The sequence below is a fragment of the Ctenocephalides felis genome, unplaced genomic scaffold, assembly GCF_003426905.1.
Source record: "Ctenocephalides felis isolate EL2017-DRISC unplaced genomic scaffold, ASM342690v1 CF-g0.4_SCAFFOLD_01170, whole genome shotgun sequence".
NCBI lineage: Eukaryota > Metazoa > Arthropoda > Insecta > Siphonaptera > Pulicidae > Ctenocephalides > Ctenocephalides felis.
The window spans coordinates 43321265-43393353 of NW_020537324.1; the positions used below are offsets into that span (position 1 = coordinate 43321265).

Below are 72089 nucleotides of genomic sequence, written 5' to 3' on the forward strand. Positions count from 1 at the left end.
CTATGACAATAAATACATGGTGATAAATTTGGAAAATCAATGTTTTAGCCGTGAATAAACAAAAAATCATTCATTTAAACATCCACATCTGCAGGTAAGTCTAGAAATATTGTAGTATTAAAATAAATACCCTTAAATTAGAAATAAATTTGTTCTATAAATCGCAGTGTATAATTTTTAATATATTATATAATTTTATTGAACATATTTTAATATTTGTTAAAGGGATAATTAAAGTGTTAACTGTGGGAATTGAAAATAATCATTTTATTTGAAACAGTTCTACATTTAACATCACTCATATATTGGTGTAAATAGTAACTCAAAAAACAATAATGATTATTTTTAACTGAACGATATAAATATTAGTATAGGATATTAAAAAAAACGTAGAGGTGGGTACAGGACAACGTCTGTCGGGTCAATTTGCATTTCGTCACCACCCCCCGCATTAATTGGATTATAACTCTTTTAATTCTGATTTTATCATAACTTGTAATATACTGTTTCAAAGGTGATTAAATGAGCTACAATTTTCTCTATCATAAATTTTACAGTAACCTCTCTTATTTTGAAACGGCGAAGGGTTAATGGGCTCGAAAGACACTCCGGTTGGACAGCCGCGCACTCTTTAAACAATTAGAACTCTATCAATATTTGTGTAACACAAATAATAAAAGCAATAATTAGTCTGAAAAATACCTTGAATTTTCATATATATACTTTTATACGTATTCTTTCAGAGATATTATAATGAGAAATTGTTTTTTTTTAAATGGATTTCTTTATGAAATCATGAGTTTTTTGAAAATCGTTTGTACTAATGTTATGGTATTTTCTAGAATCCATCAAGATCTCTCAAACCAAGTTAATTCTAGATGGAAAACGATTATTTTTAATTTTGGTGGAAATGGCACTCATAAACTACTTAATTTAAATGAAAAAAAAAACATTGTATGCGTCTTGTAATTGCATGATATCTCACTCATTTTACACGCGAAGAAGTACTTTCTTTTAAAGCTTATTTGGAGAACTATAAAAACCCATTTTCATAATTAACTTAATATTGTTCCTAGAACACTGTAAAATAGCGATTTATTAGGATTTTTATTGATATAATTTTATTTTTATTGATAAAAAACGCAAAAAGAAACAAATTTTCAGTAGCCAGTAACTTGAAAAAAACGTTTTTTGAAAAACGTTATTAAACATTTTTCTCTTATAATTAGTTCTTTTATCCACACCCAACGTTATTACACCACTGAAAAGAAATGGCATCCCCCCGGGTAGTGCAAAGGAGTCTAAATTGTTTTCACTTTTGAACTTGAGAGTAAGATGAGCCTAATTCCAAAATTCCAAACGAATTGGAAAACAGTAAAAAAAGTTCAGACCCAAAGCGCTCCATTGAGTAAATATTCCGTACAAAATGCCAACCATATGAATTTTTGACACAATGAAACTTCTAAATAATTTTTTGAATAAGTAATTTTTTTTGTATTGCGACTTAGTATAGTAAGGCAAAACGACCGCAAATTGAATATTTTTGAGCGCAATCACTTATGGCTCGTCTCCTTTGCACGAATTCGTACGGCGAATCTGTTCGCAAAGTGCGAAAACAAAATTATTGCAAGCAAAAGCAGACCACGCGCACGTTGAGAACACGATTCGCCGTGCGCGCCAGTCGCATGCGCAGACTGTCAGACGCATGTTATATTATATGCATCTTATATTATTTTAATTATGGCACATCTCAGCTGCTTTTCGACAATAATAATGTAGACATTATATTTTCTTTATTTTTAATCATGAATTTATTATATTTTAATATTGCCTTAGCCTATAAGTGAATAGAAATGTTTGGCAAATGACAGTTGTCATTTGTTTTTAATGTCATACCATGCCTTAAATATTTTAAAGGTCAAACAATGATATGCGGATTTTTGTAATTTTTTCCATTTATTTCTACAATCTAACTATATTTCTATGAATCAAAACATTCTAGAAAATTTCCCGAACAAACTTCAGGAAGATTCATGAAAATCCGAACTATAGTTTAGGAGGATTAATGAAACTTACATTGTTAATAGAACACGACGTAGTAGGGTGTTAATCATTTACTTATTTGAAGATAGTTTAATATTAATAATTGTAACTTTCTACGCTTTGTGTACCACAAAGACTCTATTTTATTGAAATAAATAAACATTATAAAATAATAAGAATATATTTATTAATATATTGTAATTAAAATTACCCATTTCATAAAAATTACAATACTTTTACAAATACTAAATAACAGTAATTTTGATAAATTATTTTTGAAATTAAGTTTGTGATAATATTAATAACATGAAATTAATAATTCAACAAATCTAATATAAAATATAATTGATAGCAAAAATCACACAAAATAATGATCTAAATGAATTCAAAATGGTTTATTTGCGATTTTTGTATAGTGTGCATAAATTTCATCAATGTTATATTTTGATTATTTATTACTATTCCCAATATTTCATATTCAATATATTGATAATAAATAGTAGTTTACCCGAAAACAGGTCCATGGCCTTGCGCTTCTATTCAATATATTTTAATGCATTTGAATAAGCATGGGCATAAGATCTGTGCCATACAAAAAACATCTATAATCAATTATCCAATTATTATTAATTTCCAGCTTAATTTTGCCATTCGATACAATGATAGCTCGAGATAATATCATGTGTAGTTTAAACCTTCACCCAGGATGCTTCAGTCCTTAGATAGCAAGCATGTGTAGAACTGTATTATGGAAGCAATGCATGAGTTGTTTTCTTCAATGAAATGAGGTAAAAACTAGTGGGGAGCATAGCATCGTGCCTTAAGGCAATTTGCTGGAACTTCCCGTACCGTAATTAATAATCTTGGTACGAAACCCAAAAAAATTTACACAAAATGTGTACACATTATGATAATCTCTATAAAATATCTGATAATTTGATATGCATATGTCCAATAAACATTTTTTACCGCCAAATGATATTTTTTTAACTTATTTTTATTCAGAGTCCATAACCGCTAAACCTGCCTTCTCAAAAATTTAATCAGTTGTTTATATTGTCAAAACAAGTAAAATGTTTTTTGAATTATTAAAATCGGACGCCCCGTTCTCTTAAAAACTGAGGCACTTGGCACTTTTTGCCCCATATCTTCTGAATCGCTAGACCTGCCTTTGCCAAAAACTAATTAGCACGTCTCCAATTTGAATTATTCAAATCGGTTGATCCGTGTTCCCGAAATCGTCGACGAAAATTTGTATCCGCACACACACGCGCACACATATACACACACACATACATCCATTATTTTTAAGATATGCCAAAATGTTCAGAGACCTTTGAAATGTAAAGATATATAAAAATTTTCATTTTCGATTTTTGCGATTACTATAACTTGCCCTACGAGAAGGTAAAAATTATTTTCGTATTATTATTTTCTATAGAGAAGACATTCTCATTCAATTATATTATATTGTATTTAACAAAAGATTTTCATCTAAACTTCTTGAATTTAAAACCGCAAAAAGACCTAAAATGAAGTAAAAGAAAATATAGTGCAACAATAGAAAAACTATTGCCATTTCATTTTCTTCGAGTGAAGAAAATTTATTTATTATACCAATTATTTGTTGAGCCTCATTTTCTATCTAGGGCCTTCGATCTATGGCGTCCTCTTGATATCGAGCCATAATTATAAAAACTACAAAAAGTGAACTAAGCAATCTCACCGTCTTTGGTTTTCCGTTCGGTAGAAGGTCAATATACCTCAAGCATAAACTTCTTTATTTCCAATTAACTTTCCGGAGAGTAAGTTATAGTAATCGCAAAAAAATCGAAAATGATAATTTTTGTATATCTTTACGTTTCAGAGGTTTCAGAGGTTATTTTGGCATACCTTAGAAAAAAGGGATGTATGTGTGTGTATGTGTAAGTGTGTGCGTATAGAAATTTTCGTCGAAGATTTCGGAAACACGGTTCTACCGAATTCAATTATTCAAAAACATTCGATTGCTGTTTATAAGAACACGTGCTGAATAGCTTCTGGCATAGGCAGGTCTAGCCGTTTCGAAGATACGGGGCAAAAAGTGCCACAAACAGTAACTCAGTTTTTAAAAGAACAGAGTGTCCGATTTTAATAATTCAAAAAATATTTTACTTATATTGACAAGATGAACAACTGATTGAATTTTCATAGAAGCAGGTCTAGCGGTTTCGGAAATCTAGTGAAACAAGTAAAAAAAAAATACCATTTGGCGGTCAAAAATTATCATTAAAAATAATATATACATAAAATTATCAGATATTTTATAGAGATTTTAACAATAAGTATAAATTTTGTTTACATTCCTATGAGTTTCATACCAATGTTTATCCGTTAGACCGCGACGCTGTGCTTACGCGCATCGATATTTTGTCTCTATGCAGTTAAAGCAGTACGATTGCTTTGAAAAAAAGTTCAAAACTTCCAAAATATTTCAAAATAAAGAAAACATTCTTGTTCAAAAAGTCTTTTTGTCAAAAAAATTTTTTTTTTCAAAAATGTATAGTTTCTCAAAAATCTAGTTTTATGAAAGTAAAATATTTTCAAAAAAGTTAATCTTTTAAAAAAAAAAATGGTACGGAAAGTTCCAGCAAATTTGCCTTATAGTACGATGCCATGCACCTCACTAGTTAAATTAAATACTTATACACATTAAACAGTGTTTCACTCATTAATATAAAATAATATATAGAGCAACTATCTATATAATTGGTAACTCCCACGAAGAAAGGAATACGTGCTGGAATTTTGACTTTAAAGGTGGCTCAAGATTACAAAACGGATCATACGCAAGAACTTTTGATTGATCTCACATCAGAGATCGAAAACTTAAACAATGAGAGAGGGCATAATGAGTCTGAATAAAAAAAACTAGTATCACCATCAACATCAAGAGCTGCATGCAATGATGGTGATACAAATTCTGTCTGTACAGAGCTCCGATTAGGTATAACAGACAAAAGATCCCGGATACGATTTCTTATTGGCTCTGGGTCAGTTCTTTGCTAGCAAGTTTGCAACCGGACGAGCCAAAAATTCTTTTCCAACTCCAGCCGCATACCTACTTATGGAAAGAAGACTTAAGAGCTGGATCATTCACTACGCAGAGCTTGCGCTTGGCAATTACTACGCAGAGATTGCACTTGGCAATTCACCGTTGCACCAACCATAATTGGTGCAGATTTTCTTAGCCATTACAACATCTTAATTGACCTCAAACAAAGAAGATTGATTGACTCTACTACAGGCTTAACCTCTTATAGTAAAGTTCTGAGAGCTGATAATATCAACATCTCCACAATTCTCAGCAACCGTTCAAGAATCTACTAACAAAATATGTTTCTCTCACCAATGAACCGCACAAATTAAGTATTAAACAATCTCCTTTTGCATACAGAATTTCTACAAGAGGTCTACCAGTTGCTACCAGGTTCAGGAAGATTTTTGGTGAAAAAGCTACAGCTGCAAAAACCGAATTCCAAAATCTCCTGAACAAGGGTATTTTAAGACCATCAAACTGTCCGTGGGTAAGCCCTATTCATATGGTATCGAACAAGGATGGGACATATAGGCTTTGCAGTGACTACAGAAAACTGAATGCAAGCACATTACCTGATAAGTATCCTTCTCCATTAATTCAGGATGTTTTTCCAGCATTACGCAGGAAAAAAGTATTCTTTACACTAGACCTCGCCAAAGCTTATCATCAGATTCCGATGCCGAAAGAGGACATTCAGAAAACAGCCATTATAACCCCATGGGGATTGTTTGAGTATCTCTGCATGCCGTTTGGATTAACAAATCCTACTCAAACTTTCCAGCGATACATCAATCACATTTTTCAAGGTACTGACTTTGCGTTTATATTCGTGGATGACATCCTGGTTATGTCTAAGGACATAAAAGAGCATCATCGTCACTTGGAAATAGTGTTTGTGCGACTGTAAAAGCACTCACTTGTCATCAACATTGGCAAGGATGAAGTAGATTTTCTGGTGTACTACCTTGATAGGAATGGCTATTCTCCATAAACACACAAAATTTTAAACTTTCCACAACTAACCACAGGTTTGGAACTACGTAGGTTTCTAGAAATGGTGAACTACTACCGGAAGTATGTAGTAGTCTGAATAAATTTCTTACTTGTGATACATTCCTGCTTTTAATGTATTTTTTCAGTATTTTTTTCTTTTAATTTGATTGTTGGATCTGTTTTTTTTATTTTTGAAAATATAATGATAAATTAAAACATATTGTACAAATTGAAAATTACATTATCAACCACGAACTAACCTCAAAACTAAGTATGTTTCCATCTGAAGAGAAATTAAATTTTAAGTTATAGTTCTCAGAAGCAATTTTAGTGAAATCATTTCATCCATCTGCATTTTTTTTAACTTTCCGTGGATAGTTATAAGTTATAGTAATCGCATTTATAATAAGTTATAGTAATCGCAAAAAAATCGAAAATGAAAAGTTTTATAAATCTTTACGTTTTAAAGGTTTCATATTCTGGCATACCTTAGAAAAATGGATGTATGTGTGTGTGTTTTTTTTTTTTTTTTTTTTTTTTTTTTTTTTTGTATAGCGAAGGAAATGCTTTTATGCATTCCAGACCGGTCTTCTGTCTGGGTATGTCGGACTCGATACCGCCCTGGTATAATACCGACTAAAACCTCCGCTTGGCCCCTGCCTCTGGTCCCCACGGAAACCGCCGTTAGGCATTACTTCGTGGGGGGAGGATCTAGAATGTTACAATTCCTAACTTGTTATAAACAATGTTATAATTCATAAACATTATACTTATCTTTTAAATGCGCGAAGTCCCATTCGCCCTTTCTCTCTCTATAGAACGCAGGTCCATTAAAACGTCTCTCGCAAATCTGTCTATGGCGTTCCAAGCAGCTTCACTTGTCAGCATCACTTCAACAACATTACCTGGGGTAATTCTGCGTCCCAATGTCTCTTCCACGTCATCCCGTAGAGCACCAAATCGCGGGCACACGAAGAACACATGTTCAGGATCTTCGATTTCGCCCAAACAATATGGGCAATCCGGCGAGCTATCGTGCTTGAATCGGTGTAGGTAGGCTCGAAAACAGCCGTGCCCCGATAGCATTTACGTAGTATAATAGTTTACTTCGCCGTGCTTGCGACTTAGCCAGACTTTGATGTTAGGAATGAGACGATGCGTCCATCTGCCCTTTACTGCGACATCCCACAGTTGCTGCCATCGGTCAATGCTGTTCTGCCGTTCTTTTAATCTCAGCTTTTCAGGACACAGTTGTTGATGTCTTCTATGGTAAATTGTCCGTCTTTCCTCTGCTAAGACTAAGAGAGGCACAGTTCCTGAAATGACGCACACTGCTTCCGCCGATATTGTGCGAAATGCGCAAGCAATTCTTATAGCACTGAGACGATATAAGGGCCCTGCCATTCTCCTCGATTTTTGAGATTTAAGAGCATCAGCCCATATGGAGATACCATATGTCAGCACCGAAGTAATAACTGACGATAGTAATATCCTTCTGGTTTGTTTAGGACCTCCAATATTAGGCATCAGTCGAGCAAGTTTCGTCCTAACTATTGACGCCTTAGCACTAACGTGTTCCACCTGTTGATTGAAATTCAAACGAGCATCAAGCATTACTCCAAGGTAACAGATGTGAGGTTTTGACGTGATCTCATGATTTCCTATCTTTAGCTTGATGGTCTCAATTCTTTTCCTACTAGTGATAAGAACAGCTTCAATTTTTTGTTGTGCTAATTGGAGATTCATTGTTTCCATCCACCGATTAATTTTTCCAAATGTAATATCGAATAGGCTTACGATGTCATCAATTTGTTTGGAGACAACCACTATGGCAACATCGTCTGCATATGCTACTAGTTTCACACATTCTGGAATCTCTAGTCTCAAAAGGCCATCATACATAATATTCCACAGCAAAGGGCCTAGAACAGAGCCCTGCGGCACACCTCCTGTTATATTATATTCTTCTGTACCATCGCGTGAATGGTACATTAGAATTCTGTCTGCAAAGTAGCTTGCGACTATATTGCATAGGTATGCTGGCACGTTCTTGTCACGGAGTGCATTCATAATGCAATCCCAATTTGCAGAATTGAAAGCATTTTTTATATCCAATGTAGCTACAAGGCAGTACTTTTTTGAACCCCCCTTCCATCTGGTTCCGGCAATTGCCTCCTTGGCGGTATTAACTACCAAGTTTATAGCATCGATAGTTGATCGCCCTTTGCGAAAACCATACTGATTGTCTGCTAAGATTGGATCAACTACTGCATCTATTCTTTGGTGAATTATTCTTTCAAGAATTTTACCCGCTGTATCCAGCATGCATATTGGACGGTAGGATGATGGTTCATCTGGTGGTTTTTTTCCTTTGGGAATAAGTACTAATCTTTGCTGTTTCCATTTTCGTGGAAAAACCCCTTCTTTCAGGCATGTATTATATGCATTAAGAAACATTGTCGGAGATGTCATAATTGATGTTTTTAAGGCAATATTAGGAATTCCATCTAATCCCGGTGCCTTGCTATTTCCAACGCGATGACAAGCTTCCATCAGTTCTTGCAGTGTTATAAGTGGAATATTATTCTGTTCTACATGTGTTACCTGGTAGTTCAAATTAGGTTGTCGTGGAAACAAAGTAGTTACTATTTTATTCAATAGTCGTGGGCAAGTTGGTGAAGGTATTGGCTGGCTTTTGAGGCGAGACATTACAGTCTTATAAGGTCTTCCCCATGGATTTTCCTCGACTTCATCCAAAAGTTCTTTCCAGCACCTAACTTTACTATCTTTGATAGCTTTATTTAGTTGCCTACGTGCTTGTTTATATTCCACTACCAGTTGTGCAGAATTACTAAGACTATATCCACGCTGAGAGATCCTTCTTTTCTTTAGGCACTCTTTACGAAGAGAGCTGATTTCTTCAGTCCACCAGTGCACAGATTGTCTTTGATTTATGCCATGTTTACGAGTCATACTGATATCACAGGTTTCGGTTATTCTCTCCATCAGCTCTCTAGTATGCTCATCTGCGTGTTCTGAAATTATAGGTTTGCAATTTAAGGCAACTCTCATGGCGCTTTCATCAAAAGATTTTATTTTCCACCCAATGGCTTTAAATATTTTCGCATGTCTTCTAATGTTTCTATTTGTTGATATTTCCCAGATGATTGCATTGTGGTCACTAGCAGTGTAGATATCTAATACCTCCCAATTGCAAATTCCTCTGAAGAGGCTATTGCTAACAAAAGTAAGGTCTATTATTGAGCTTGCATTGCCCTTTTCAAAGGTTGGTTTATCACCACTATTAAGTAAAACAACGTCAAGTGCATTGAAGGCCTCTAAAAATGCTTTACCTCTTGCATTAGTCTTCCTACTTCCCCAGTCTACCGCCCATGCGTTAAAGTCACCGGCTATCGCTACGGGGTGGTGTCGTTTTGCATCCTCCACAAGACGATCTAAAAAATCGACAAAATCTGACAAAGAAAGACTAGGTGGAGCGTAACAGCTATATAAATGTATGCCATCTAATGATGCTGCGACAAATCCAGCGTTGCTATTGTTAACAACATTTTGGAAACAAAATTTGCCACAGGACCAAATAACGGCTTTGGTGGTACTGTCCGTTTCCCATGGCCAATCAGTTAGATGTTTGTAAGGTTCTGATAAGAGAGCAACATCAATTTTCATATCTCTTACCGTCTGCATAAGCAAGTCGTGTGCAGCCTCACAATGATTCATGTTTAGCTGTATTATCTTCATGCTTTTGCGTTCATTATTTTCTCTATGGCCTCCCTATATACAGGACATCTGTGAGTGCCGGCATGATGTGCCACATTTTCAGAGTTACCATTTTCAGCGCATAGTGCACATTTTGCTGCATTTATACAGTTGGCTATTTTGTGACCTTCTTGTCCACATCTAATGCATAGATTGGTCCGATTCACTTCGCTCTTGCACTGTGATCCATAATGTCCAAATAGCCAGCATTTAAAACATCGAATTGGTTTCTTGATGATTTTAATTCGACAGTTGACCCATCCAATTCGTATTTTGCTACTTGCTTTGAGCAGATCGTGTACAACTGCCGCTGGAAGAGCTACAGTAGCAATCTGGGTACCTCTATATGCCTTACGAAGCCTAATTGCTTCTGCTGGTGTGTTGCAGGCTCCTCCGGTTGCTTTTTGTAGTGCTATCTGGATATCAATTTTTGAGGTTTCATCATCAATATCCCTTATTTCTATAGTTTCTTGGTGCCCCTTATAAATAACTTCGGCCTCATCCTTTAACACACCTGCGATAATCTGTTGTAGTCCTTGGCCTTTGTCCGCACTTTTCTTAGAAATAGTTATCAACAAGTCTCCATTTCTGGTTTTGTTTATTTTGTCTACTGTCGTATTTACCTTGTCATCAGGGACATCATGTTTGATGCGACGTAATATTTCGGAATAATTAACTTTTTCGGTCGGCCGGATTAATAAGGCATTTGGTTTTGGAAAAATTCTATGATTTTTTATCATTTTATGGTTAGTGTCCTGTTCTGACAGATGTACCCTTGCTTCCTTTTTTTTCTGTTTTCTCGGCTGAACTTTATGCCAGTCATTTACCTCGATTTCTTCTTCATTACATGTTTCTATGATCGTCTGACGTCTTGGCAAACCATTTTTCTCATTAACCTGATTATTGCTTATATGTTGTGAGTTTCGATTTCTTGTGGCTTTGCTTGTGTCCTGCCGTACACTTTTTTCTATAGGGGCTGTCTCACAACATTGCACTTCATTTATCATAACTTCCGTATCATCCGTGGTTCGGCCTTTTTCCTCTAACAATTGGTTGTCTAAATCAATAAATCTTTTAATTACGGCCGCTATGTTGCCTGTTTTTATTTTCACCTCTTTATGTATGTTTGACTTTGATTTGACAATCATATGCAGTTCATTTATCAGATTCTCAAGGCACTTCAATGACTCATTCCGTTGTAAAATGACATTTTCCGGAATTATATGTGACAGTTCAGCCACTGGTTCTACTTTACTAGTCATACCGTCGCATGAGCTGGTCAGCGGATTTTGGGCTATATCTGATATACCTGGACATAGCGTTGTGTTCAAATTATTGTGTGATTCATTGATTGCATCACCAGCATTGTTTGACACTATGTCCCCTCTGATGGGGATCATTTTAACAAAAATTCTACCTGCACCCAGAGGCGAGGATCACTCAGCTCACTGACTTATTAGTAACTTATTAAAACTGATGGAACTAATTTTAAATTTTGTACGACAAAATAACTAATTTCTGACGTGAGAAAAATGTATGTGTGTGTATGTATGTATGTGTGTATGTGTGTGTGTGTATGCGGATATAAATTTTTGTCGACGATTTCGAAAACACCAATTAACTGATTTTAATCATTCAAAAAACATTCGATTCGTATTAATAAGAAGACGTGCTGATTAGTTTTTGGCGAAGGCAGGTGTAGCCATTTCGCAGATACAGAGCAGAAAGTGCAAAAAATGGCAGGTTCTGAGAGAACAAATCTGCCGATTTGAATTATTTAAAAAACATTCGATTCGTATTGGTGTGGAGACGTATCACCAAGTGGCAGGGTTCGTGGCTGTTCGGATATAATAATCAAAAATAATATAAAGCATTTTACAAGCAACTCAAATTTCTGTTGAAACTACTTTATATAATTTTTGTGTTTCTGCTGTTTATTGTCTACCAAGATTTAAAATTCCTTGTGCTCAGTATTCTTCATTTTTTTCTCAATTAGGTAATAAGTTTATCATTGCAAACATATTGCCTGAGGTTGTAGACTGACTATAACCAAAGGTAAGATACTTCATGCAGCCATAGACCAGAATAACCTCTCCTTTATTTCAGCTTGTAGTCCAACATATTGGCCTTCTGGCCCAATTAAAGTTCCAGACATACGGTTCCAGAGGTATTGATCATTCAAATCTTAATATTGAATCTAGTTACGATCTCTCTTCTAATTATTATCCAATACTTATGACTTTTAGCACATTTTCTACTCCAGCTAATTGGACACAATTTAAATCCATACTTGATTCAAAATTAATTCCAAAATTTATGCTTACAAGCGTTATTGATATAGAAAATGAATTAGAATATTTTTCTGAGATTGTACGTGAAACAACCAAGCAGATCGCCCCGAATATTATTCCAAGAGAAGCCAGTTGCACATAAACGAAAAACAAGACCTACCTGGCAACATTCTCATCTACTAATGGATAAGACATTCCTTAATCATCTCAGTAAAACACTGAGAAAAAAAATAAAAGGATGGAAAATTGTACATTCAGATCGTATGTACAGCTGCTAAATAGGTACGATAATTCCATATGGAAACCAATCAAGAACAAAAGTAAACCCCTACAACAAAACCTTCCTCTGAAAATTACAAACCAAAATAGTGACATTTGGGCAAAAAGCAACGAAGAAAAAGCGAAGGTATTTGTAGATCATTTAATTAGCATCTTTAGCGCTCGAAATATTTCCCAGAATACTTTAATTAATAATTTTGTAAACCAACACATACATTCAACACCGTTAAGACATTTTTCACCAGATGATGTCTTATGTGAAATAAAAATTCATGAACTAGTCCAATTTACTTTACTCTTGCACTGTGCTTCGTAATGTTCAAATAGCCAGCATCTGAAGCATTGGTTGGTTTTAATTCAACACCCACCCAATTCGTATTTTGCTACTTACTCTGAACAGATTGTGTACCATTGCCGATGGTAGTGCTACTAAAGCAATTTGAGAACCTATTTATGCTTTACGAATCTTAATTGCTTCTGCTGGTGTATCGAAGGTTCCTCCAGTTGCTTTTTGTAGTATCATCAATATCCCATATTTCTATAACGACTTGGTGCCCTTTATAGGTTACTTCGTCCTCATCCTTTAATATGTCTGCAATAATCTTTTGTAAACCCTGGCTTTTGTCACCGCTTTTTTGGATACAGTTATTAGCAAGTCTCCGTTTCTGGTTTTACTTCTTTTTTCCACTGTTATATTGACCTAGTCATCGAAAACATCCTGGTTAATATGGCGTAAAATTTCGAAGTAATTAACGCTTTCGGTAGTTTGAATTAACAAAGCATTTGGTTTGTTAAATATTCTATAAATTTTTATCATTTTATGATTAGTGTCTTGCTTTACGTATCTTGCTTTACGTACCTTGGATTCCTTTTTTCTGTTTTGGACTTTATGCTAATCAATCATCTCGTTTTGTTTTTCATTCCGTATTTTTGTGATGGACTAGAAGACTTAACTGGGCAGTGAAAAATTATTGTCATTAAAGTGTCCGTTTGTATATTTGATAAATTTTTATTTCTTGAAGCCTGGCTTGTGATCCGCCATTTACTGTCCTCTATATGGACTATTTCACCACTTTGCACTTCATTAATCATCACTTTATTCGTATCTTTCAGCTTATTTCCTTTATCCGTTGACTAGAAAGATCAATAAATCGTTTTATCACAGCCACTAATTATTTTTACTTATGTATATTCGATTTAGATTGAACGATTTTGTGCATATCATTTATTAAATTTTCAAGGTACTTCAATTACTCATTTCTTTGTGAAGTGTCATGTTCTGTATTTATGTTTGATAAATACTGCCTTAGGTTCTACCTCACTATCTACAACATCGCATATTGATGCGTTTGCGGGTATTGATGATGAACATCTGATGAACTTGGGTCTAGCGCTATGCTCATATTATTAGCTGCACTGATTGTTTGAACAGTGGCAATATGTCCCTTCTGAAGGGGAACATGTTAAGAAAAATTTTTTTGCACTCAGAAGCGAGGTTCACTGAGCTTACATTAGTAGATGTAACTTGTTAGAAAATGATAAAACTATTCGTAAAATATTCAACGACAAAATATCTAATCAATATTGTGTGTGCATGTGTATTTATATGTCGATACAATTTTTCGTCGACGATCGATTCCTTCTAAGAATATTAGTGCTGATTCGTTTTTGAGAAAAGTCGGTTCCGCCATTTCTGAGATACGAAGCAAAGACCGCATTTTTTCGTTTACGTTTTCGGGGCATGGATCAACCGATTTAAAGGGTTCAAAAAACATTTGATTCCTATTGATAGGGAGATTTGCTAATTAGTTTTTGGCAAAGACAGCTACAGCTGTTTCGGATATACGAAGCAAAATGTGCAGAAAAAATAAATCGAGTTTTTGAGAGAAAGGAGCATCCGATTTGAATGATTAAAAAAACTTTCTGCAGAAAATTGCTTTAAAAAAAACAAAATATTGAGTCATTCATAATACTGAGAATTATTATATTTATTCAATTTGCAAATAACTTGAAGGAATTTTATGATTTTGGTCCGTAAATTCTAATAGAAACATCCCTTTGTGAGTACGTACTAGTAAAATATTTCCCTCTTTTTTTTAAAGGTGTCAAAAATTTTAAATACGGATACCAATCAGATAGATTTAGAATGCTCCCCAATCGAATAGGATAAAAAAATTAAATACGAAAAAGTTCTATACAAGTGCTAACAAGTATAAGAGGTCAAATACAGCAAGATTTTTCACATCAGAATAATGACTAAGTTTCTCAAAATGATTTTAATCAAGATAAAGCCATTACCAGCAAGGATTCAGAATGGATTGAAGTTAAAAAGAGAAAATTAAAAAAAAAGTTAAATACAGAACCAACATGCAAAAAACGATCTTCAAATTCAAGTTACTGGCTAAACCCAACTCCCACCAGCAATATATATGAAGTTCTAGCTAATCCAAATACCGCTAAAATCACTAAAGTGATAAAAGCAGCCCAGTTAACAGTCCTCCGTCAATTTTAATATATGACGTGCGTGTTATTAAACCATTAGTTCAACTTTTAGAATGTTAAGCAAAAAATCTTTATCAAATAAAAGTTGTTAATAAAACTAAAGTTAGAGTTAATCTTGATAATGCTAAATTTTACAACAAAATGCCTAAAATTCTAAAAAAGAGAGGTACTCAAATGGATTGTTTCCAAGAGAAGTGTAAAGTAATATTCAAAATAGTGGTTAAAAACTTACATTTCAGCACGGATACAGTTATGCTCAAAGATGAAATCCAACAGTTAGCTCACAAAGTTGTTCGTGTTGACAAAATGAAAAACAGAATCTCAAAATCCCCTTTGAAAATGTATTTAATTGAGCTTGAACAACAACTTAATAATAGAGATTTTTATAAAATAGATTTTTTATAAAAAAAAACTAAAGTGGAAATAGAGGAAAGAGGTTTTCTAGAAAAATTGTTCATTGCACTCGCTACCAAAGTTATGGTCATACCAGAAATTATTGCCACTGCACACCCAGATGCGTTAAATGCACTCAAAATCACTTGACAGAAAAATGAAAGTGGGAAAATAAAGTTGACCAAGTGAAATTTGTCTTTTGTGATGAAAATTTTGAAAACAATACTAGCAACAAATCTAATGACTTTACAGAACTTAAAAACACGATTAAAATATTGACAGAACAAATGAGTATTATACTTAATTTACTAACAACAATTTTAACTAATAAAAAATAATTATGTCTATGCAACTAAGAATTTGCACCTGGGACTCGAATGGCTTAAGCAATCATGTTTATGAACTTAAGCATTTTTTTAATTATCAGCGACGTAGACATTATGCTAATATCTGAGACATTATGCATTTCACCGAAACAAATCACAATATTCGTTTTTCAAATTATCACACATATACCACAAATCGCCCGGACGACAGACCTCACGGTGGCACTGCCATTATCATCAAGTCGAACATCAGACATTACAAGACAGAACCTTTTTATACTGACTACATACAATCGATAATTCAATTGACCTAATGACTCACAAAATTACAGAATCGGCAATATATTGTCCGCCATGGCACATAATTACTGAAAATCAGTTTACAACTTTTTTGCCAGCCTTTTAAATTTGTTCATTGCGGGAGGTGATTATAACGCAAAGCACACATTTTGGGGATTTAGACTAATAACACATTAATAATAATAATCTCCGGACATTTTCTACGGGTGAGCTCGCCTACTGGTCAACTGATTTGAACAAAATTCCAGACCTCCTAGATTTTTTTGTAGCCAAAAATATTAAAAACGAGCTTGTTGAAATAAATTCAAGCTTAGACCTCAGTTCTGATCATTCACCAGTAATTCTTAAATACTGCATACATATTCCAACCAATGTTATGAGTTCGCTTAGAAATAAATTCACCGATTGGCATTTTTTCTAAAAATACATCGAAAACAATATCAACTGTAATATTCTACTAAAAAGTGAGAATGATTTAAATATCGGTATCAACAAATTTACAAATACATTATTCCAAATTCCTATTTTCCTAGACTCCTATTCTAAATCAAAATAACAGTCACTCTGTGTCCACAGATATTAAAAAAATCATTACACAGAGAAGGAAAAGAATTTGGTAAATAACTAGATCACCAGAAGATAAAAGAAAATTTAACAGTGCGTGCAAAAACCTTAAAAGTTTAATAATAAAGTATAAAAATTAAGTAATTTGAAAATTACTTACATAATCTTTCTGCAAGTAGTAAAACAAATTATTTTCTTTGAAAAACACCCAAAAATTAAAAAGACAAATTGTACCAATTCCGCCATTAAGAAAAACAGACGGTTCATGGGCAAGAAATCCAGAAGAAAAAAATAATGCATTCGCAAAACACCTGCGCCTCACATTTCAGCTATTTTCACGTAAATGCAAATCCAATGATGAACAATTCATTTGTGATTTTCTTCAGGACTAGTGACTCATAATGTTAATCGTTTTACTGAGGCTGTAGTAACTCAAGAAATTGCAAAATTCTTGACTCTTGCAGATAGGATTTCTATTAATATGTTAAAAGAACTTCTAAGAAAAGCTATTAGAATGCTCACAATAATATATAACTCTATACTCAGAATAAAAACTTTTCCACAGTCTTGGAAAAGAGCAAAAATAATCCTTATAGTCAAAGCAGGAAAAAACCTTCATCTATTATCTTCCTACAGGCCAATTAGTTTATTGCCTTGCATATCAAAAATATTTAAAAAGTTAATCCTTCAACGGATTAAAATAATCCTACAAGAACAAAATTTTATTCCAAACCATCAATTTGGGTTTCAAGACAAGCATTCAACAATTGAGCAAAATAATACAATAATAAACGTAATTAATAATGCACTACATAAAAAAGAGTATTGTTTATTGTAAATAAATTCTGGAGTGCCTCAAGCGAGTGTCCTGGCGCCAACACTATTTTTAATTTTTATAGCTGATTTTCCAACTTCAACTGACACGAGTGTAGCCACATTTGCTGATGATACGTGCATCATCGCCACAAACAAAGATCCAACAGTCTTCAGCACCATCTCATCTTAGCTGAGAAATGGTTTTCGTTGTGGTGGATAGAAGTCAATAGCACAAATTCAGTTCATATGATTTTCACGCTTCGGACTCAAACTTGCCCTGCAATTGTACTCAACGATGCAATTATACCGCCCAAAGAATCAATAAAGTATCTCGTATCTCATTCACTTAGACAGGAAACTGAACTATAAGATACACGTAAACAACAAAAGACAACAAATAGATCTAATCTTCAAAAATTATTATTGGCCCTTAGACCGAAAATCAGAATTATCAACTTACCACAAATTACTTATACATAAGGCGGTGATCAAACCCATGTGAACTTACAAAATTCAACTTCGGGGTACTGCAAAAGCAATTTAAACAATGCAACGAGCACAAAACAAATTCTTGTAAATTCGGCAAATTGCGGCAAATAATAATGCTCCTCACTACACGCCAACATGGATCCTCCACAAAGACACAGACATACCTGCAATTCAAGAACATATATCAATGGTTGCCATTAATTATAAGAACAGAATTGACGCCCATTCTAACCAAGTAGCATTTCATTTATACCAGAAAGGCTAGCCGACCAGGCTCGAAAGAAAAATACCTGGAGACCTAATATAGTTTAACTAACTATAATACTTCCATTTTACTATATTTTACTGTATTTTTATCCCTTTTGTCTTTAGTTTTTTCTCATTATATTAGCTTGTAAATTTTATTCTATATATATATATATATATATGTGGCGGAATGAAAATGTTCTTGACAGATGTCAGTTGAATGACGCCAATGTGATGACTAAACTACAAAGCACACTTGGAGCTACGCTGATGCGAATGTCGCTACGCTGATGCGAATGGGCTCATCATAGTGTCAGGGCAAAAACAAAAAGTTCAAGCGTCAGTTCGGATCTCTCTATTGTTTCTCCCCAGTCTCATTGCCAAAATTATAATTCTCAAAACTTTTCCTTTTCATCTTATATATAAAAATGGATCGCAAAATGTGTTGGTAAGCGCATAACTCAACAATGCTTAGATCAATTTGGCCGATTCTTTTTTTTAAATTTTTGTTGATGTCCAAGGATGGTTTTAACGACGAGAGAAAATCGAATAATTGCCAGGAAAACCCTAAAAACAGCCCTTTTCTTTTTCTCATATAAACTTTTTCTAACAAAAACGTAGAATCGATTGGAGCTTTATTGCTATTATATTAATTTCATATTAAATTGCCAGCGCTTGCATACTCCTCCTTAACGATTATTCGGATTTTGGTAAATCTTTCTGAAGTGTGTTAAAGAAATTTTCTAGGATGTATGTGATTATAAAGTGCATTGAAAATAAATGAAAACTATCATCTGCCAAATATTTCAATTTACTTATGAACCTAGACAATATTAGAATATGTAATGTAAATAAATTTATGATAATGGATAAGAAAAATGAAATGTCTACATTATTATTGCCGAAAGACAGCTGAGATGTGTCAGAAATTAAAATAATATAAAATACAGTATATATATGGCAGATTCAATGATACATATATGAACAAATATTACAAATTAGTTCACCTAAAATATGAAATTAAGTATCAATATAGTTTTTTTTTCAATATATAATTTATTTGCATCTATTTTTATCTTTCCACAATATTTTTGAATTCCACAATTCGTAAAAATTTCACTTTATAACAACAAATGGGAAAGTAGAGATGAATACATACAATTCGGCCCTAACGATATCGATTAGGAAAAGTTTAAGATGCAATTTTGGATATCTTAAATAATAAGAAATTAAAGTAATTTAATCCAACGTGGAGTATCAGTGTTATATTATAGTTATGGTTATGCCATACCGTTTAAAAAACTTCAATTTCCAATATAGTGTGAGAATTGAGACTAATCATTTCATATCTCATCATTTATATCAATCATTTTATCAGTTCTACATTTAACATCGCTCACATTATAAATGTATATGCATTTTGGCGTGAAGAGTAATTATTATTTTCAAGTAATAATAATTATTATTTTTAGGTAAACGGTAAATATTAGTATATTATATTAAAAATTGTAGACATGGGTACAGAACAACGTCTATCGGGTCATCTAGTTTTAAATAAACTAATACTAACTACATTTTATAAATGATCAATATGATTACACATAGTTTTGTCAATATTTAATCATAAATAAAATTCATTAAATATCACCAACTGTTATATATATATATATATATATATATATATATATATATATATATGAGTGAGTTCTTGAGGGCGATACATCAAACAAAGAAAAGCCAAAGATTTATAAAATAATCTTTATATGTATATATATATATATATATATATATATATATATTCTAGGCGACCCGACAGACTTCGTCCTGTCAAAAAAATTTGTAATGTGGCGATGTTTTGTTCCTACCTTTTTTCTATTCTTTGCAAAAAATTATCCTGGACAGAACCGTCACCCTGGTAATAATTCGGTGTGAATTAAAAATAATTAAATAAAATACTATAAGCATTTAAAAGTAAGTAATTTTAATCATGTAAATCATAATTCAAAAATCAGTTCAATTTTTATTGTAGTGCTTTGTGATAAACGATGTTTTTTGTTTGATTACCTGGCGCATAGACAAACAAATCTGATGGTTTTTCAATACGGGAACAGACAACATACAATTTTTCACGTGAAAAACATGGGTTTTCCAAATTAATACCACAAACACTTAATGATACCATAAACGCACTGGAAACTGTAGTCGTTTAATCTCAAATGGCACATCAGTCGGAATCATTGGGATGCACGGTGCGAGAACATCTTCTGCTTTATACTATATCCTTTCAATATAGTTGCTTCCATCACGTTGTTTGGTAGATTTTTTAAGTTTTTAGTTAAAGGCGCGGTTGGTCGACATTTCGCAATATTATAATTGTCGATCCAATCTTTAATTGAAGATTGTGAGGTGACAATCCTAGCAAATCCAACGAGTTTAAAAACTCCGGTGGATCGTCTTGGTTAGTTGCCGAATCAACTGATTCGCCTGTAATTTGTTCTTGAATTTTGAAATTTTATTCATTTACATAAATGTTTTTGCCTGCCAATATAGCTCGTTAATTAATAGAAAGATATTTATATGTTTATATAAATATATCAAAAATTAGATTATCAAAAACTACACAAAATGCCATGACATAGATCATTGTTTTTTCTACAAATTTCGTTGCCTACTCGATTACAAAAGAATAGGGCTGTTCTTAGGGACCATCCTTGGACATGAACAAACATTTTAAAAGAAGAACTGGCCAAATTGGTCCAGGCGTTGTTGAGTTATGCGCTTACCAACACATTTTGCGATCCATTTTTATATATAAGATATATATATATATATATATATATATACTAGTTGACCCGGCAAATGTTGTTTTGCTAAGTAACATATTTCTACACAATTTCTAAAGAATAAAAAAAAAGAATACTTTATTTTAGGAGTGTAAGGATGTGTAGTTTAAATGGTACAGACAATGAGGTATTATAAACATAATAAACTCCAAAGTCTACTTGTATAATAATAAATTATATAATTCATAATAACAATATTCGTTTGTCCATTCTTTGTTAATACAATCAAACTGGAAGTTTTATACACTTTCTATAAAAATATGGTATAATCCAATCTCACTCAAAATTAACATTACATTTCATAAAACAATTAAATGGCGTGTAGTTAAAATTTATATTAAGGTCTCGTGAACTAAATCACAGTGCTCACAACCTAAAAAACTAACAACAAAAGAAAATATTTTCGTTATGGATTTTCAAAGATTAATGTTTATCTCCCGATAGCAAAGTCATAAGAATCAAGTTTATAGCTGGTTATACATCTTTTCCCCTGTACTTTCAAATATTGTGGTTGAACAATGCTAAACTTTACTGGTTTTTGAGATATTGGTGGTGGATCTTATTAACCCTGCGGATCTTCATATATTTCTATCCATTCTTCAATAAATTCATAAAAAAAAATCCAGTTTATTCTCCAAAATTAGTGCATTATATTTTATATTGCATTATCCAATGATTGTTGAAGTTTTTCATCTTTTTCAACTTGTAGAGTGATTTAATAAAACAATGCATAAATTTTGACATATCGTTTGGAAGAAATTCCTCAAAATTGGAGGACATCAGTGAATCACTTTTCTGCTATACTTGTTCTAGTACCGGAACTGTCCATACATTTAATTGAATGCGAGCATTATAATCAATTTTCAAAATATTTTATTCCAGAGAATATGTAATTTTGTGCAATGACATTTTTACAGGTATGTCTTCCAAAATTATATTATCAACCGAATCATCTTATTTAAGTAGTGGTCTGGTATATCTGGGAGTAAGTTATTCGACAAAATGTCCCCTTTGATCAATTCCAAATTTAGGTTTTTAATTTAAATAATCCGAATAAAATAATGATCTAGAAAATGCTTTATAAATACTAAAGAATATAAAATTATGCAACTAAGTCTAAGCCCAATCCGTACAGCCATTTTAAAGTTTTACCCCGGACTGTTATATAGCTATATAAAATGGACATTTCTTCTTTATTAATTAGCTTGAACATATGTACATTCTTAACATGAGTACATATTGTGATAAATTTCAATGTGTTTATTTTGATTTTCCGTTTTTGCAACCGTGTATCCAAATAAGTGGCATCTTTATTATCACCATGACTTGTAAATAGTATGCTCGGTAAGTATTTGATAAAGAACCCATCAATAACAGCATTAGTATCTACAACATAAGGAAATAACAGCATTAGTAGAACAACTTAAGGAAAATTCTGTAAAAATTTTATTATTATGTGGGATATGTTTAACTATTTTAATTTTTTCATTGAAAATTGGAATGCTGGAAAAAACTTCTTTCTATGAATTAGAAAGCCTATTTGGATGATAAAATCATGTTATATAATGCAAATGCGTACTGTGAACTGTGATATTTGTCATACCCTGAAAATATAAATGTCATGGACCATACAATTACAAAACTCATTCTGATAAATTTGAAAAAGATCTTGTACTTGCATGCACACATAATTGAGATTTTTATGAATATGATTTCTAAAATTACTATCTGTGTTATAATCCAATTTTCTTATTCATATCGCTGTCTATTATAACTTGCAATAAGTGATTAGACAAAAATGTCTACGGTGTCCCCTTCGATGAATTCCAAATTTAGGATATCAATTTGAATAACCTAAATGCAATAATAATATAATTCATTAAATGTTTTGGTAACACATTATTCACATTAAACCAATAAGTACTTGCACAACACAGCTTTTGAAACAAAATTATTTATTTATTTTTTCATAAGCAAACCTTAATCAATAATGATAGTATTATTTCAAGCTCTTGATAAAAGAATACAAAAAGGCAGTGAGCAAACACTTGAGAATTAAATAAAAATCTCATATAAAATCAAAATAAGCATTCTTATTAACATTTAAAAATATATAAATAATTAAATTTCAAAATTAAAAGAATAACAACACATAATCTGTTTTAACTTGTCAAAACCATTTGACATATGAGTAGGCGATACATCTGTCATCATGAATAATATTGTGTGGGAAGCCATTTTAAATCAAGTGTTATTTACCAAAAATTTTCAAATTAAAAATGTAAAGTTTGTGCGCAGATTTGAAATAATTTCTCGCCTTTTGGACCTTCTCTGGATTGGCACGAATTTTTCAAGACTAAGACTGGCCAAATCGGTTTAGCCGTTTTCGAGTTTCACTGAATCATTTGATCGAGAGCTTCATTTTTATATATAAGATATAGATTGCAGAATAAATTTAAAATTTAAAAAAAAAATTTGAATATCGAAAATAATTTAGATTTTAATTTTAATTCTGGCTAAAGTTCTAAAGCTCACTTATATACTTTAAATAATTAATTTTAACTTTGTAATTCGGTTTATATAATTGTTATAAAAATTATACTATGATACAGTAGGTATTTATAATAATCTATTTCAAAACATTAAATATTTCTCAAACATTTCGCTACGGTACGGAAAGTTCTAGCAATTTGCCTTAAGGCACGATGCCATTCATAACTATTTTCTATCAATTTCCAAAAAAAAATTTTTTTTGATTATCAAAAATAATTTGGATTATAATTTTAAGTCTAGCTATTAGCTAGTACTTTAAAATACTTAATCAACAGTGTAATATGGTTTTTTGTGATTTTTTTCTATTATCTATTTAATTTACCTAATTTATACAATCAATAATGTTTCAAATGTTATTTATAAATGAATTGTATTAGTATCAGATGATAGGTATACAAAATCTTATATACTCACTTTTTCTTTTATGTAATATGGAACAAATAAATCTTTTCAAACAAACAAACAATCTTTAAAATACTTGAAATAAATAATTTTAACTTGTTTTGCAATTCAGTATATATAATTCTTAAAAATATGAGACAAGATTCTTTATTTTAACTCTCCTTCGAAGGGGATCATTAGGTTTTGTTTATTTACTTCTCATGTAAACATATATAAACATAATCGCCCAATTTATAAGCTCTTAAATTTTGTCTATAAAATACGAAAAATAAAAGTAACAGTATTTATAATAATATATTTGAATACATTTAATATTCGTCAAATATTTTATTACTGTACGAGAAGTTCTAGCAATTTTTCTTAGGGGCCGTTCAAGTATTACGTAAGCACTATAGGGCGGCGGGGGGGGGGGTTTATTGATTTGCTTATTTTGGGTGACATTTTGGTGACAGCTTTGCTTACTTTTGCTGACAAGGGGAATGGGGGGTAAATAATTGTACTAAATCTGCTTACGTAATACTTGAACGATCCCTTAGGGCACGATGCCATACACTACTAGTTAACTTCCCGAAAGCGAAGTTATTGTTGCCATAATAAATTCGATTTGGTAATTTTATGTTTTTTCGGCGTTTCAAGCCATTATGAGACCAAATTTGGAAAAAGTGTGTGTGTACGTATGGATGTGTGTGGGTACGTGAGCCGATAATTTAACCTTTTGTCGAAGTTTTCTCAAAAACAGAAGAGCCGATTTCAAAAATTTAAAATCCATTCGATGTTTCTCGATGAGGACTGGCGCCTATCAGTATCACGATCGGCGAAGCCGTTTCTTTGTATTTAGCAAAATATGGAAAGTCGTTCAATTTAAAAAAATCATCAAAATTTGAAAAAAATAGCACCGTATTTTTTACGTTTATTAAAATTAGACCTTTTATTTGGTAGGCCGATATAGTATCTGGTCTTTATAGACCATTATCATGAGAAAATAGTCAAATTATAAAAATGTATTGAATTTGGAACATTTGCTTTTAAAGAACACTCTGAGTTGTATTAGACAAGTGTTCAGTAATGTGTAACAAATCCACTCGGAACACTTATTATTTATTATTGATAAAGTCCATTACATATATCGATAAGTTCATGTAACTTATCTTTCTAAGTTTCATCGAATGGCTTTCAGGTTTTTGAGAAAACGCCCACGAAAGGTAAAAAATTGGCTCACATACGCACACGAACTTTCCTTTTTCAAATTTGTCCTCATCCGATTCAGAATGACTCGAAATGTCCAGAAAACATGAAATTAACTATTTCGATTTTGTTGCGAAAACATAAATTTCTCCTTCGGGAAGTTAAAAATAACAAAAACATAAATCTAGAATTATGAATTAGGTGGGAATATTACTAGACATAGTTCGATAGTTGTTTGTTTATCATATGTTATTGGTTGTGATGTAGTTGGTTTGGTTTCCACATTGCAATTACTCAGGGCCGTGCCTGACGAGCGTGCAGTGCGTGCACCGAAAGCGGCCAAATCAAAAAAAGAACAAATTTAAAGGCGGCCATACACGAAAAGCGGACGTAATAAAGAGCGGTCGCATTGAAAGTCCACTGAATTAAAAGGCGGCCAAATTAAAAGATGTGTTGGATTAAAAGGCGGCCAAACTCAAAGTCCGCTGAATTAATTCGCTGCCGAAAAGTCCGCGGTATATATCTAAAAGACCAAAGTACCGTAGTAAAAATCAGCCAAAGGCGGCCGTATTGAATGCGGCTCTGTATCCAAATAATTTATAAGTGTATAAACTTGGTGTAAGTATAAACTTTGCCTTAAAGCAACTTGCATAAACTATCCAAAATGTGTGAATAATCGACTTAACAAAAAATAAAAAATATATTAATTCATGAGTACATTGCAATGTGAAAAACTATCGCAGATTATTAAATTTTGTACAAATTTTCTAAAAATGTTAGTTATTTTTTATAAATAGTTTAAAAATTACATATTATTGAACAATAGTATATTGTTGTATTACATAGTATTGAACTGTAGTATATTCATTTAAAACAGGATCCAAAAGTGCCAAAGCAATTTGCTAATCAATAACTGAGAAACGACTTGTCGATTATTGACAAAATTTAATTAGCACGAGTCTCAAATAGAACGTTTGTTATGGTTTTTGAATTTTCAAAATCGATTTACAAATACAGGCTATAACGTGGAAGAAAAATTTGAGACTTTTTTGAAAATTCTAAAGCAACAGCTCGGACGATCGTGAGGCAAGTGCTTATCGAATTTGCGAATTTTAACTATTTTCAAATAAAATTGTGCATTTTTAAGAAAACGTCGACTGAAGATGAAATTTTGACTCACGTAAAAAAGAGCTGCTCATTTTTGCAATCTTTGATAGTATTTTATTTTAAACATTAAAACGACTTACCGTAGGGCGGAAATATTAAGTGATTTTTGAGACCATGATCACTATCGCCAAGAAAGTTTTATAAATATCATCGTAAAGCAATATTTAACAATTAAACTCGAAGAAACGACTCAACCGATCTCTCAGAACTAATCAGCACGATTCCTAAATGATATCTTTCAAACAGTTTCTGAATTTTTAAAACCGATGCAGGATTTTTGGCTACTTAAAACGTGTCCGAAAAATTTTATATTTTTCTGTCGCACTAAACTGAAAGACGCTTGTCATTCTAGTTACATCAAATGACTTTTAAACTTTTTAATTGGATTTAACTGTTTTTGAGAAAACGTTAGCGATAAGTAAAAAATTGGCTCATATAGACTTTTTTTAAAAAAAATGGTCTCAAACGATTCAGAATGACTTGAAATGATGAGAAAGCATGAAAATTACAAGTCGAATTTTTTCGTGAGAACATATTGGATATTTTTCTTATTATTTTTAAGGACGGTCATTTATATGCTCGCACGCAGGCGGCTACATACCTAGGCACGGCCCTGCAATTACTGTCCTACATGTCTATATCTCAAATATTGATTTATTACAAATAGAACAAATACAACAAATATTGAAAATTAAGTATTAATAAAAAGATAAATTTAATTAGCAAAATACGCAAATACAAATTCTGTACAGAAAGCGTTCAGAATCTTTGTTAATTGTTTTCTTGTCTGACCTTCGCCAAGAAACCAGCGTAATAAATTTCCAAGAAGGAATTTTTGACGGGAAATTGCAAACAAGACTCGTTTCTTAAATTCGCTGTGGTAATAAAATAATGAGTGATACTTTGATGGGCAAATAAGGCAGTAAATAAGCTGCAAGCTATTCAATTAAGTCGATTATTCAATGCGTGAAGTATATGCTTGAAAACTTAAAAACTTGATGCATTGGAATTAGAAAACACAAGTATTTATTTAGTTAAAATTGCTTACAGTAATCATAACAAAATAATTTATATGTGCTATATTCACAAATTTTCATTCAAATCAAATATCAATTAAATAACATACCTAAGATATTTATTCGCAAAAAATTTTAAATTCATTATATTTTTCTATATAAATATATATATATATATATATATATATATATATATATATATATATATATATATATATATATAAATATATATATATGCATACACACACATTTTTATTTCGATTATCCTCTAATTTCTATATATTTCGTAATTGTATTGTTATGTTTCTTGACATATATCCTGAAGATGGAACGTAGCTAGTTCCATCGAGGATTCTTTGTTCGAAGCTCTACAATATATATACATATATATATATATATATATATATATATATATATATATTTATACATACATATATATATTTATATATATATATATATATATATATATATATATATTACATATATATAGGGTTGTTGCGACCGAGATCGTTAACCGATATGAATGGGGTCGCACGTCGATTCCCCGCTCTGTCAGCCTGACTTCAAGCAGCGCGATGTTCATTTTCAATTTAAAATATAGATCAAAATATGTCCATTAAAAATTAAGATCCAATTAAAAATTAGCCCATCTCGGGCACTGCGGTGTGAAATGCAAATGGAAGTCACACTTACTCTACTTCAGGCCAGTACTACCCATTGGGTTTTTTCGCGTTTGATTTAATATAAAATTGATTGTACAAATTGTGAAGCCACTTATATTGGCGAAACTGGACAACATCTAAAAAAAACGTCTTAGACAACATTGTAACAACTCTAACAATAAAAATCAAAATCAAACAATGATAACTGACCACATCCAAAGTTCCAATCATATTTTCAATTTTGATATTGCCACAATTTTATATTACGAGTCGAATACATCACAGAGACGCTTTTCAAAATCATTCTTCATACATCTTTATAAGAATAGTATGAATAAAAGAATTGATACTTGTTCACTGTGTGAGAATTTCAAATAGTTTTAAACAATGTTTCGAAGCTCACCCCTTTAAAATAATCACCTATCCTGATTCAACTTTTTAATTATATTAATTTTAATTTTATTTAATTTTTCTTTTAATTTTCATCTCAAGTCTACCAACTATGTCTAATTGTCATCTTTTCATCTTTTATTATATGCACCCTCCTCGCATTGTCAAATCTCAAATTCTCTGGTCAGTGGTTGTGATTTCTGTCCCGTTGCCGCATTGGACAACGGCTTTGCGACATGTACTATACAATAAAAAATCGTTCTAAAAATTTATATAATTGTTCCGATTTGAAGTGACAAGAATGGTTTTTATTGTGCATTGGTGAACAATTTTTATTATGAAATAATTAGGATTACTGCAAATACATGTAAGTTTTTACATCACACCACTTTCCTATAAATTAGTTCTAATTAATAGTTTTAATCTGTGCTTTTAAACTAGAGTCTACTGAAGATGACACTTCTGTGGACACAAGACGACACAAAACAATGTGTCGAAACGTATGGAAACAATAAAAATGTTATAAGTTCATACACGTTTTTAATTGATGTATTGCCCTGAAGAGGTTGAGTATTGAGTCTCACATATCTCAACATCAAAATTATTAAAATTTTAACATATCTTATATATAAAAATGGATTGCAAAGTGTGTTGGTAAGCGCATAACTCAACAACGCCTGAACCAATTTGGCCAATTCTTTTTTTAAAATGTTCCTTTATATCCAAGGATGGTTCTTACGGCGAGAAAAGATCGAATAATCGTCGGGAAAACCCTAAAAACAGCCCTTTTCTTTTTCACATACAAACGTTTTCTAACTAAAATCAATAGTAGAATCAATTTGAGCTTTATTGCTGTTATATAAAGTTCATATTAGATTACAAGCACTCACTGTATACTCCTCCTAAACGATTATTCTGATTTTGATATATCTTTCTGAAGTTTGTTAAGAAATTTATTAGGATGTATGCGATTATAAAGTACTGCGATGTATGTGCAATATCTTATATATAAAAATGGATTGCAAAATGTGTTGGTAAGCGCATAACTCAACAACGCCTGAACCAATTTGGCCAATTTTTTTTTTTAAATGTTCGTTTATGTCCAAAGATGGTTCTTACGGCGAGAAAAGATCGAATAATCGTCGGGAAAACCCTAAAAACAGCTCTTTTCTTTTTCACATACAAACGTTTTCTAACTAAAATCAATAGTAGAATCAATTTGAGCTTCATTGCTATTATATAAAGTTCATATTAGATTACAAGCACTCACTGTATACTCCTCCTAAACGATTATTCTGATTTTGATATATCTTTCTGAAGTTTGTTAAGAAATTTATTAGGATGTATGTGATTATAAAGTACTGCGATGTATGTGCAATATTGCAGAAATAAATGGAAAAAATTGCAAAAAACGGCATGTCCTTGTTAGCATTGAAAAAAAACTATCATCTGCCAAAAAAATGAAAACTATCATCTGCCAAAAATTTCAATTTACTTATCAACCTAGACAATATTAGAATATGTGTAATAAATTTATTTGAGATTGAATGATACACATATGAACAGGATATGACAAATTAATTCTCTTAAAATATGAAATTAAGTATTAATGAGGATTGGTCCTACCTTTAATGCGATGCATGCGAAAAATACGAGCGCACGCCTTAGGGGGCGCCAACACAAGATTCGGATATTAAATTTTCAATATAGTTTTTTTTTCAACATATAATTTCTTTGCATCTTTTACTAATCTCTCCACAATATTTTTAAAATTCGTAAAAATTTCACTTTATAACAACAAAAGGGAAAGGAAAGATGAATACATACGATTCGGCACTCACGATATCGATTAGGAGAAGTTTAAGATGCAATTTTGGATATCATAAATAATAAAAAATTAAATTAATTAAATCCAACATGAAGTACCAGTGTTATGTTGTGGGTTGGTTATGTTATACCGTTTAAAAGACTTCAACTTCCAATATAGAATTGAGACTCATCATTTTATTTAAAGCAGTTCTACATTTAACATATATTACAAAACAATAAATATTATTTTTAAGTAAACGGTGAATATTAGTATATTATATTAATCCATTAAAATGTAGACATGGTTACAGAACAACGTTGGTCATCTAGTATATATATATATATATATATATATATATATATATATATATATATATATATATATATATATATATATATATATATATATATATATATGTATGTATGAATGTATGTATGTATATTATAGAATTTTGTGATATGAGTGAAACCATATAGTGGAACGAATATTAAATGTTAAATGTGAATAATACAACACTCAGATTTTTACACATACTTTATTTAATAATTAATGACATTTCGAGACCATGATATACCTTATCTCCAGTGTAATTTCAATACATTTAAACTTATATACTAATATAATATATTATTTAATATTTAATTTAAATTATATTTAATTTTAGAAAAACAAAAACATCAATAATCTCTTACAATGCTTGATAGTCCAGTCATTTGGTGTAAAAAATGGCTGTTGCCGGTACAGTACTCCGGGAATTCTGAAAATTGGTAATCTTATAGATTTTGAGGTGCTCTTTACAAAAATCAACTTTGCCACCTCAAATTTGAACGGCAAGTTGCCACTTTTTTAAAATATCTTCTTTCTGGCTGATTCTACGATAAAAGTATCTATGTACGAATTAAACTAGATCTAGATCTAGTTTAATCTTGCCGTTCAAATTTGAGGTGGCAAAGTTGATTTTCGTAAAGAGCACCTCGAAATCTATAAGATTACCAATTTTCAGAATTCCTAGAGTACTGTACCGGCAAAACGACCAAATGACTGGACTATGACTAGTACCAAACATGTGAATATATACACAAATATTTGAAAACCAATCTTAGGTGTCGAAGATAAAGGGACTAGGAAGGATATTATTATAAAAGGAGTGCGCGATCATACTAAAACAAACAAATGTGACAACAGATTAATTTATTAACCAGATTATTTATAGACATATTTTACAATCATGCCAGTCAGATTTCACAGTTAAGCCCGCTACTCACAACGGCAGTGTCCTTAATATAATTTCTGTCTATAACCGTTACCTAGCAACGTCGGAAACTGATTTCACAGCAAATTCTGTCCTCGGAAATTCCTGGTCTGTTAGGTGGTCGACGTTTCCAGTTCAATAGAAAAGCTTTCACGTGAATATCACAAAATTTAGTCACGTGAATATCAATGTGTTCTTGATTCAGATATTTGTGCATTGTAAGTGTTCGTTTTTTATTTTGTGAATTCCTCTAATTTCTGTATTTTGTGTGTTATTGTGTATAATGATTAGTGGTGCCAAACGCAGTCCAGTAATTTAAAAAACTTTAAATTAAAAAAAAAATGAAATAGGGGCCGTTCAAGTATTACGTAAGCACTATAGGGGGCGGGGGGGTTATCGATTTGCTTATTTATGTGACATTTTGGTGTTAGCTTTGCTTACTTTTGCTGACGAAGGGGAAGGGGGGGGGGGTAAATAATTGTACTAAATCTGCTTACGTAATACTTGAACGATACCATATCAAAAAATCTGAAATTTTCAAAAATTCGTTTTATTTCAAAAATTTCAAAATCTGATAATTCGGTATATTCAAAAATACTCAAAAAAATTTTAAATTTACAGAAAGAATTTCAAAATTTACAGAAAAAACATAGCTTTCAAAAATTTAATTTTTCGATAAATTTCAGAATTATGTCTATTTTTACTCAAACGTAAAATTTTCATAATTAACAATATACATTATATATTTGGCAAATAAACAGTCTGCGCATGCGCCTGACGGTTGTGGACTGTAAGTGATTGCGCATCAAACATATTCATTTTGATAGATTATTATTTTTCACCAAATGCAGTCGTGTTTTACCTTACTGTACTAAATGACAAAACAAAAAAAAAACTTCAAAAGAATTATTTTTTAGTTTCATTTTGTCAAGGTGTTACATTTTATATATTCTATGGGTTGTCATAGTGTCAAAATAAGCTATAAAATTTGTACTGTTAAGGGTCGTTGTTTTTTCATTTAAATCAAATAGTTTTATGAGTGTCATTTCCAACAAAATTAAAATTAATCATATTTCATCTAGAATTAACTTGGTTCAAGAGATTCCAAAATATCCTGCAAATAAGTAATAATGTATATCGAATTATTATTTAAAAGAATTTAATTTAGATATTATTACTAAAACAATTAATTTACAGTACGAGATTATAAAAATTATGGGCAACATTATTTAAGCAAATATTTTGAGTGAAAAATTCCAATCCAATTATTAATTCTTTCTAAATTCGTTATACTGTTTAAAATACAGCATTTTCCAATACGTATATCTTATGCTATAAATCACAAAGGCAGACAATAAATTTTTGTGTGATAATTTTGGAAAATCGATGTTTTAGTCGTGAATAAACAAAAAATCATTTATTTATACTATTTATAGATGTAGAATCTACAGGAATGACTGAAACCATTGGATAACTCTTGGCATTAAAATAAATTGAGCTATTGAAAATGAATTTTTTCAATCAATTGTTGTGTATATTTCTAATATATTATTTTATTGGACATATTGCAATATTTGTTTGTTTGAGGGTTTTACGTGGGTGATTTGAATTTCACAGTATAATTAAAGAGTTAAGTGTGGGCTCTGACACTCATCATTTTATTTAAAGCAGTTGTACATTTAAGATAACTCATATGGATGTATATATTTCCATAATAAGTGCAGTGTAAAAAACATAATAATTTTTAACTAATTAGTAAATATCAGTATAGGTTATTAAAAAAAAATTGGAACTTTTGAATTGTAGACATGGGTACAGGACAACGTCCGTCGGTATCTAGTATGTATATAATTTTTTTGTTTCAAATTTACGAATTCTTATCAAAATTTATAAATGTATTCAGTAGGTCTGGGAATCGGTAACTGTCTATTTTTAACAATTCCTACAAAGGGAAAGAGCTCAAATCTTAATAATGTATGCCACTAAATGCCGATGCCACTAAGAATAATGACTTCTCTTAAAACAAGTGTAAAGTCTCATCAGCTGCAATGAATGCATTTCTAAGCGAGTTCAGAATTATAATCCAACAAATGTACCGACATAATTCAGCTATTTTAAATATACTAATAATGTTAGTAAACAACTTAAATAATGGTAAGTACAATTAAAATATGTCAAATGGCGTCATTCAACATAAATACGAACTAGAAATATTTCAAAAACTCAACCTAATTGATATTCTATTTATTTCCGAAACTCACTTCAATAAAAGATTATATTTTAACATGCAAGATTACATGACATATTCTACAAACAATAAGCTTCTTTAATCTCAGAGCAAACCATATATTATAGCATAACACTAACATCTAATTACTGCCCGCCGATACATAAAAAAAATCTGCCAATTTTAATTCATTCCTAAATTTGGCAATAAATTTATAGTAAGAGAAAATTTCAACTGCAAATATACACCATCGGACTTTAGACTAACTACAGCCAAAGGAAAAGAGCTATGAACAGCAATGAATCAGATAAGTGTTTCGCATATATCTACTTGACAATCAACATACAGGAGAACCGACGTTAACAGAATTCTAGATTTGCTTCATTTCTCTATAATAACATGCATTGCAACATCGCAATTCATTATCGAACCCTTTGATATATATTCCGACCACTCGCAATTTTTCTAACCTTTTTTCTAGTCCGAACCCTATTATTCGTCTCTTTAGTTTATTTAATAAATTTATAGACTGGATCAAATACAAAAACATAATAAATTTAAAAATTAAACTTAACCAATGCCTCAAAATTGACAATCAAATTTATTCCTAAATAAAACTATCATTCAAGCGTGCGAAGAAGCAACACCAACTATCTTACGCGAAGAGATATTCAAATAATTCCATCTGAAGAGGAAAACTAGGCGAAAGTGGCCATAAACTCATTGGCCGTCGGACAAAAGTAATTTTAACCAAATTAGCAACAAATTTAAAAAAAAACTAATGGTGTACTAAAACTAATCGTGCCTTAAGGCAAATTGCTGGAACTTTCCCTACCGTAACGAAATGTCCGAGGAATATTAAATGTTTCAAATAGATTATTATAAATATTGTAACATCTAATATCTATAAGAATTATAAAAACTGTATTGAGATGTTGAAATTATTTGTTTAAAGTACATAAAATTTTAGTCACAATTAAAAATAAAATCTGAACTATTTTCGATATACAAGCAGAAATTTCTTTAAATCATTCAAATCGGACGCTTATTTCTTTCAAAAATTGCCATTTTTTCACATTTAGCTCTGTATCTTAGAAATGGCTGGAATTGCCTTTGCCAAAAACTAATCACCACTTCTCCGTCATTACAAATTGAATGTTTTTTGGATCATTCAAATCGTATACTCCGTTCTCTCAAAAACTCGATTTCTATTTTCTGCACTCTGTATCTAAAAGTGAAGAAATGTAAAAATTTCGATTTTTGGACGATTAAAATAACTTACTCTACGGGAAGTTAATAATTGTTTATTTTTTTATTATTATTCACTGTTTATTTCAACAATCAGATTACAAGATATAAAATTTATAGGTTGAAAGTGGGCATTGAAAATCCAAACAAAGGTAAATAATAAAAATAAAAGCATTAAATGAATTAATAAATGATAATTAAGGAATAATAATGTCAATAATAAACAATAATAATAAATAATAATTATAAATAACTTGTGTGAAACATTTTTCTCTGTATAACAGAAAAAATATGTTGTTATTTTATGATGACAGATCACTTGCCCATTTTCTCTTTAGTGGCCTTAATTTTCTTGCTGACTGGACCTTAGGATTTGTATGTCCGTCTAATTTCTCTTGGAAAATTGAGGTTCTGCTTTCAATGACCTCCGCCACTGTGGGTGTTTCAAGTCCGTGTGTATTATATTGTTGGTCATATACCGTGGAGCTTTACTGTTCATTTTCAGTATCTTATTTTGAGCTCTCTGAATTATAATAATATTGCTCTTGAGGGCACAACCCCACAGCTCTATTACGTATGTCCATATTGGAATTATCGTCACTTTATATAGCATAAGTCTATTTTCGAGTGATGGTTTGGATGATCATTCTATGAGGCAGTTTAGTTCCTTCATTAAAATCTATTTGATGTTTTTTTCATTGTTATGCGCATTGTCCTGTACAGTTTTCTATGTGTATACCTAGGTATTTTACAGATTCTTGATTAGCGTTAACTGCGTTATTTAATTATAATACAGAGGCTTCGTTGTTTCTAAACGAAACAATAAATTTTTGATTTTGATGTTCAAAGAGTGCAGAAAATAGAAATCGAGATTTTGAGACTCGATTTTGAGAATGATTTAAAAAGCATTCCATTCGCAATGACGGGGAGATTTTTGTAAAGGCATTGCCAGCCGTTTCGAAGATATCGAGATAAATGTGCAAAAAATGGCAGTTTTTGAGAGAATTCAGCATCCAATTCGAACGATTCAAAAAACTTTCGGTTTGTTTTGACAAAATAATTGCTTTCGCAAGAAAAATTCAATATTTTGTTTGTATATAGAAAATAATTCAGATTTTAATTTTAATTCTAGCTAAAGTTCTAAAGGTCACTTATATACTTTAAATCAATAATTTCAACTTTGTATTTTAGTTTATGTAACTGCTATAAATATTAGACAATCTTACCGTATTTATAATAATCTATTTAAAAAGATTTATAATACCTCGAATATTTCAATACGGTACGGGAAGTTCCAGCAATTTGCCTTGAGGCGCGATGCCACACACAAGTATTTTTTCAATTCTTATACTGTGGCATTAAAAATACATACAAACCATTAGATTTTTATGAAATAAGCATTAAGTACGATATTTATTAACTTCCCGTAGGGTAAGTTATAGAAATCGAAAAAAAATCGAAAATGAAAATTTTTATATATCTTTACGTTTCAAAGGTTTCTGAATATTTTGGCATACCTTAGAAAAAATCGATGTATGTGTGTGTGTGCGGATACAAATTTTCGTCGACGATTTCGGGGACACCGAGCAACCGATTTGAATTATTAAAAAAACATTCGATTCGTATTGATAATGAGACGTGCTAATTAGTTTTTGGCAAAGGCAGGTCTAGCCGTTCCGAAAATACGAGGCAAAAAGTGCCAAAAACGGTAACTCAGTGTTTCAGAAAACGGAGCGTCCGATTTTAATAATTCAAAAAACATTTTACTTGTATTGATAAGGTGAAGAACTGATAAAATTTTTGCGGAGGCAGGTTCAATGTTTATGGATTCTAAATAAAAATAAGTTTAAAACAATGTCATTTGGCGGTCAAAAATGTTTATTGAACATATGTACATCAAATTATCAGATATTTTATAGAGATTTTAGTAATGTGTACATATTTTGTGTAAATTTTTTTGGGTTCCGTATCAAGATTTTTAAATACGGTAGGAGAAGTTCCAGCAATGTGCCGTAAGGCACGATGCCATGCACCCCGCTAGTTTTAATCATAGTTTTGTAAAAGCAATCGGACTTAATATTTACAAGATAACATATATCTTGTTCGGTAGGCTAAATTTTAAAGGTAAAAGTTCCTTTTAGTATACTTTTCTTTCCAAGCCTCGGATTGGGGTTGCTAATGAGAAGAAAGAGCGCACCCATTAGAGTGTTTTCTTTTCTTTCTTCAAAATTGTAAAGTCTTTTTTTTATATATATTTTAATAAACTTTAAAATTGGTGCGAACGTGGATACCGAGGTTTACAGGAAGGTGACACACCGAAAGAGGGCGAAAAAGAACAAAGAACCTGAGAAACCCGCTATTAATCCACCATAAAAGAGGTCAATCAAATATCAATACCTAAATAATCAATTTTATACCTACACGATCAAAGATGAAATACCAAAGAAAATAACCATAACCGGTCTTCATCCATCGACTACAGAGGCATAGGTCTATGAAGATCTTCTGTCGAAAGGGATAAATGCCTGGCAAGTAGTGCAGATAAAGCGGAAAACCTTAGACGGTGGTTAACAAAAGTTACCTATATATATTGTTCTCCCCGATAAAGACCAGAGCATGTCGGTTCTAAGGTTGATAACCAACATTGGTGGGCACATCTTCTCCTGGGAGGCCTATAAACCGCAGAACAGAGCGTTGTAGTGCCACAAATGACTTAATTTTAGCCATACGTCTTACACCTGCGTCTTAAAGTACAGGTGTGTAATGTGCCTCCATGTGCACGCACCAGGTGCCAGAAACGGCCAACTGATGCACCGATGTGTGTGAACTGCAAGTGCGAACACTCTGCCAACTACTCAAAATATAGTGCACTTCTTGACTACAAGGAGTAGAAGGAAAGTGACGCTCTCAGGAAAAGACAGACTTACAGGCAAGCACCAACACCAGTGACGCTGACGATCGGCAGTCAGCTTTAAATACCACTAGAATTGGCCCAAATTCCAAACTCCCTGTTCAACCGTTATCATTCCAAACTCTGATCCAGTCCCCATCTTCACCGGTTCAGCCTGAATCAACTTCATCATCGGCCTGCACCATCTCTATCACCAAGCCGTCCTGCCACTAGCCAACCCGATCCAGACTTCAATACACCAGATGGACTTTTTGCTGCTATGGGTGAGGTCAGGATGCTGTTTGCTGATCCTCAGGTGAAACAAATGTTCAGTGAGCTTCACAAACTGACAAAGTCACTAAACACCAAACATGACATATAACGAGTAATATACAACAATACTTAACAACAGCATCTCCATAAATCAATTGCGCGACTTACACATAATGCACTTTAACTCTAACGGATTTAAAAACAACGTAAATGAACTGAGACAGACAATAACAAATAATGACCTGGACATTGTACTGATTAACGAGACACACTTGAAACCTATCCTGCATCAATAACTACAAATTTTACAAAAACGACAGGCAGACGGACGCATGCGAATGGGGCGGCACTACCATTTTGATCAAGTCTAGCATCAGACATGAGCAAGTGCCAAACCTGACAGCGGGCAGTTCTGAAATAACAGCTATCAATGTATACAAGAGAGGTCAAAAAGTAACTATAATATCAATTTACATCCCGGCAAGTAGACTGCAACATACGGACTTAGAAAGACTACTGTACTCAAACAGATTTGTTCTTATGGCAGGAGACTTTAACGCACAACACATATCTTTAAAGTGTAACTTCAACAATGCAAACGGAAATAGACTTCACGAATGCCTGACCGAATACAACACTACAGACGTGCAACTACACTATCCTGACACGCCGACCAGATACGCCACCGTACAGACACACCATCATAGCACGATCGATTTGTTATTGACAAAAAAATCTACACGTAACACCGGAAACCATCACAAGAATACTTTTCAACTTAGACCATAACCCAGTTTTCATGACTATTTCAGACAGATTAGACGACGACCAGACTACCAAACGCAAATTTCTAGATTACTCCAGAGCCAACTGGTCACTTTGCAGAGACATCATCACAAACAACAGACAACGCACAAAGCCAATCAATACCAACACTGACATTGAGGAAGCTGTGACACATCTTACATTGACAATCACATACGCTTTAGAACAGGCTATACCGACACTAAGCACAAGAACAACACCAGCCAACAATATGCCAGAACACATTTTACTAAAAATAAAATTTAAAAATCACACAAAGAAACTGTGACAACGTACTGGTGACAGACTACTAAAGGAACATGTAAACAGATTGACAAAAATGATTACCAATGAAATACGTGAGCACCGAAAACATTTGGACCAAAAAACTTGATAACATAAATACTGACCCACAAAATTTGGCAAACCGCAAAAAGACTAACGCGGAAACTAACATCTATAACTTCCACTCAAATTAACTGACAGCAATTACGTAACGACACCAACAGACAAAGCGCAGATATTTGCAAAAAGCTTCGAAAACATGCATAAACATAATGGTAATATGTCAAACGCAGACCTGAAACGAGATGTACACGAGACTATTCAAAATCTGACTGACTTCCACAGGGACAAGGACTTACGAATAGACCCTGCCACAGTTTCCGAAATAAAAACCATAGGTAAATAATTACCGAACACAAAAGCACCAGGACCGGATGGACTACAAAACATAATACTTAAACAATTGTCGACGAACGCTTATATTTTACTTACCCGCATTACAAATAGAGTTATGAAAAAAACATGCCTCCCTACTCCATCGAAAACTTCCACCATATTTCCAATACTGAAGGCAAGGAAACAGCCAGGCATATCACAGAACTACAGACCGATCAGCCTCCTCAACACATCATGAGTAAAGTAGCCGAGTCACATAAGACGCAACAAAATCATACCTGACACACAATACGGTTTCAAAGAACGACCCACCCATTGACACAACTCATAAAAAACATAGTTTTCAATTTTTACAGACAAAACCATTTGAAGGCGTTTGACACATTCTGGATGGGCGGATTCATTACAAGAACATTACACTCTTAGATCGCAACTTCACCGTACAAGTAGACAACTGACCTTCGACGGTGACGGCGTGAGTACCGCAGGGCTCAATCCTGGAACCGTCGCTGTTTAACGGTTACATCCCCACTGACACCAACACAACTTTACTGACATTTGCTGACGACACTCGCATCCTGATCTGCACATGGCAGACGAGTTTCACGTCAAAACGTATAGAAAAAAAATATGTTTTGAAAATCTCTAGTTAAAGAATTTTTACTTGATGTTACGTCATCCAAGAAATTAATCATACATTTCAACATCAAATTTGGACACTGTCAACAAATAATATCCTAGGCAATTAAGTCCATAATTGGACTATTTATGCTTCTGCGATCTAGTTTCTCAGTTAAAAAATTCAACTTCTTACTTTCTCCTTTATCAAAGAGACCTGCACTTGCTCGCTTCTTTTAGTTTTACTTAGAATTATTGATATTTTACTACTACCTCGTTTACTGTCTTTATCTGTTTTTAGTTTACTTTTTATTTGATATTTATTTATTTATTTTTCTCTGAATTACACTTATTCTTTCTGTTATTCTATTGTTAAAATATGTTCCCTTTTAATTCAAATTAATTTAAAAAAGATATATTTCAATATATAAATTTGGTACTTAAACATCGCAATATATAATTAAAATATATGAGTTTATTACCTAAAGGTGTTATGCTCTACCGATGTTTATAAATATTGTTATGCACAAAAAACCACATTTTAATCATCGCGAAAGTTATAAATATAATATATCACTCACACAAAAAAAAGAATTACAGAACATTGCGTTCAAACATAATAAATAACAACTAACGCAAAATATGTCGAAACGAATATACTACTATAAATAAATCAACCGGCGAACTTCCTCGCAAACATTGGAAGATATTGAAATGCTTCCAAATGACAATTATTCGCCATCGCACAAACCATATCCAGTAACTTTTAGGAACATGCGATTCAACGCGCAATATCAAGAGTGGAAACTGGCCATGAGTGAAAAAAGACAGCAAAATAAATCTGCACAAACCCCTAATGCCACAAAAAAGGCATTCAATAAAAATTATTGGTTAGATCCGATACCAACCAACAACTATTAAAATGTATTACAATCAGTTGCTCCGGAAACCGATAAAATGGATGAACAGCCTTTAACTTCAGCGCCTGCAGTTGCAAAAGTAGTAACACCACCTTTGATTTTTGGACATGGGGTCAATGACATAAAACCTCTAATAGAATTGCTAGAAAATAATGTTTAGAAACTCTATTCATACAAGACAGTTAGTTTACAGGAAGTTAAAATTAAAACCAAGAATTCCCACACACATTATACTGTCCTAAAATGATCGAAAGATAAAGAAACACAACTTCACTCATTCCAGGAAAAACAAAAACAAATTTAAATTGTAATTAAAATTTTTTATCATAGTACAGAAATCGAAATCTTGTCAAAAAAAAATTTCAGATCTCGGCCATAAGATCGTACCTATTTACAACATAAAACAGCGTACTACTAAGCTTCCGCTAAACATATTTATTATTGTAATGGAGCAAGACAAAAATAATAAAGAAATATACACATACTAGCAAATTCGACGAACTCCGTTTCGCCACCAGATGGTTTCGTGAGAAAGATGAAGAATTTTTTTGTTTGTTTTATATTTGAAAAGGCAAAATTTGATTTTATTATACAACAGTAACGACTTTATTTCGATTACAAAAATGAAGTGTTTTTTAGTTGAACTTCTCTAAGTAAATGAAAGTGAATCCGCAAGTTATCCGTTTCATTGAAGTGCTCTTTGGTAAACCACATTTTTTGTTTTTGGTTTGACGTTAACACAAACAAAATTTTTCCAACTCGTGAACAGGCAACGTATAACTGCCCATGTGAAAAACAATGATTTTCTAAATAATCTATTTGAAATTTATTTCGCAAACACTAAGCGATTGGCCTTGCGACTTGTTAATTGTCATTGCGAACGCAAGGCGAACTGGAAATTGCAATCGTTTGAAGTCAAACGGAAGACCAGTCGGAATCATTGGTATGTCACCAAATCGCTAGCAATTTTTGATTGAATGGTGAAATTTAGTGCGTATTCATCATTATTTTTTGCGGCAAGAATTGCTCGTTGACTTAACCAAGCATAATTCTGAAAATTCTCACTAATGTCTATATTTACTCGAATTTTTAATTACGGTGCGTGAAGTTCCAGCAATTTGCATTAGGGCATGATGCCATGCACCACTAATTTTCTTAGCTATAAACCTTGCGGAGCCCGAGACCTTTCCGACGAATGCAAAATTGTCGAAATCGGTTCGTGCGTTCTGGAGTTATTTCGTCAGGAAGGAAAACCCGACTTATTTTTATATATATAGAAGATAAAACAAAAGTTGTAATCGAACCCATAAACAATCCTCGAGAAGTTACTCAATGCAGCAGGTGCCAATATCTAGGACACACAAAAAACTATTGTACAAAAAATCCACGTTGCGTAAAATGTGGCGGTGATCATTTCACTCCAGACTGCTTATGAAAGAACCCAATAAACAGTAACGTAAGATGTGCATTGCGCGATTCAAACCATCCAGCTAATTATAAAGGCTGCCCATTATATCAAGCAGAAAACATCGGCGATTCCCACCACTAAGAAAAAAGGAAATCTTACAATAATCTACTACAATTTCTTTTTTCAAATAGTTAACAAATAGCAAAACCCAAATAATGATCAAAATCATCAAGAACATAAATCATCTACAAACATGAATCATTTACAAACCAAGCAAATGTATGTTATCAAATGACATGCATGAATTAAATCTATAATGAAGACCTTAATAGTCCAAATGTGCACTATGCTCAAACTGCTGACAACAATTCTTACCAATAATAAATAATGGTCACATATTTTAAAACTTGCACATAGAACGCCAATGGTTTAGTACAGCACTTACCAGAGGTTAAACAATTCATTATACAACAAAACATAGACATACTTCTCTGTTCAGAGACACATTTTACAAGCAGAAGTTATATAACGATACCTTAATACTCCATCTATAATACAAACCATCCTCACGGAGAGAGCAATAATAATAAAATCAAATATAAAACACCACATGAAAACTTTTTCTACACACTTTCTGCAGGCTACATTCTGTAATAATATTCCGTATAATTCATTCATAAATTTATAACTATATCATCAATCTATAGCCCTCCCAAACATACAATTCTGTAAAACCATTTTGAGTCATTTCCCAACGCGCTGGGCAACACATTTATTGTTGAAGGTGACTTCAACTCCAAGCACACGTACTGTAGATCAAGGCTCCTAAATGCCCAGAGGGCGCAAACTTTACAATACGGTTGCATCACTTAGTCTTCTACCTATATCTACAGGCGAGCCAAACTACTAGCCATCTGATTTCTAAAGAATATCAGATCTACTGAATTTCAACACCACCAGAGGTTTTTCAAGAATCTTGCTAAGATCTTCCAGATGTCTGGACTTAAACTCTGACCATTTTTCCGTTTTCTTAAATATACTCAATCATAAACCCATCAACAACCTAAATAAACACTTGACTACTAAGTTTACATGCTGGAGAAATTTAGAGAGTATTTAGACAACAATATAAATTGCAACATACCTTTGAAATCCGAGAGTGACCTCAACGCTGCTGTAGACCTGCTAACCACATCTCTTCAACGCTCTGCTCTAATCTCAACTCCAGCGCCAAACAATAATTACAACATTGACTATCCAATACAATAAAGAAAAGTGGCTATCAAAAGAAGATGGACAAATCGAATGTATCGTGACGAGGGCTAGCGTTTATCAATTTTACGCGACGCTCAGCCAAGCCGTTTCTTTGTAAATAGCAGAAAAGTGAAAAAAAAATTGTTCACTTTTAAGCTCGCAGTTCTGAATCGATTTAGAAAATTCAAAAACCGTACGAAAGATAGTAGTTGGGAATCGTGCTGATGAGTTTTTAATAGAGATTGGCCGAGCCGTTTTATTGTAATAAAGTGTTGAAGAAAAAATTTCGACGATTTTTATTATTATTTTTTTGACAGTAGATACCATAGTCATCTAGATCAGGGCTTCTTAAAGTGAGGGTCGCGACCCCCAGGGGGGTCGCAAGACTACTAAAAAGGGGTCGCAAAGATCTGATACTTTTCAATCATTATAAACAAAATTTTAAAATTAGTATTATTAGGCCGACTATTCTCACGATAATTTATGGCTTCTCAAGCTAAGCTATTTGGCCAATATTTTTGATAAAATCAATGATATGAATTTATCAATGCAGGGAGTCTGCGTTAATAAGTTTATGTTAAAAAATAAACTTGAGGCCTTTGTTAAAATAATTCTTATATGGAAAAACAGAGTAGAAAGTGGATCGCTCGAAATGTTTCCATTTACTGACGAGTATATAATTAGTAACAATATTTCAATAAAAGATACTTCTATAAAAAAAATTATAGTTAATCATTTGAAAAATATGGAAGTTTATATGCATAGGTATTTTCTCAATGATATCAATACACAACAATGGATTTGCAATCCATTTTCAATTGAAATGGAAGAAATTAATTTTTTAAACTTAAAAGCACAAGAAGAATTTACCGAATTAACAAGTGATACTACCTTGCAACTCAAATTTTCTCAAGTGCCTGTGCATGAATTTTGGATTGAAATCAAATCAGAATATTCCCTACTATCGGAAATGGCAATGAACAAATTACTGCCATTTTGTGCAACATATTTATGTGAATCAGCCTTTTCTACATTAACTTACATGAAATCAAAATACCGTTCAACTTTAATAAACGTTGAAAATTTATTACGATCTGCACTAACTTAAATTGAGCCTAGATTTAATTATTTGTGTAAAAATAAACAATCACATTCATCACATTAATATTGTTTGATGTTAATAATAGGTTTTCATAAAAAAATGTTACAAAAGTTTATTTTTTCTATTGAATATGTAGATATAGTTTTATGTTTTCTTATAAAGAATTTGTTACAAAAGTTTTTTTTTCTATTGAATATATATATATATATATATATATATATATATATATATATATATATATATATATAGTTTTATGTCAACGTTTCAATTATATATAACATGAATGGGTACATATTCTTCAATCCTTATTTCATTTATATTGTAAAATAGTGCGATAACGGTTAATATATATTTTATTATTTGGAGGAGGGGATCGTTTAAAATTTCCTAAGCTTGAGGGGGGTCGCTATATAAAAAAGTTTAAGAAGCCCTGATCTAGATCATACTAAAATATTACGGCCCTACGACAACTCGTTTAGCTTTAAAAATTCGTCAAAGTTAATTAGTATCGTTTGGTATCTGTCAAAATTAGACCTTTCATCGACATTTACTCAAAAACGCCTGAACCGATTTCAGAAATTTAAAATCCATTTGATGTGTCTCAATGAGGACTATCGCTTGCCAGTTTTGTGCGACGATCGGCCGAGCCGTTTCTTTGAAATTTGGAATAAAGTGTTAAACTTTTCGTCCACCGAATCGATTTTAAAAAATCAAAAACTGTTAGAAAGATATTAGTTGGAAATAATACTGATTAGTTTTAGGTGAAAACCTACCGAGCCGTTTTCTTGTAATTCGTTGTTGAAAAAAAAATTGAGCCAATTTTTATGAAACTTTTTTTGATGATATATATCATGGTCTTATACAATTTATTGAAATATCATGGCCTTACGACAAGCAGTTTAATTTTAAAAATTCATCGAAGTGAATGAGTAGTTTTTTTGACGTTTGTTAAAATTAAAATTAGACAATTTACTTGGTATAACGATAGAGTACTTGGTCTTAATGAACATACTAAAGTACTAAACCATTAAAGTCCTACGGAAACGGGTTAAATTATAAAAATTATTGACTTTTGAAAATTTGCTTTTAGAAAATACTCAGAGTTAACGTATTCGTTCGCTTTCAATTATGTGTAATAAATGCACTCGGAATAATTTTAATCACTCATAAATTAATTTATTTTTTATGGAGTAAGTCGATTAATTAAACATATCGGGTAGTTCATGTTACTTGCCTCAAGGCAAAATACCAATACCAACTAGTTTTTTATCGGAATGAATAATATAAACTATCGAATAGATAAGAGGCATAGTTTGACCACAGGCCGCTTGATTAGGGTATTTCCCATTTTTATCAATGCCACTTGAACTACTCCATCGAGACCCTGAAAAACCTTTTTCAACTTTTTTCAAGCCCTAATGCATTGGGATGCATTTTCTTGTTTTACATCCACCAAATCACCCTTTTTAATAGGATTAGTGACGGTATTCCATTTCTGCAGGACCTGTAGCTCGGTGAGATATTCCACATTCAATCACTTCCAGTAAGAAGCGACAACATGGTCTTGCAATTCTTTTCTTTTGGTCAAATTCAAGTTTCCATAGTCAAAGGGCAAATCCGATAAAGGTTCTTGCATTAAAAAGTGCACGGCGTAAGAGGCTGAGGATTCGATGGATCACTACTCAACCAACATAAAGGTCTTATATTTAGTAAGGCTTAGACCTGATTGAGGACGGTATTAAACTGTTCATAGGATAAAATTTGCAACTCTATAACTTTAAACAAATGGGTCTTCACTGATTTAATATTCGCCTCCCGTATACCTCCAAAATGTGGAACAAACGGTGAATTAAATTTCCATTCAATGTTATGTAAAACCAATAATTCATTGAAATGCCTTTTATAGTTTTCGGAATTTAGTAGAAGCAATAAGGAATCAAGAGAATTTTTCACCCTATGAAATTGGTTCCACAATCGGAATAGATACATTCAATGGGACCACACCGGGACAGGAATCGTTTTAAGCAATCTAGAAACGTATCGCTTGTTAAATCTGAAGCTAATTTGAAATGTATCGGCTTAGTAGCTAAACAAATAAACATGCATATATACGCTTTATTAGTTCGACCGCCTCTGTGAACACTTATGGAGATATTGAGTAGGCCTGCATAATCAACGCCAACATTTATGAAAGCCCTCTGGCTTTTATGCACGGTACGGATAAGTTGCCCATGAATGGAAAAATGGGTTTTGGATTCTGTCAAAAACAAGTAACACATTTGTGAAGACGATTACAAACTATTGCCTGAGCCGACATGATCCAATAATTTTGCCTTAATAAAGATAATACTAAGTTTGATCCAGTATGTAAATTATTAATATGGTAGTTATCTTTGGTCTAATCTAATCTAATCTAAATCTAATCTTGGTCTTTTTTGGCAAAAGAAGTGGATTGTTATTAGTTGTTAAACTTAATCTACCTTTAACGCGTAACAGTTATTATAATCCATAACCAAATTTAGTCGGCAAAACTTCTTTGAACTAGACCTCCCGTTCGTCAATAATTTGAATTCTTCGGGAAAATGATGTTTTTGTACTAATTGAATAATAGTTCCGATCAGCTTGAGCTCAGTTTGTTTCAAATCCGAAGTCAAAAGTCGGTTTCGATTAGTTATAATTTTACAAAACTTCAATATATAAGCAAAAATTCTTATAAGTTTATTCCAATTAGAAAATGTTTGCGTTAGTACATATAAAGAATGGCACTCTTTACCATTAGAACGTTAACTTTTCTTTCTTGGTCAATTTCTCCGTAATGGTCAACCCCTTTTGCGGGCTAAGTAGATGTAGGAACGTTTAACCAATACGGTCCAAATAACCAATTCTTATGTTGGATAAATTCTTTAGGTCGTAGACGTCGGGAAACACAATCGTTTGCATTTTGATTAGAAAGAATATGAAGCCATTGTGCATTAGGAAGGAGGTCACAAATTTTTAATACCCTGTTGGCTGCAAATATTTTCCAATGAGTAGCCGGTCCTGCTAACCAGTGGAGGAAATTATAGAATCGAAAAAACAGTAAATGGAATTAAAATCTATACTATGTTGGCTGTTCGTTAATATAAAATTCAACAATTTTGACAGTAAATGACAAGCGCGAAGCTCAAGTCTGGCTAAAGTTTGATTTTTTATTGGTGTTGCTCAAAATTTTGAAATTAATAAGAAATTCGGGCTGCCAAGAAATTTAATATAAAACTACCGCTCTATACGATTGCTCGGAGGTCTCCGCAAAACCAAATAATGAACATTTGTTTTGTTTAGAAGTGTCGGGATAACGAGGAACGTGATAGATATTAAAATGCTCTAATTCGGAAAATATCAAGAAGTAATAATAAATGAGGGTAACTCCCTTGTTTGTGTACCCAAATATTACGATACATTTGAAGCGGTTGGTAGATTATAAGCTGTTTGATATGGTTTGCTGTTCTTTATTTATGGATAAACATAGATACAATATTTATATTGTATTGTATATCCCTTTTCGCTGCTTTTCGATTGTAGAATAGGCCTTTGCTTCGGTGGCCGGCTCTTTATACAGGACGAGACGAGAGTCTTGATGGGTGCGCATCCCAAATGATACGGAGCCGTACTTAACACACTAAAGGCGGGAAGGGTAGTTCTACCTTGTATTCGGACTGTGCACTAAAGGCGGATACCGGGTAGAACTACCCGCTGTGGAACGGCATAAGCTAGATTCGAAGAGCGAACGAAATTTCTATTTCTGTACAGCGGAAAGGCTAATTTTATATTTAAATAAGGATTTATTCTTCAATAATATTTCAATCATATTTTCAAAAATTCTGATGTAGTCTTCAATAATTTATTTTTTATAATATTTTAATAATTATTTATTATAATATTAATTTATTATAATATAATATTTTTAAAAATTCTGATATGTTCAATAATATTTTTAAAACTATAATTTATTTTCCAATACTATTTCAATAATTCTTCTGACAATTATGATTTCTTATTCAATAATACTTCTACTACGTAAATATAGATATATTTTGTAAAATATTTTTAATACATAATTATGTATTTATTTATTATATTTTTAATACATAATTATGTATTTATTTATTACATATTTATTTTAGGTTGAAAAAACTGTTTTCAGTAAAAGTTTTATTCTATACTATCATTTGTAAAATTTTCTATTATATTTGTCAGTAATTTATTGGTTTTTGACAAATCAAATGACTATTTTTATATACTATATCACTAATTATATTTTGATCAATTTCTTAATATATTATAAACAATCGAATTTAACGTAAAACTCTTGTGATTGTACATAATATGATTATAATACTACCTGAATTTATGAATAAATTTGAATGGATATGTCTGATTTAGGTACCTGTTAGAGGACAGGTAACTTTGTCAAATACGATAATCAGCGTGTAAGAAAAGTAGCTTACTAATTTACTATTGTATGTCAAATTTTATACAATATTTTTCAATTGTGTTCGATTAACAGGTAACTTAAAATTGCTCTTTGATATCATATTCCTCGTAATTTATTATTCAATTTCTTTTGTTTGAAATTGTTTAAGTGTATATAATATCAAACTACCGTTTACTTAAATCTGCCGATATAAATATATTTCTTAGTGTGATCATTTGATGTTTTGTCATCCAACGCTTCAACATTTCTTTCTATATTTTCGCATTTTTTTAAATTAATATTTATCATTTATCATGGATTATTCTGACAGTGAAGTATATGCTGATAACTTATCTGATGTATCAGATATTGCAAATCTTTATGACTTTGATAGTGATAGTGATAGTGATGACTTATTATTTCGTACTAAACGAAATAGAGTTTTGCCGATTTCATCGAGCGATTCGGAAGGAAGTGAAGATGAGTGCTCAGGTTGGTTGCCTGTAGAAAGTGATTGCGCGCCAATTATTGAGTCCTTCGTTGGAAATGGTGGTGTTTGTTTTATTCCCCAATAATACTTGTAGTGTAATAGATATAGTACAGTTATTTATAGGAGACGACTTGCTAGAGCATATAGCGATAGAAACAAATCGCTATCATATGCAAAATTTGAATAGACTTAGTCACGCTGGAAATTCACTAAAGTGGAAAGATGTTACTTGTAAAGATATAAAAAAATGCTGGGTTTATTATTATTGAAGGGCAGAGTACGCAAGGGAACTCGCGATGAGTATTGGTCGACTGATGAGACTATATCGACGCCGATTTTTGCTAAGGTAATGAGCAGAGATCGGTTCCGGCAAATTTGGAGTTCGTGGCATTTTTCAGATAACGAACTAAATGTCAATGGGAACGATCGTCTGTGTAAAATTCGTCCCATAGTAAATTATTTTCTACCCAAATTAAGAAGTATTTATAAGCCTGAGAGAGAATTATCTCTTGATGAAAGTGTTATGCCTTGGAGGGGTCGGCTTTCATTCAAGGTATATAACGCGTCAAAAATAGTTAAATATGGGATTCTCATTAGAATGGTTTGCGAGGCAAAATCTGGATACATATGCAATTTAAAAGTATACTGTGGAGATGGCAATCGCTTGCAATCAACAATAATAGAATTATTAGAACCTTATTTGAATTTATGGCACCATGTTTATATGGATAATTTTTATAATAGCGTTGATACTAGTTCATTATTACTGAAAAATAAAACAAGAGTTTGCGGAACCATAAGAACCAATAGGGGCCTTCCTAATGATCTTAAAAATATAAAATTAAAACGAGGAGAGACAATATCCAGAAGACGCCAAGATATTTTAGTACAATGCTGGCAATCGAAAAGAACAGTCCAAATGGTTTCCACCATTCACTCGGCTGTTATGGTTGAGAGCCATAATATTGATTGGAAAACGCGTGAGAAAATATGGAAACCCTCATGCGTTATAGATTATAACAAATATATGTCGGGTGTGGATCGTGCTGATCAATATCTTTCATACTTCTCTATAGTTCGCCGTACGAAAAAATGGACTAAAAGAATGGTAATGTATTTGATAAATTGTGCGTTATTTAATGCTTACATAGTTTATAAAAAATTAAACACAAATTCCAATAAGAAATATAAATGGTTTCTACATGAAGTAGCAAAAGAATGGATAGAAGTGCACAACGTTACACAACGCCGAATTATACCCTTACCAAGAAATTTTGTAGACTCTAATCCAAATAGGTTAAAAAATGCACAAAATCACAAACTAGTTAAAATTTATACAGGTGGGTCTAAGATGTATCCTCAACTATGTCAACTATGTGCCAATGCACAGTTTGTACAAAAAGCAGAAAAAAAAGTTTAACATGTTATATGTGTCAAATGTGTTGTGTGCCTCTGCATAAAGGAGAGTGTTTTTTTAAATATCATACGCTAGCGAATTATTAAAATTCAATTATATTATTGTAATATTTAATTTATTTACCTTTTTCAATAAAAGAAACTTTTCTATGTATTTGTTTTAATCATTTTCAGGTTTAAATTTATTTTTTATTTCAGTGACTAAACTTATGTATAATTACGTAAAAAACGTATAACAAACTTTTCTGTGTATTTTGTTTTATTAATTTTTATGAATAAATTTTTTTTTATTTCAGTGTATTTTATTTTAAATTTTCAGGTTTAATTACATTTTTTATTTTATTGCTTAAACATATGTATTATTGCGTAATAATAATCACCTTTTTTGCAAATATTTTACACTCAGTATTGATAGTTTTACCTCATAACAAGTTAATATTATAGTATTTACTACAGCGTATGAATTTAGGCAGTAAGTATTGTTAGTAAAAGACTGTGCTTTCATGCCATGCTTACGCATTCGCACCGTTGTAAAAACCCCGCTACGGGTGTAATTAGCCCGAAATCCTATCCGCCGAAAGGGCTGTACTTGAGTATCGCCGCACAGCCCCCTTCGGTGAAAAAAAAGTAATATTATTATTGTTTGTAATTCCGAAATCGTACCTGCCGTCCTCGTCTTGTTATATATTTTTCAGCTGTGATGTGCTCTGCTGTTGTGCGTTCTTCGGCAGTGGCGTATGCAGGCTTCAGTCTTTAGAAAAAGATTTTGGATGGCAGGAAACGTCCAGTATAAAAATCTTTTTTCCTCTTTCCAAAACCTTGTAAAGTCCCTTATAAGGTTGCGTTAGAGTCGGCTTTCTCATATCTTGTCTGATGAAAACATGTCTATGAGATGACGCAGAGGGTGGTTTTAAATTTCTAAAGATCCTATGTAAATTGTTCATGACGATAGTGGTTGTTATGTCCGTGTGATCTTTAAAAAAATGACCAGGAAGTCTTAAAAGTTTCCCAAAAGTGAGTTCTACGCTTGAACTCTTTACTTTTTTCTTCGCCACTGCTCGCAATCCCAATAGAACTCATGGCAATGCTTCTAACCACGACTCATTTTTGTGGCACATCAAGGCAGATTATGTTTCAATCAATGTTCAATGTATACGTATTTTCAATAAGGCATATTAGACTGCGGGTGATACGACGACGTGTGGATTAGTTTCGTTCCACAAAACTGTGCCATATTGCGGAATGTTGCTCCGTCAAATTGTCTTCTTCTGTCGGTTCTAATTGTTGCCGGTATTCCGAATCTAGATATCCAACAAAAAAGAAAAGCCCAAGTTAAAGTTTCTGCAGTTATGTCTAATAGTGGATATACTTCTATCCATCTGGTGAATCTAGCTATGCAGGTTAGCAAATAACGCCGTAAATTTGATTAAACAAAGCGTTTCGTCACCATTTTGACTATTGCTTTAACACCAGGATGACTTAGATTGTGCACGGTGTCAAAGATCTTCTTTCTTAAAGCTGCTGGAACAAATGGTCTTGGCAAATGCTGTGATATGTCACAAAATATCTTGTGCGTTGTTCCTGGGATGACTTGGCTTTCGAGCTGTAATGAACTTTCTTTTGACAGATATTTTTTTAGTTCCTGATCCTCTTTTTTTGCTTCGGCAATTTCAATTATGTTTGTAAGACTACTAACTGCTTCGATTTTTTATTTCGGTAATGTGCCTAACATCGGTTGTAAATTGAGAAATAAAAGTGACTTGATTCAATTGTATTGGAGGTAGGCGTTCCTGTTTTTGTTGCAAAATATAGATTAATGGTTTGTGATCTGTAAACCAGATGAAATTGCGGCCTTCCAACATGTGTATAAAATATATCAAAGATGTATAACCGGCTAATAATTATCTATAAAATGCGGGCCATTCTTGTTGCTTTTCGGTCAGCCTCTTGGAAAAATATGCGAGTGGTTCCCAGCTATTATTAACCCGTTGTTGTAAGACGGCTCCAATGCATATGTTTGAAGCATCTGTGAATATTGTGAGTTGTGTATCTGGCTTTGGATGTGCTAATAGAGTAGCTGCTTCCAGATTAGCTTCACATTTTTCGAATGCTTCTCAGAATTTCTCGTTCCACTCTATTTCAGTTGTTCCTTTAGTACTAGGTCCAGACAACAAATATTGCAATCATGCTTGGTATTGTGCAGCTCTTGGACAAAATCTGCAATAAAAATTAATCATACCCCGCAATCTACGAAGAAATTGATGGTACGTGGTTTCGGGAATATTCATAGTGCACTTATTCTCTCGATTGGTGGTTTAGTGCCATGTTCTGTGATATGATAACCAAGAAATTTTACTTTTGACGCTCCTAATATACATTTGTATGCATTGACTACTACACCATAATCCGTAAGTTGTTGGAACAGACAACAAAGATGTTGCTCGTGTTCTTTCGGATTTTTAGATGAAACCAAAATATCATCGACGCATGGAAAATAGTAGTGCAATCCTTGAGTCACTTCATCGATAAAAGGCTGGAAGGTTTGAGCTGCATTTCTCAGACCAAAGGTCATGAAAGGAAACTCATATTTCTATATTCAGCAAAGTTCTATTATTCAGCATTCTAAAATCTGCACAGTGTCTCAATGCATCATCTTTCTTCTTGACAAGATGCAATGGTGAAGACCAAGGACTATTTGACGGTCGTGCTATTCTTAGCTGCATCATGTCTTGGAATTCCTGCTTAAATATTTTTAATATTTCTATGGTCAACGGACGAGGTCGCGATCTGACAGGCGGTCCAGGAGTTGTTTTGATATAATGTACCGTCGTGTTCTTAATTTCCTATGGTAGGCCAGGTAATTTAGTCAAGTTTGGAAATTCTGAAAGAATTTTGCTAAATCTGCATGTTACGTTGACCGTTTTGATGCTTCCTTGTTGGACAGTACCTTTGCAACCTGTTTTGTTTGTAAATTAGTTGTTCCATCAATGAGTCTGGAATTCTTGATGTCGACGATAAGTCCAAATGCGTCAGGAAATCTGCAATTGTAATTTTATGTCTCCATAAGTGTGAATGGCAGTATTATTCGCAGCCGATAACATATAATCTGTTTCTTTTACCTTGTGAGTAATTAGCGATCGAGGACATATTCAGAGATCACTGCCGGTGTCCATTAAAAATTGGACTTTTGTGTCTTGTGCTTTTAGTGCCTGCCTTCTACGTTTTCCGCTTTGAGACATGGTTGAGAGCTTATCTCCAAACTTGTGGTGATACCAGCATAATCTGTAGTGTCCTCTACTGTTACTACGAACACGCGAATGACTTCTAGATTGAAAGCGTCGACGACCTCTACCTCGTTGATTACTTACTGTACTTGGGTGTCGCCGCACATTTGTTTGATATCAGCTGTTAATGCTATATGCTCGAAATGAAATCTTAAAAGAATTAAACAAATGTCGGTTTGTAATTTAGGACCAACATGCAAAATTTCGTTCAGGGAGGTAAATTCTAAATTTTTCGAAGATGCATCAAACACAACGCATAATGGCGTATTCTATCTTTTTCGACTGCAAAATGTAGAATATAATATCCATTTATAATTGAATAAAATCATTGACCTCATAATCTATCGGATAATAAGCGACAAAGGATAATTGGTTTAGAGCTAGGTAATCTTCTATAACGGCGGCATACTGTTTATGAAATTCGGGATATTTAAAAAATTTATTATCAAACATATGATACCGCATTAAGGCGAAAGTAAATGATTTATATAAGTTACTGCCTCCACTTTTAAAAGGTGGCGCTACTACATACCGTCCAGTAGTAGATCGCGTAGTAGTTGAAATGAAATGATTTTCGCATGCCGATTAGTAACGTCACAGTTATTGTAGATAGCCACACATATCTGTAAAAAGTTTCAAGATATCCTAATACTCACATCCAACTATTTCCGATAAAATGCTTTTGAATAAATATGTAAAAGAAAGGCTTAGTATTACCCCACGACACTTTTTAAGTAAGTCTAGTCGTTGTTTTCTTATTCACCACCTTACAATTAATGCTAGATTCTATAACAGCTAGATGGAATGAAATTTCCTGTCACAAACACTTACTTTACCTTGGTTTTTGGAATCTGTCAAGTTCAGAATCATGAACACTTACGATGAATTTATTGACCAATCTTATCTGAAAAATTTTGGCTCTTCTATTTTTCCAGCCCTAGCCGAATTAACTTTAGAAAACTGGAATTTTCTGTCCTATCAGCATAGATGCTTACTTCTATAACATACATGTGGATGACATTATTACTTTTATCTGCCCCACAAAATTTTAATTTATTAGACTACTTACCTTCAGTTCTTTTAACAAACATTCACAATTCACATTCGAGAAAAAAAACTAAATAATATTATTAACTTCTTAGACGTCAATTTTATTAAAAACGCAGATGATTGCATCCTCACTAATTGGTAGCAGAAACCTAATTCAGGGAGGTATTTAAATTTTTATTCTTAGTGTAGTAAATGGAGTGGTAAAAGGGTGTGACCTATAATATTTTACTGTGCTTCTATTTGCATGAAATTTTGGAAATAGGCTAATCTTACCCTTAAATTCAAAGTGAAAACAATTTGTACTCCGCCTACGCTCTCCCGGGGGGGGAGGGGTTTAATGCCACCATAAAAAAATATTCTGAAATTAAAAAATGACTGATTTGAATGTTATTTCAAATTTTCGAATATAATATATATGTGGTCCCACATAAAAAATTAATAACCCCAAAAGTATTATATGAGAAAATAATATTTATTTACTAATAATATATACAAAGTTTTCAGTTCGGTGTTCTTTAGTCAGATTTCCTTACTTGTTAACTTCCCGTAGGGTAAGTTATTGTAATGGGCCAAAAATCGGAATTGGAAATTTTTACATTTCTCGACGTTTTGAAGGTTTCTGAACATTTTGGCATACCTCAGAAAAAATGGATGTGTGTGTGTGTGTGTTTTGTATGTCCGCTTTTTTTCGTCCACATTTTCGGGCGCAAGGATCAACCGATTTGAGCGGTTTAAAAAACATTCGATTCCTATTGATAGGGAGATGTGCTAATTAGTTTTTGGCAAGGTCTAGCCGTTACAGAGATATGGAGCAAAGAGTGCAGAAAATAGAAAGCGAGTTTTTGAGAGCACGGATCAACCGATTTCAATGGTTTAAAAAACATTCGATTCCTATTGATAGGGAGATGTGCTGGCAAAGGTAGGCCCAGCGGTTTCGGAGATACAGAGCTAAATGTTAAAAAAATGGCAGTTTTTGAGAGAACTAAGCGTCCGATTTAAATGATTCAAAGAACTTTCTGCTTGTTTCAACAAAATAATTGATTTTAGAAAAAAAAAATTTTGTTTCTAATTTTTTTTTCAAAAATTTTTTTTTTGTAATTTTGGTTTGTACAAATGTTTACCCAAGTGCGTTTAGACTGTTTATGTACTGGAGCACTTTTCCAATTTTGTGAAAATTATTGAAAAATGTGAAAATGCCGCCAAGCTGAGCACAGTATAAGTAAAAATGTCGCACAGAATTATTTGCAAATGCAAACTGTGACTATGCGGGAGCACTTTTTCAATTTTGGGTAAATTTGGCAACTATTTTTTTTTTGAAATTTGATTCGAAATGAAATGACGATTGTTAATGTTCTGGAGATGATAAATTGATTTATTTATAATTAACTTTCCGTAGGGTAAGTCATAGTAATCGCAAAAAAAATCGAAAATGAAAATTTTTATATATCTTTACGTTTCAAAGGTTTCTGAATATGTTGGCATACCTTAGAGAAAATTGATGTATGTGTGTGTGTATGTGTGTGTGTGTGTGTGTGTGTGCATGTGTGTGTGTTCGGATACAAATTTTCGTCGACGATTTCGGGAACACGGATGAAGCAATTTGAATAATTAAAAAAACATTCGATTCGTATTGATAAGGAGACGTGCTGATTAGTTTTTGTCAAAGGCAGGTCTAGCCGTTCCGAAGATATGGGGAAAAAAGTGCCAAAAACGGTAACTCAGTTTTTAAGAGAACAGAGCGTCCGATTTGTATAATTCAAAAAACATTTTACTTGTATTAATAAGATGAAGATTGGATCAAATTTTCATGAAGATAGGTGTAGCGGTTTCGGAGATCTAGTAAAAAAAATAAAAAAAAAATAACATTTGGCGGTCAACAATAATCATTAGACATATGCATATCAAGTTATCAGATATTTTATAAAGATTTTAACAATAAGTATAAGTTTTGTTAACATTCCTATGGGTTCCGTACCAGTGTTTATCCGTTAGACGACGACGCGGCGTTTACGCGCTTCGATATTTAGTCTCTATGCATTTAAAGCAGTACGATTGCTTTGAGAAAAAGTTCAAAAATATTTCAAAATAAATTTTTCAACAAAAAGTAAGTTTTTGTCAAAAATTTATAGTTTCTCAAAAATCTATTTTTTCAGAGTAAATTTTTTCCAAAAATGTTAATCTTTTAAAAAAAAAAATTTTTGGTACGGGAAGTTCCAGCAATTTGCCTTAAGGCACGATGCCATGCGCCCCACTAGTTTGTGTTGACTTTTTGACCAGAAAAGAGATAGAGAAAGGTCGGTATGTCCTTAATATACCTGTAGCCTGACACCTTCCACATATTAGGAACCCTAATAGTGTGGAGGCTCGTGTACCTCTTTGCTACTATTTTGCAATATTAGGAGCGCTGGTATCGCTGCAATACCCTCCTGGCGAGTCAATGAAATTATGTTAATTTTATTAAATGCAAGGACGAACTACAATTTTAAACCGTGTTTTATATTGTTTGGAAGCATGTTCTGCAGCGCTGGATGGTATTACACTCGTGCTCTAATCGTCTTCTGTGGTGAAAGGGGGCTTGACTTGATCGACGGATACTTTTACATTGCGTTCTCCAATTTTGATTTTCAATATTTTGGGAGTTTTGATCTATGACTCCATATGGATTTCTATATGAACAAGAAAGCGCGGGGTGAAGTGAGTCTTCTCTAAGGAATACGAAATTTGCATCACCTAATTCTTTGTGTATAAAAGTTTTTTTTGATACATGTGAAGATGTAGGCTTTGCATGAATCGTTTGGAAATGACGATGTAGATTTCTCAGGAAGTCGCTAGTTGATATTTTCTTCCATGTGCTGCTTAAAAATTGACCAGGTAAACGAAGGAGTTCTCCGTATTCTAGTTCAGCACTGTTCATGTGCTACTTTTAATGTCTTCTTTTTTAAAAACTCAAAGTCTGACTAAAAAAAGGTCAGCGTAGCACATGAGAGCTTTTTGAGTGGCCTATGAGCACTTACAAATAAACGATGTAATTGTGGAAGATTGGCTATTGTAGGAGTGTGAGAAATTTCTTGTAGTTTAGTTGCCTTGGCCTTGGTCACTTGTTACAAGAGATGGAACAGCAAAGCGTTAAATCCAAGAATACAGAAAAATCCAGGTTACACTTTCTGCGGTAATATCTGATAGAGGAAATATTTCAAGTGAAAGTGTGTAATGATCTATAGCGGTAAATAGGTATTTGAAGCCTTTTGATTGAAGAAGTGGTCCGGCAATATCAATGTGAACATGCAAAAATCTGGCAAGTGGCAGTTTGAACTCTCCAAGTGGTGTGACTATATGTCGACCAATTTTGGAGCGTTGACAGGAGATGCAGCTGCGAGCGCAGATTCTACCATCCTTGTGAATGCCAGGCCAAACAAATCTACCCGTGATGAGTTTAGTTAGGGTTTTTATACTAGGATGAGATAGATTGTGCAGAGTATCAAAAGTGTGTCGCCTATGTTCAGCAGAAACATAAGGAAGTTACCAATTTTGAAAAATGTCACAATATAATGTTTCTTTGGTTCCTGGAATAGCTATGCGTTTCACCTTGAGTGCTGTATCTGATTTTAAGAGCGTAGAAAGTTCATCATCATCGTCTTGCAATTTAGCAATAACGGAGTAATCCGTGGGCGATGTTTTGGCTTCTGGTCTTGAGAAGGCGTCAACTACTATGTTTTGTTGTCCACTAACAAAGCAAACATCTGTTATGAACTGCGACAAGAAATTTAATTGATTTATTTGTATTGGGGGCAGCTTGTCTTTTTGTTGGAAAAAGGCATGAATTAAAGGTTTGTGGTCAGTAAACCAAATGAAATGCCTGCCTTCCAGTAAGCTTCGAAAATGTTGCATTGCTTCATAACCAACCAAAAGTTCTCGATAATATGCTGGCCAGAGTTGTTGTTTCTAAGATAGTTTAAAAAAATTCTAAAAGTTGCCAAGTGTCATTGATGTACTGCTTTAATACTGCACCGATAGAATGGTTGGATGCATTGCTAAATGTATTGACGTACTGCTATAATACTGCACCGATAGACCATGTGCTAATAATATTGCCAGTTCTTTCTTACAAGTCTTGAAGGTATCTTGAAGCTGTGGGTACTAAGAAATTCGCCGTGATCTAGATTTGGTAGATCTTGAGAGCAGCTTGTGTAGCAGAGCAAGAAATTTAGCTATATGAGGGACAAACCTGCGATAATAATTAAACATTCCTATAAAGATTTGCAGCTTTCAATAGGTTGCGGGAAGCGGATATGCTTGAAGATCGTTGATACGGTCTTGTGGTGGCAAAGTACGGTTTTTAGATATTTCATATCCAAGGAATGTAACTTTTCGTGAACCTAATACGCATTTTGTTGGGTTCATAACACCACTGTGGTCTTTCAAACGTTGAAATAGTTGCCGGAGATAATCTTGATGCTCTTCTATGGAAGTAGATGATACAAGAATATTGCCAAGGTATGCGTAACAAAAATCCAGACCTTGTGTAATCTCATTTATGAATCGCTGGATTGTCTGCTGCATTTTTTTGGCCGAAAGTCATGTAAGAAAATTGAAATAGCTCAAAGGGTTTTATTATTGCAGTTTTCGCGATATCATCGGGATGGACTAGTATCTGTTGAAATCGATTATTGAAAATGCAGTACATCCAAGTAAGTAAGGCGCGTAGTCCGCAAAATGGCGTACAGGATATTTGTCTGGAATGGTGCGCGAGTTGAGAAGCCGATAATCTCCGCAAGGACGCCACGTCAAATTTTTTTTCGTGTCGGATGTGAAGGTGAAGGCCATGCAATGCCTAATTCTACCATATTCCTCAATTCTTCTTAGGCTACACAAAGTAATTCTGGCTTGAGGCGCAGTGGTCAGAAGTAATGAATCTTTTTGTGTTTGTTTTCTTGACACAAGTCTGATGGTCTGGTGATGGATGGAAAATCAGATAGCAATTTTTTATATGCACTAGCTCCGTATATAGACTTGACACTTTGTACCCGAGAAAATGTGATACATCCTGGAGAAGACAGTGATGTTAGGTTGCCATGAAGACGTGAATTCTTTGTATCGATAATGATATTGTAATAAGCCAAAAGTCTGTTCCAAGAATAAGCATTGTTACGCCTACTACGATGAATGTCTAAGTAAAGTTTTTTCTTAGTTCGAAATCTAATTGTAAAATAATGTCCCTATACGTGCGTATGTTCGTTCCATTAACTGCAGACAATGTATAGTTTAGTTGTGGATTAGGTTTAGCAGTTAAGGATACACTAAAACGTCTGAACCTGTGTCGACCGAAAACTGTATCTTAGTTTTGCGATCACTGATGAAAAGGCGACGGCTTAATGGAGAGCAAGGATAGGTCGCCATCACTCCTTGCCGTTAGAGTTTTCTTCTTTGAACGTACAATGACCTCCACATTTTTTGCCTTCTTTCCGAATTTGGCATGGTACCGACAGAATGTATTTTGCTTGCGGAATGTGGAAGCACTTCTCGGTCTGTAGAAGTAGTTAGACCCGTCTTGTCGAAATGGACTACGGCTTCCATTTGCAGACTGATTGACTTTGCTACGGTAGGTAAACTTGGCTAATTGCTCCGTAAGATATTCGACACGCTGTATTAGTTGATCATTTTTATCAATAAGTTCTTGTATGATGTCCCGTTGTTGGTTGTTATAATTTGCAGCGATTACTGGCGGTTATGTAATCTCACATATTTTGTTGGCGAGCGATGCAAGTTCTTCCAGGTCTTCATTGATCTGTATTTGCAAAATTTGTTGAGTCTGGGTAAATGGCGGTAAATGTGGAGTGCGTAAAATTGCATCTAGTTCTCCTTTAGTATCCTGCATGTCTTCATTTATTACCTTTTTCTTGTTGTCTATGTGACACGCTATGTGGTCCAGTTCAGCGTTGGGGCCACCCCAATTATGTGGGGTGGTTCCACATATAAAAATTAATACACCACAAATATATGAGAAAATATTATTTATTTACTAATAATATATACAAAGTTTTCAGTTCGGTATACTTCAGTTAGATTTCCTTACTTGTTTGCCTGGTGTTGGCTTCTTCGGTCGGTGTGTCCTCAATATACCTGTAGCCCGACTCTTTCCACATATTAAGGTTCCCATTCACTAGGCAACCAGACAACCGAGTAATTTATGACAAAATGACTAATAAATGTCGAATTGTAAAAATTTTCGGTGTCTTAGGCAATCGAACAAAATATCATTTATTTTTCTTGAACATTGGAGAAAAGTTTGTATATTTCGAACGTGTAATGAGATAAAATCGACTTTTCTTGCAAATTTTAGTTTGCTTTAATTTTATTTAAACATAGATTTTTTATATAAAAAAAATCAATTAATCAAAAAATTATATTAAATCTTTTGATTTAACATTAATGTTGTTCATTTGCAACAGATGAATTTTGTCGTAAATATATAGCTCGAAATATTGTTCAAACGTAGTCCGATAGCAGTTATAACAAATTATTCACGTTTTACATTATATTAGCACCTAATAACCTGAAACATGGCCCTTAATCTTGGAATATACGTCTACATTTACAATAATGCCCATAACAAGAAAGAGTTGTGCAATGTCGATTTGAAAAGTGAAATTAAATTTCAACAGAATGACTCATATTTTTTGAGATGCAAATGAAAAACGAAAAACTTGAAAACAAATTCAATTATAATTGTTATAATTATTATGAAGGGAAAAAAACAAATTATTTGATTTTTATTTATATGGATAAAATGTGGTAAAATTAATGTATGTAATAATACAATTTTTGTAGTATGTAAAATATTTCTCATTAAATAATAATATATCACCTTGCCGTTCTTACTATATACATTTCAAGGATTTATTATATACTAGCTGACCCGGCAAACGTTGTTTTGCTAAGTAAGGTATATTCTAAACAATTTCCAGAGAATCAAAAATATTAATACTTTTTGTGTATAAGGATGTGTTGTTTGAATGCTATATAAAATGAGGTATTATAAAAGTTTTATATAACAAACATGGTATAATCCAATCCAAGTCTTTTTTGGTCTTTCGACTTCTTTTTAGATTCTGAATTTTGTGCATACTACTAAATAATACTACTGAGCTTATAGAAAATTTTCAAATTTTTGCGAGGAGAGATAGAAAATGAATTAAGTATTTGTTCTTTGACCTGCTTTTTGAAAAGTTTCAAGTAACATTCGATGAATTAAAGTAAATGTAAAACTCCAATATGACTTTGAGCAAATATTAATTATATTATAATACTCAAACCAACTACATCACAACAGATAACACATTTCACACGAACAATTATCTGGCTACGTTCTGTAAAACTGAAGTAGCTGGTACTTCATCATTGTAAAAATGTGCTTTTTTGCTGTCTTTCAAAAATTTGTTATCTAGACTTATTTACTCTATAGGCGGAGTAACTTGAAACGGCCAGATGGCAAACATATTTAATGTCTTATTTTAATTTTAAAGGTATTTTACAAAATAATTACATTTTTAACTGATGCTAAAAAACTACCAACGGAAGAAAATATTTTTAATGGATTTTCAAAGATTACCGTTTATCTTCCGATAGCAAAGTCATAAGAATCAAGGTTACAGCTGGTTAGGAATCTTTTTCCCTCTACTTTCAAATATTGTTGTTAAACAATGCATAACTTTACTGGTTTTTGACACATCGGTGGTAGAATTTTTCAACCCTGGATCTTCATATATTACTATCTATTCTTCGGTAAATTCTAGGAAATTATAAATGGGAAAACGCTATTCGACAAAATATCCCTGTAATCGATGCCAAATTTCTGAATTGAAATAACATAATTAAAAAATAATATATCCTAGAAAATGTTTTGTAAATATCAATGAGTATATAATTATACAAATGAGATCTTTCAGAGCACCGTGTTTGAGGAAAATATGATTTGCAAAAAAAGAGTGCTATAACGCCAAAAAGTGCATCTTCATATTAACATTTCAAAAGATTTGATATTTTGAGTTTCTAGTATCACTTGCGGCCCGTTTACTAACGTTTTTATATATAAATAAAACTACAAACAAACCTACTTAGTACAATTTAATCATAATTAAATAATATTGACGTAAAATATCCTATTGAACGTAATTGAACATCATTTGTCAAAAACGTTTGACATTTCACGGATTAGCAACCGTCCATTGTTTTATTTAGATTACGCTTATAGTTATTTCGTCAGGAAGGAAAACCCGACTTATATATATATATATATATATATATATAGAAGATAATCTATTTGAATTTATTTAAAACAATTGTTGATTATTTTTATTACTCGAATTTTTTATTACGGTGCATGAAGTTCCAGCAATTTGCATTAGGGCACGATGCCATGCACCACTAATTTTCTTAGCTATAAACCTTGCGGAGCCCGAGACCTTTCCAAAGAATGCAAAATTGTCGAAATCGGTTCGTGCGTTCCGGAGTTAAATCGTCAGGAAGAAAAACCCGACTTATTTGTATATATATAGAAGATAATCTATTTGAAATTATTTAAAACAATTATTGATTATTTTCATTACTCGAATTTTTAATTACGGTGCATGAAGTTCCAGCAATTTGCATTAGGGCACGATGCCATGCACCACTAATTTTCTTAGCTATAAACCTTGCGGAGCACGAGACCTTTCCAACGAATGCAAAATTGTCGAAATCGGTTCGTGCGTTCTGGAGTTATTTTGTCAGGAAGGAAAACCCGACTTATTTTTATATATATATAGAAGATAATCTATTTGAAATTAATTAAAATAATTGTTGATTATTTTATTACACGAATTTTTAATTACGGTGCATGAAGTTCCAGCAATTTGCATTAGGGCACGATGCCATGCACCACTAATTTCTTAGCTATAAACCTTGCGGAGCCCGAGACCTTTCCAACGAATGCAAAATTGTCGAAATCGGTTCGTGCGTTCTGGAGTTATTTTGTCAGACAGAAAACCCGACTTCTTTTTATATATATAGAAGATAATCTATTTGAAATTATTTAAATAATTGTTGATTATTTTTATTACTCGAATTTTTAATTACGGTGCATGAAGTTCCAGCAATTTGCATTAGGGCACGATGCCATGCACAACAAATTTTCTTAGCTATAAACCTTGCGGAGCCCGAGACCTTTCCAAGAATGCAAAATTGTCGAAATCGGTTCGTGCGTTCTGGAGTTATTTCGTCAGGAAGGAAAACCCGACTTATTTTTATATATATAGAAGATAATCTATTTGAAAATATTTAAAATAATTGTTGATTATTTTTATTACTCGAATTTTTAATTACGGTGCGCGAAGTTCCAGCAATTTGCATTAGGGCACAATGCCATGCACAACTAATTTTCTTAGCTATAAACCTTGCGGAGCCCGAGACCTTTCAACGAATGCAAAATTGTCGAAATCGGTTCGTGCGTTCTGGAGTTATTTCGTGAGGAAGGAAAACCCGACTTATTTATATATATATATAATATATATATATATATATATATATTATATATATATAGAAGAAGAAGAAGATAACTATTTGAAATGAAAATTTATATATTATTTTTATCTTAAACCATTGAATTCACTGATAGATTTTATTTTGCAAACTAAGGTGTGTTAACGGTTAATTAGAGAATTCGGGCTGTGGAAAAACTAGATTAAATTTTCGGTATGATTATTCCTGCTTGTTGTCATTAATGACAATGGTTAGTATAACAAAAAAGGAACAAAATGCATTAAACGCAAACTCTTTCTAAAAGAAATACCCAGACGCTATTGACAGACATTAAAGTTAGCGTACTATTTGATAATCTATTTGAAATTATTTAAAATATTTTTGCTTCTTCCAAACAAAATTTGTAGAGAATTTTGTATTATACAATAATGATAAGCAAAAAACCCATAGAAAATGAGATATTTACAAAAAAAGCTAAAAAAACCCGATTGTTGTGACCTTTGACCTTGAAATTTATTAGTTACGCACACCCTACCATATGTAGGTTTTGAGACAACTTTTAGGGTGTCAATATACAAGTATTTACAGACTTACAGATGGGTATCTCAAATTCCGAGGTGAAACACTAAAATGACTTGACTACAACAATCATGACTTTAACAAATCGCCACTGAATTTTTAGACCCCTCCTCCTAACGGACTACTAGTTTTTATTTTATAGCTATCTGACAAAATCATAAATTCTCGCAACGTGGGGGGGTGTTGACAAATTTTTGACGGGTAAAAACCGAAGTGGCTCTGATTCATCTAATATTGAAAAAGTACAATCATTATGACTTTAATACATTGCCATTGAATTTTTAGACCCTCCGACTATAAGTTTTTAATTTATAGCAATCTGACACAATCAATAGTTTTTATTTTATATCAATTAGAAATTTTTTGGGTAAAAAACAAAGTTCCTCTGATTCTACTAGTATTTGAATAGAACATTCATTATGACTTTAATAAATCGCCATTGATTTTTTAGACCCCTGCGACTACTAATTTTTATTTTATAGCAATCTGACAAAATCGACAATTCTCGCAACGGGGGAGTATTGACAAATTTTTCAGTTCAAAAACGAAGTTGCTTCGATTTGACATCTGTTACATCAGGAAATTTTTATGTGATTTCGCAAAAAGTTAGTTTATTATTGACTTCAAAATATTCTATTACATTACTAATTTAAACTAGTTTGGTGCATGGCATCGTGCCTTAAGGCAAATTGTTGAAACTTCCCGCACCGTAATTAAAAATCTTGGTATAGAACTCAAAAGATATTACACAAAATGTGTACACATTATTAAAATCTCTATAAAATATGTAATAATTTGATGTGCATATGTCCAATAAACATTTTTGACCGCCAAAGGACATTTTTTTAACTTATTTTTATTGGGAGTCCTTAACCGCTGAACCTGCCTTTCTGAAAATTTAATCAGTTTTTCGTCTTGTCAAAACAAGTAAAATGTTTTTTGAATTTTTAAAATTGGACGCTCCGTTCTCAAAAACTGAGTTACCGGTTTTGGCTCTTTTTTCCCCGTGTCTTCGAAACCGCTAGACCTGTCTCCGCTAATCAGCACGTCTCACTATCAATACAAATCAAATCGGTTATTCCATATACTGTCAATCAAATTATTCAAATCGGTTATTCCATATACTGTCGAAAATGTCGAAGACATATGCTTGAACCGTGAATTTTAAATATACACATATAAAAAAATAACACAAAATGTGTGCACATTATTAAAATCTCTATAAAATATCTGATAATTTAATGTACATATGTCGATATGTCCAATAAACATTTTTGACTGCCAAATGACATTTTTTTGTATATAGTAGGGCAAGACACAAGGTTCCAATTTGATTTTGACCAATTATATTGTGAAAACCAAACCAATTATATCAAAACAAATAGCACAAATCAAGCAAATAACTATATGACTAAGTTCAGTAAAACTCCGAGCTAACTCATCGTTGTGGAAATGTGTTTTTTGCTGTTTTTCAAATATTTGTAATCTGGTTCTTTTATTCCTTAGGTCTAATATCTTATTTTAATTTTAAATGGATTTCACAAAATAATAGCTACATTATTCAACCAATGCAAAATAACCCTGGAAATAACCTTGGTTTGGTATTTCATCAGAAATTTTCATCAGCAGAGTTGAAATAACTATTTATTTAATTTATCACTCGTAAAATTGTTTACTTTTTTGCTATTTTTTATTTTTTACGCATTTGACAGGTAAAGGATCATTTGACCATTATTATCCAATCAAGTAAATTGGGACAACTATTCGGCAAACAGTTCCAATGTCATATTTTAATTTTGACGGAATTTCACAAAATAATAGCAACATTATACAATGAAAAAAATCATTTTTATGAGTGCATTTTCTACAGATATAACACTGTAAAAAGCCATGATCTGTTTTTTTTTGTCAGAAATATTCATCAGAAGAGTTGCAATAACTATTTATTTAATTTAACTGTTGTTTACTTTTTCACTATTTTTTATTTTTTACGCCTTTGCGAGGGTAAAGATTCAATTGGTCCTTTTTACCCCACCAAGGTGAAAGCTTGTATAAAGTTTATATAAAAAAGAACCGTTAAATCTAACTTAAAAAACAATTAAATAATGTATTCGTAAAAATTATATTATGGTCTCGTAAACTAAGCAAAAGAATATACTTTCATCTCCTAATAGTAACATCGTAAGAATCAAGGTACTGGCTGGTTATACATCTTTTTCACTTTCAAAAATTGTTGTTAAAAATTCTTAACTTTACTGATTTCTGAAATATCGGTGGTAGACCTTTTTACCCGCGGACCTTAAAAAAGCGCGCTCAACCTATTATAAATATATATTTGTTTGAACGCATTGTTCAACTATCTCGCATATACAATTATTCTAAGTAAAATAACCCTTTGTTTTTTATAACTCTTTGTTTTATTTATAATAATTTCAAATGAATAATTCATACTATTTGAAAATAAATTAAAATATTTTTCATGTACTACTATAATATTTTTCTAATTTTAATTAATTATAAATGCCTGCGCAAGATTCTTCAAATAAATACTATATATACAAATAGTATACTAACATAATTGCGAACAATTTCTAATTAAATACATATAATTTACATAAATTTACGCATTATAAATATTTTCATATGTATAATATATGAATAAAATATAATATATATATATATATATATATATATATATATATATATAATACGTCACTCAATAAGTCCGTAGTATGGCACATAGATGATGTCGCTATGTAATAATCCACATGATTTGTAGAATATAGGAAGCACCAACATTAAGAAGATATCTGTCAAAATTTCATGCCAATCCGACGATTAGTTTACAAGTTAAATAGATTCAATTCAAATTCAATCAATTCAATCCGTAGCAAGCCATTCCGTGTGTTGATTTATCATTGGTTTTTGATGGGTAAAAATACCATCACAGCCAAATTATTGCTTGATAAGTGTTATCTGGACTCTGCCAAATGGAAGCAAACAGTGAAGAAGTGTTTTTCTGATTTTAACCGGAAAACAGAAATGCCCACCTAATCGTTTTGGAAAACCAAAAAGTAAAATTGCCTGAGATAGCGGACACCCTAAAGGCATCAATAGAACATATTGTGTTATTATTGTGTGTTAAACATATTGTTCACAAATATTTGAATAGAACAAAGCTCTGTACTAAATGGGTGCCGCGCGTACCCGCATTGGACCAAAAGCATAACGAGTTGATGATTCGTAAGTAAGAGGATTTGTGGCTGTTTATTCAAAATAAAACTGAGGTTTTGCTTCAATATATTACCACTGATATGACCTCTACACTTCGGAGTCAAATATACAGTCAGTCGAGTGGACTAGACATGATGAGGAGAAAAAATGCAAAGTAGTTCTCCCAAAATTTTTAAATCCCAAAGAAACGAGAATTAGTTTGTTTGGATTTCGCAAGATCTTTATCAACTATCTTGAGAAAGACCAGACCATCATAACGATAACATAACGATATTGGAGCAATTGAAGATTAAAATCGGAATAACGGCTCATAAAGACAACGCACCAAGTCACAAATCCGTGAAAATAGTGGCAAAAAAGACATTTGGGCTTGGAATTGCTTCCCTACTCACTTTATTCTTTATATCTGTTCCCCGGCGACCATATCCTGTTCTCAGATCTCAAAAAGATGTTCGCTGCAAACAAATTTTTGACGATTGAAGAGATGATCGCCGAAGTTTGTAACAAAGTACAAATCGCACCTACTATAAAAATGATAGTAGATAATAAAAAGTTCAAATTTCGCTATAATCTATATATTGTCCTTGAAGAAAATTATATAGAATTAAAAAAAGAATTTTGGACTATGGACTTATTGAATATATATATATATATATATATATATATATATATATATATAATATATATATATATATATATATCCGCCTTTTTGTATTATAAACTAAGAGCAAAAAAGCGGAAGGGAGATATTTGACAACCTATATATATATATATATATATATATATATATATATCAGGGTGGTCCTCAATAAAAATATTTTCGAATTTCTTTGCATTCAAGGGCTGAAATGCTTCCAAATTGATAAAAAAATCTGAAAGTTTTAGCTTTCAATATTATCGTTGTGATAGTCCGCACTCCACTAAAGTTTCTTATGAAAATAACATGGGAAAAATTCCTTTTGTTTATTGGAATTTTAGAATTCGGCGTCAAATAATACAAATTCAAAAAAAATTGAGATAACATTGTATTTGTTGATTTTGATCATAGTATTTATTAATAAAATTCTAAGAAAGATCCCATGGTATTTCCATAAGAAACTTTTGTTTCCCTTCATATTAAAGATGTGATATATATATATATATATATATATATATATATATATATATATTTATATTTATATATGTATGTTTGTATATATATATATATATATATATATATATATATATATATAATATGTACATATATTGTTACAATATGAACCAGCTAATTTATCGAATTAAAAAAAAAATCAATATTAAAAATAATAAGGTTTTCGTGTAATTTTGTAAACTAAAACTGTTTCAATCTTTTTGTGATAATCACCATTCGAAACGTATAAATATATAAGTTTAATATTAATTCATGTCGACGAATTTTAGCTCTCTCTATATATATATATATATATATATATATATATATATATATATATATATATAGTCATAAGTCTGAATTTGTTGTTGACAATAATAATCAAGATCTCACCAGTTTTAATTCTACGATAAGCTATTTTTAAGTACTTTTTAATTTTTTGCTAGTAATATTTCAAACTATATTGTTCTATTATTTAATTATTAATTTGGTTTCAGTTCCACTGATTGAAAGCTAGGACTATTGCCAGAATTCAGATTTTAAAATAAATTCTTGTTGATATTATACCCGAATTAATAGTTCTCTCTTTATTGTTATATATGGAGATATTATATATATCTATATAAATGTTTATTTATTTATACATTATAATATGTATATATTTATGTGTGTCTAATTTTAAGTCCTATGAACACATCATTGTATAAGAAACAAGTGTCACGGGCTCAATATCTATAAAAGATTTTCCAAAGTTTTTTTATTACAAAAATACATGTACTTTAATGTATTGCAAATCAATAAAATTGCGTAATATCACATAAAAGTAGGTACGCATTGCATACTCCAAAATCTTTGCGCCTAATTCTACATTTTCATATATTAACACAACTGCCGATAATAATAATAAGTGTCGAACATCAATTGTTCATCACCATTATTTTTTTTTGTCAACGGCACATTTATTTTAACATTGCGCAACGACTTGCTTCAATCATACTTATATACAAACAAACATGCATCAAACGTCCAATAATCTACATATGCGCTATTTTTATCACCATAACTCCACCGAAATGAACTTATATAGAGAACTAATGTACCTTGTCGCCAAATTTGCAAAATCCGCATGCAGCACTGACGGCAAGTTAATCACAAAAACATTTTTAAATCACTATAAGTCGCCGATTGCGACCGAATGTATCAAGTGGTACGCAACGCTGGACCTGCGTACCGATGCAGGAAGTCTGGCGGTGGCGGTAGTGTAGGATATACTTGCGCGAAGTAAGGATAAGCGGCAGGATGAAGAAGAAGCGGGTGCCCGGCGGCGCAGCTAGAGGATAGCACAAGGGCGGCGCCGGTGGCGGATCGGGTCCGATTAGACTCTCTATTGTAAAAGCTCGTTTGGGTCGTCGCGAATTATCAGCAGAAATAGGCTCAGTAGCACCTGCAGGTGGTGGCGATGGCATCAAGCGAGGTGACAACTGTGGTGCTATGTCCACAGATGGGGCTGCATCGTTCGGGGCGAAAAATAACCTGTTGATATTGGCCAACGCCGCTAGCTCATCGTTTAGTAGATCTTTATCATTTTTCAATAATTTGAATCGTTTCCGACGTCGCAACAAGCTTCCATTCTCAAACATATCAAAAGCTTGCGGATTGTAGAGCCCAGTATGCACCCTTCCCAGGCCTGTCGGGTCTTCGTGGAACCTTTATAAAGCAGTCATTAAACGATAAATTATGCGTAGAGAATTTTGCCACCGCTGAGTATTGCGCCTATAGTATGGAAAACGATCAGTTATAAACCTGTAGAGATATCACTTAATGGCAACTCTTTTCTGGTGAACTCCATATCGCCATTGCCGTCAATGATATATACGAATATGGAGGCTTTTGATCGCCATAAGACTCACGCGACGGACGTGGCATTCTTATGTTTCCTTGCACTGCTAATACGCGCACAACACAAAACAACACGTACTCACGGTTAAAGGCTCAACTTAATACTGGAGTTCGGCAATCACGCTGAATGAGTTCGGACTCCCCACCGCAAACTCCGCCTTCGGAACAAGTATCGCAGGGACGACGTTACAACAAGCGGATCGAACCAAACCCTCGCTGTTCTATCGTTTTATAAC

The 72089-nt window shown here is 32.5% G+C and overlaps 1 protein-coding gene and 2 pseudogenes across 1 annotated transcript; 1 reads left to right on the forward strand and 2 right to left on the reverse strand.

Moving 5' to 3' along the window:
* Nucleotides 1-6359: 6359 nt before the first annotated feature.
* On the reverse strand, nt 6360-9853 carry LOC113367261. The gene is made up of 3 exons (XM_026608886.1): nt 9219-9853; nt 8651-9059; nt 6360-6398 (listed from the first exon to the last, which is right to left on the reverse strand). The coding sequence occupies exons 1-3, from the start codon at nt 9851-9853 to the stop codon at nt 6360-6362; spliced, it is 1083 nt and encodes a 360-aa protein (XP_026464671.1).
* Nucleotides 9854-49570: 39717 nt separating this feature from the next.
* LOC113367262 lies at nt 49571-51166 on the forward strand (annotated as a pseudogene).
* Nucleotides 51167-53744: 2578 nt separating this feature from the next.
* On the reverse strand, nt 53745-71880 carry LOC113367263 (annotated as a pseudogene).
* Between the last annotated feature and the right edge of the window lie 209 nt (nt 71881-72089).

Bases quoted from the DNA above. Each gene is read 5' to 3' on its own strand.
- LOC113367261 (XM_026608886.1), bottom strand. From the start codon at position 9,853: ATGAATCATTGTGAGGCTGCACACGACTTGCTTATGCAGACGGTAAGA. The intron at 9,060-9,218 runs GTGGAAAATAAA...CATAAATCAAAG, and splicing joins AAAATATTTAAAGCCATTGG to ACAATCTGTGCACTGGTGGA. The intron at 6,399-8,650 runs GTTGGAAATAGC...ATTTCTCTTCAG, and splicing joins TGATGGAAGCTTGTCATCGC to ATGGAAACATACTTAGTTTT.